Below are 72,089 nucleotides of genomic sequence, written 5' to 3'. Positions count from 1 at the left end.
CTCAAATGCTGCCCATTTGTGTAGTGGGAAACCTTACATATGGGGGCAGAACTCTCTTGGGCTGTACATACATATAAAGCACGTCTCTTCCTCCAAAGAATCCTGGGAACCGTAGCTTGTTAAGGGTGCAGGGAACTGTAGCTCTGTGAAGGAAAAACTACAAATACTAGGCTTCTTTAAGGGAAAGCTGTGAATGGTGTTCAGTCCCATGGGTTCCTTTGGAAAGGTGCTGAGAGAGAACTTCTGTATGCGTTTCCAGTATGACTGAGGATGGAATCTCATGTTCATGTGCCATGTTTCTGCTGCAGTTTATATATGTATGTGTTAGGGCAATTACTGGCCCTGCCATAGGTTTAGGCACCTATCTGTGCTCTTAATAGCGAGCAACTTCGAGAAGCTCGCCATTACAATGCTAATGGATGATTCAGATAGATCTGCACTTCTGTGCATGGTAGAACTAAGTGTAGCCCTCAGCTGGAGGTGTGGCATGAACATATGAGCCCCAACATTGGAACATGTCATAAATCAAATATCTAATGTTAACTAGGCCACACCTGAGCACTGAGTATCAGTGCAAATGATATCTGGGGAAACCAAAACCTCACTCCCCTATTTTGCCTTGTATTGTTGTAGCTGTATTGCTGGATAGCTCAGTCGGTTAGTTCATGACGCTGATAATGCCAAGGTTTGATCCCCCATAAGGGGCAGCTGTATATTCCTACATTGCAGCGGGTTGGACTAGATCAGGGGTTTCCCAAACTTGGGTCTTTGGCTGCTTTTGGACTACAACTCCCATCATCCCTAGTCAGTGGGACCAGTGGTCAGGGATGATGGGAAGTGTAGTCCGAAAACAGCTGCAGACCCAGGTTTGGGAAACCCTGGACTTGATGATCATTATGGTCCCTTCCAACTCTCTTGATTCTGAATTGGCCACTTGGTCATTCATTTAGCAGTGTTTACACTGACTGGCTCAGGCTCTCCAGGGTTTTGGGCAGGTATTGTCCTAGCTGGGACCATCTGCATGAAAAAGATGGGCTCTGCACTGAGTTTTGGAGCATGTTCACTTTGTTCCTACATGATGAAAGTCCTTGGTTTCAAGTTTCCTGTATTTTGGAATGGGCCTGGGCCTTGGGAAACCTGAGGGCAGCTATATGGGAGTGCATTCCCGGCATGCATAACCTGTGCCTCATGGAGGCTGGAAGAGATCCCAGAGACCCAGAGTAGAAACTCATCTCAGCTCTACATTTGCTTCCGTGCGGGAGGTTTTCTCAAGGGGCCATCTTTCAGATATCGGAGCTCCTTTGAAGGGTCTGGCTGGCATTAAAGGAGCATGGAGTAGTGGAAAATCTATTCCTTATTGGTGACTAAGCCAACAAGCACGTTCGTTTGTCTTGTTTATTAAGTAAGCAGTAAGCAGGTTGTGGAGATTTTAACCAAATCTAATGGAGTTTCCTTGTTGAGTTCGAAAGCACGTCAAAGTGCAAGTAGATAAATAGGTACCGCTCCGGCGGGAAGGTAAACAGCGTTTCCGTGCACTGCTCTGGTTCGCCAGAAGCGGCTTAGTCATGCTGGCCACATGACCCGGAAGCTGTACCCCGGCTCCCTCGGCCAATAAAGCGAGATGAGCGCCGCAACCCCAGAGTCGGTCATGACTGGACCTACTGGTCGGGGTCCCTTTACCCCTTTACTTCTGTGCGGGAGGTTTTCTCAAGGGGCCATCTTTCAGATATCGGAGCTCCTTTGAAGGGTCTGGCTGGCATTAAAGGAGCATGGAGTAGTGGAAAATCTATTCCTTATTGGTGACTAAGCCAACAAGCACGTTCGTTTGTCTTGTTTATTAAGTAAGCAGTAAGCAGGTTGTGGAGATTTTAACCAAATCTAATGGAGTTTCCCTGTTGAGTTCGGTAGAAGTTCAGCAAAATCACCACGTATGGGTCCTTATGAGAACATCATCCCTGTAGAGAAGAAGCTTGGGGGAAGCCTGAGGTTTACAGAAGTACTAAAATCTTTATGGAAAAAACCGACAGTGGGAGGGGAAACACAGACCACTGACAACTGAGCATCCTCTGTGAGCATAAAATGCTGACCAATAGTTGGTTTTTAAAACAAAAACAAAAAGTGTGGGATGAAGCAGAACGGAATGGAATAGATCATATCATAGAAGAGGACCTGGCTGGCTGGTGCCCTGACCTGGAGCAATCCACAGTGGAACATATTTTGTTGCAGGTTTCACCAGTACACCCCAAGTATGCAAAAAATATAACAAGATGTCCATATGGTATTGTGATTGCAAAAGGTTTTCTGCTTTAAGTGTTGGCTGCTGGGTATTTTTAAAAGCACGATTGCCTATCCAAGCTCTTGAAAGAGGGTTGTCACGTTAGCAGGGAAGTTGTACTGTTGTAAGATCCAGACACACCTGCACACTGTGCTGTGACTGTTGGCTGGATGATTGCTTGCTGTGGGTCTGCATGACCACAACACCAATCCTTGTACCATTCCGTGCAACACTATGCTGTGTTTGGGGAAGTTCGGTGTCCTTGCAGCCTTTTTTTGTTTTACTCCGCTTGTTATCAGAGCCTCAGAACATAGAAGGGCTGTCCAGAACCAAAGGAGTAAACCAGGGCTGGTGCAGTAAATAAGAACATGTGGGTTACATTCCTGTATCATGTAGTCCAGAGTTTTGTTCCCTTCAGCCTAATGCCTCTGGAAGCTAAAACTCATAAGCATGGCATGAAGGTCATAGTTATCATCCCTTGTTGTTGTCTCCAGCACTTCGTACTCAAAAAGGAGTATATTGCTTCTGGGTGCAGTCCTTTCAATTAATAGCTCTCAACAAAATTGCACTTCTGTACTTTAAAAATAAAGATTGGTGCCATGACAGAGACCCTGGGGAAAATTAAGAAGCCAGGGGACCACAGTTTGGTTTCCCATGCCAACTAAGCTCACATGGTCTTGTAGACCTTTACAAAGATGTCTTTGGAAACTCCTAAATGCCAGGGTTCATCGCGAAATGGTGTGTTTGCATGCCATGCAAAAGGGAGGAAAAGTCACCTCAGGGTGATTTTTAGTATGCAAAATATAAATTTATTTATAAATATATAAATTTATTTATAAATATATAAATTTTGCATAGTAAAATGTATATTTCTTAAGTAGGAGTCTCTAGAAGTTTGTGCATGATTTCTGTGTGGTTTCTTTCTTAGGGAATAATTTCTTCTACCTGGTTAGGAGGAAAGAGTTAACTGAGTAGCACAACTTCTAGGGCTTACAGAATATGGGGGAGGCATTGCATTCCCCCCCCCCCGTGATGTGTAAATGGGGAAAGCAAGAGCAAAATCTTTACTGAACTACTTGATTATAAAGTTGCAATCCTAGGCACACTTACCCGAGAGTAAGTCCCATTACTCAACGGGACATGCTTCTGAGTTGGCATGTATAGGACTGTGCTGTAAAAGGCTCAGAAATGTACTTGCATATGTTACATCAGTTGCAACCCAGTATCTATTGAACATTCTTCACGATTTATTTACACAAATTTAATAGGGAGGTTGTATAACATTGGCTGTTTCTGGAGCATTCTGTTTTGGGGTTTTTTTTGGGGGGGGGCGTTTATATGACATTTTGACAAGCAGTTGTTATCCCACACTTCTCAGGGCATTGCTTTCCTTACTGCAAAAGATCTGATTTGGGGGAGGTGATTGGGTTTGTTGTGCAAAAGTGCCAGATCACTTCTTATTGTGCCACCTGAATTTGCTAGTATACCACTGAATTGCACCAACAGCCTGGAAAGAAAAAGAACAAGGTGATTTGTGCAAATGTCTTCTGTTTGGGTGGCCACTGCTGTTTTTACAAATTAATTTTCCTGATACATGCTGAGCTGTATTTTATTTTATATAGGGCAGCAAAGGTGCATCAAGGAAAAGCACGGAAGACAAATATTCTCTGAGAAACAGGGATCTAAAGCAGTGCTAAAAAAATCCCATTGCAGTGTACGCGCTGCTAACTGCCTCTATTAGGGGCTGAACCTCTGCCAAATGGTGGCATATGTCACCCTAGTGTTAGTGGAGGCTTCGGACTGCATTAACACTGCCAGAATATGCTAAGCCAAGATTCTGTTTAAAGGTTAGGTCAGGTATTTTGCACTGGCTAAGGGGAGAGTGACACAAGAAATGTGGCTTAAGTCTGCAGGGAGAAGAATTTGCTCATGCAAAGTCCCATAATTAAGGCCTCTAATATGCAAGTCATACTATCAGTTCCTATACTGCCAGTGCCTCTGGAGAAGTACAAATCAGTAAATCGTTCTCATTAAGCCTTCCGTGTAACATTACAGACCATGTGGATAGGGATTGGCGAGTGATCATTTTCATTAGATGTGCAAAATAGCTTTTGTTGAAGTGTTACTGTGATATCCAAACATTAGTCACCGTTTCCATCTTTTGTGGGTGCCAGAGCATCACACTCCCCCTTTCCCTTCTGCTAAAATGCTTCTCCTCCCCAATTTCCAAATCAGCTGCATTCGTCCCATCTGAAAAGTTGAGACATCAAATCTGAATTCTGCATGAATTGGCCTTGCAGCTTTTACTTCCATCGTGCAAAGCAAAGGCAGTTTTGTCATCTTTTGCATACAGTTCTCAGGGCAGTCAATATATTGGACTTGCATTGTCTTCTCTACCCATGTTAAGATTCGTGTTTCATTGATGATTTGTCATGTTTAAAAGCACTTTAAAAAAAGATGCTGTATTTACAATATTTGTTCAGCAACTGAATGTCTTTTAGCACACAATATGTTTGAGATTCGGTTTTGGGAATGATATATACAGAAATTATTGTTGGATCGGATCCAGACTAGATCATACTTTAAATAGACCCTTTCAGTGGATCAACTCTAACTATGACTAAATCTGGATCCAAGTAACTTGAGAAGAAAGAATTGTTAATACCTATAATACTGTACAAGAATAAACTTAATTGCAGGTTTAAACTTAAATGCACTAAGTCAACTATCTTTTTAAAAGAAAATCTTTTTCTTTCATGGCTATTACATATCATGTGTTACGTTTGACCACTTTTGCAAAACATGCTTGTATTCGATTAAATGCATTTTTCAGAGTGGCATGTAATTCTTTGTGTTGCTTTCACTTAGCATACATGCTCATTATTGCTTTCATAGAGCGGAAATGCAGAATGCCTTAACGCAGGACAGTCGCGGGTGAATTTTGAGGTATAAAATTTGAAAATCTACAACTAGGGGCCGTTGCTGCTGCTGGCTTTGCGCGCCAGCCCTGCCAAACCCTGCCCCCCTCCCTTGACCCCTCACCAACCCCTGCTCTTCACCAGTCCCCACCCTTTCCCCTTGTCCCTTTCCTTTCAGGTCAACCAACTGCAACCCCGGCCCCACCTTAAAGCTCATTCAGTCGTTGCCCAGGTGAGCCACAGAGCAACAGGCAGCTCACCAGCAAACACCTGAGGTACCTGAGGGTACCTGGGGAGCTGCCTGTTCCTCTGTGCCTCACCTGGGTTGCTCATCTGCCTCGGCTGCCCACCCTCTGTTCTGTTGTCACCTTACAGCAGTGGTATCCAAACTTTTTTCAAAGAGGGCCAAATTTGATGAAGTGAGGGGTTGTGAGGGCCAACCAAAGTTGTTAACCTTTTTTTAGGATTTTACCCCAAAGTTGTTGAGCTTTCTTTAGGGTTGAAGTTGTTGAGCTTTCATCTTTTCAATCATGTTAATCCTAAACTGATACGAGGGGGGGTGGGGGGGTGTCCAAAATCTGCAAACGTTTTTGCACCCAATGAGAAAAGCTCTGGATTTCTAGCCATTTTTGGGCACACAAAAGTGTTTACAGGACGCTGTTGCTGAGGTAACCAGACCAATGCTAACCGTCTTCCTTTGTGGAACTGGCTAGCAGTGAAACCACCAGTGCAGCATGGGAAAAAGAAGAAGTGTTGCTGTGGCAATTCCTTCCCTTCCCCCACAAGGGAAATAGAATCTTTTTTTGTTTGCTTTGGGTGACATTACCATACTAGATAACTAGTCAGATTTGGCTAGCCACTGTGGGAACAAAATGCTGGGCTACATAGGCTTTTGGTCTGCTCCAGCAGAGCTCTTGTGTTTTTGGACTTAGAATCAGACAGTTGGAAGGGACTATTAAGGATCATCTAGTCCAACCCCCTGCAATGCAGGGATATGCAACCTCACAGGGGTGTTGTGCGAACAAAATGAGAGAACCATGTATGCCACCTTGAGGTGTGTTTTTTTAAAAAAAATTCTTGAATTAAAGCTTTTTAAATAGGCCTGGTAAACTGGGTGCACCATTTTAGTCAATTACAGGGGTCAGCAAACTTTTTCAGCAAGGGGCCGGTCCACTGTCCCTCAGACCTTGTGGGGGCCAGACTATATTTTGGAGAAAAAAATGAACGAATTCCTATGCCCCACAAATAACCCAGAGATGCATTTTAAATAAAAGGACACATTCTACTCATGTAAAAACACGCTGATTCCCGGACTGTCCGTGGGCCAGATTTAGAAGGCGATTGGGCCGGCCTGGGCCTTAGTTTGCCTACGCATGGTCAAGTAGATATTTAAATCAAGTTAACTGAAGGGCATAGCAAAAAACAAAACAAAATACCCTTACGCTGGGCTGAGGAGGTTTTGGGTTCAGTGGAAGCATCCCTCCGCTTGGCTCTCCCAGCTGAGCTGGCCTCCCACCAGCCTCTGCTGATGCCGTGACCTAAGTGCCACTACACTTACACTTAGTGCTCACCTGCCCCTTCCTCCTGCTGGACATGTGGCCAAGTAAAAGGCTCTCTGGTGCTTTTCTTGACAAGGGAAAGCCCCAAAGTAGTGGGGCCCAAAGTGGAGCCAGCTCGAGAGGTCCAGAGGGTGACAACATGAGAACAGGGTCTTCTCTGCAGTGGCTCCCCGTGTGTGGAATGCTCTCCCCAGGGAAGTTCGCCTGGCACCTTTAGGCGCCAGGCAAAAACGTTCCTTTTTAACCAGGCCTTTGGCTGATCTGTTTGACATCCTATACCCACCAGCAATGGGCACTGAGCTCAGTTCAGATCAGTCTGCCACCCTGGAGCTGATGCAGGGATGAGGCCTGATCATTGTGTCCCTTGTTTGTTTGTTTGTTTGTTTGTTTGTTTGTACATAACATACATACCCAGCCCTTTTCCCTGACAGGGCTCAAGTCAGCTTACAGCTTACAGAACAGCTAAAAACACATGCAGAGGGGAGAAAAAAACATTAAAAACAATTAAACATTGAGTGTCCAGGCTGCAGATGTGGCAATGGCTTGGCCACTCCACAAGGCTCCTTGTGTAAGGGGGAAGCTGGGGATGCGGGGTTAGAACTGCAGATTTAATTCATACAATGAATTTTCCTGAAAGCGTTTTGGCCCCTTGCATGTTCATGTCCTTGCACAGTCACCAATGCAAACTGCTTTTTTTCTTTTCCTACACAATCTGGCAAGGGACTCAACCTGCCTTTAAAGGTAAAGGTAAAGGTACCCTGACCGTTAGGTTCAGTCGCGGACGGCTCTGGGGTTGCGCGCTCATCTCGCTCTGTAGGCTGAGGGAGCCGGCGTTTGTCCGCAGACAGCTTCCGGGTCATGTGGCCAGCATGACTAAGCCGCTTCTGGCGAACCAGAGCAGCACATAGAAACACCGTTTACCTTCCTGCTGGAGCGGTACCTATTTATCTACTTGCACTTTGACTACTTGCAGTTTCGAACTGATAAGTTGGCAGGAGCAGGGACCGAGCAATGGGAGCTCACCCCGTCGCAGGGATTCGAACTGCCGACCTTCCGATTGGCAAGCCCAGGAGGCTCAGTGGTTTGGACCGCAGCACCACCCGCGTCCCTTAACCTGCCTTTAGAGTACACTATATCTTTAAAGTACATTTGAATCTCATTCTTTCCCTCAAAGAATTCTGGGCACTGTAGTTTACCCGTCACAGAGTTATCATTCCCAGCAACCCTTAACAAACTACAGCGCCCATGATTCTTTGAGGGGCAAAATGTTCTCTGAATATGCTTAAAAGCTGTGGTGTACTGTATAGGCAGCCTAAGTTTGTATAATTAGTTACCTTCCTTTTCTTATTATTTATTATTTATTCATTTTCTTATGTTACAGTGACATCTGGTGGTGCTTGTAAAATTTCCTCACAATCCCAATACTTCCTGTTCTTTTTTCAGAAGCATGTTAGTACAAGCGGAACAGTGCTTGAAATGGCATACAGTGGTACCTCGGGTTACATATGCTTCAGGTTACATACGCTTCAGGTTACAGACTCCGCTACCCCAGAAATATTGCTTCAGGTTAAGAACTTTGCTTCAGGATGAGAACAGAAATCGTGCTCCGGCGGCGCGGTGGCAGCTGGAGGCCCCCATTAGCTAAAGTGGTGCTTCAGGTTAAGAACAGTTTCAGGTTAAGTACGGACCTCCGGAACGAATTAAGTACTTAACCCAAGGTACCACTGTACTTAGAAAATCATCATACTGATTTGAATAAAATGACACCAGGGTTCTCACTACTGGTGATTTTCCTTTTTTCTTTTTCAGTCTGTAGGGACAATTTTTACCTCAACACTTTAACTTCTACATCCCTTTATATGTGCAAGCTGTATCTCAGTAAACCACACATGCTTACCCCCTAATGAGTTCCTGTTTCTCACCTGCACTCGTATTTTTAAAAATAATGTTATAATTTGGGAAGCATTTCATAAAACTGTAGTCTTGGAGGGAGCCATGGGGCCATATATTCCAACCCCCTACAATGCAAGAAACTCCACTAGATCATCCATGACAAATGGCCATCCAACCTCTGCTTAAAAACATCTGAGGAAGGAGAATTCACCACCTCTCACACCCCCCTGTTGAACAGCTCTTACTGTCAGAAAGGTCTTCTTGAGTTTTAGTCTGAATCTCCTTTCTTGGAACTTGAAGCCATTAGTTTGAGTCCTACTCTCTGGAGCAGGGGAAAACAAGCGTACTCCATCCTCCGTGTGACAGCCCTTGAGATATTTGACGATGGCTTTGATGAAGCCTGCAAAAATTAGTCGGTCAAGATATCAGCTTCCGAAGTAACGAAGACCAGTTACAAAGGCGTTCACTGGGCAGAACGGCTAAAAAAAGGAAAGGGGTTTTTATGGAGGAGACTGTTGGTCTATCCTGTTAAGAACTTGAAGGCAGTTTTGGGGTTGGTGACTGCTGGGGATCCAGGAAATTCCCGATAAGCGATTATATGCTATCCAATGGTGGGAACTAAGTGGGAAGAATATTCTGAGGCCCAGCATGCAACAAAGTATGCTGCCATCACTAATTTAGATGCTGAGAAATGTAGCTTGGTGAGTGACAGACAGCTGTTAATTCCACCGCTTGCTGGATTAAGGGCTGGCTCTACTCTTAGGCAAATGAGCCAACTGGGTCAAGAAACAGATGCCTCCTCATTGGCACTGAAGGACAGAGCTATGTTTGCCATGGGGCGTGCCCTGCACCATCTAAAGTGTATTAAAGTGGAACAGAGTATGCCGTCCCATCACCAATGTTCTACTCAAACCGTGTCCATACCTTACATTTAAAGTGTTGGAATATCACTTTAAACAATCAGGACTCCCCCCGCAAAGAATCTTGGGAGATGTAGTTTTTTTTAAGGATGCTGTGAGTTGTTAGGAGGCCCCTGTTCCCATCATAGAGCTACCACTGCCAGAGTTCTCTGTGAAGAAATCTTTTTTTAAAATATATATATTTTCCTCAGGTTTTCAACATTATTTCCATCCATTTCACATATTTCCATTTATACAATACTGAGTCATTCCCACCCCACAGACTTCCCCCTGCCCCATCCTGGCTTCCAAATTAATTTTAATTCCATTCACCTAATTATATTTTCCTAACTCTTTACTTCCTCAGTTATTATATCTCAATATTTTCTCTGCATCACAAATGTTATAATAGTCCTGCTAATGTTTCTATATAATTACAATGGGTTTTAAGGTATTCTATAAATTTTATCCAGTCTTTATTTAAAAAAATTATCATCTTGATTTTGGCATAGTCCATCATTTTAAAAACCCAATCTTCCTTTGTTGGTGTTTTCTGCTCTTTCCACAGTTGGGCCAGTAGCATTCTTGCAGCTGTTGTCGCATACATAAAAAGTATTTTGATGTCTCTTGGTATTTCACCTCCTGTTGCACCTACTAAGAAAGCTTATTTTTTTTTTGATAAAAGTTATCCTAAACATTTTTTTCAATTCATTACATATCATTTCCCAGAAGCCATTTACCACTTTGCATGACCACCACATATGTAAAAATATTCCCTCTTTTTCCTTGCATTTCCAACATACATTCGATACACTTTTATACATTTTTCCCAACTTCAGAGGGGTCAACTACCATCGATACATCATTTTCATATGATTTTCCTTTAGCGTGCAACATGCCCCCTGTGAAGAAATCGTGATGGTTAAACTACTCTGGGAATTGACCTCACCCCTCCATCCCTATGCTGTTGTTTGCAAAGGTCACTATCCCCACTTTTAGCTAGGAGAGTGTTTAGCTGTTGCAGAGCTTGAACAAAACCTTTCTCCTGACGTCTGCCACACATGAACATGCACCCTATGCTACCACCTGCTATGTACATGCAAATAAATGTATGGGTGGTGCTGTGGTCTAAACCATTGAGCCTCTTGGGCTTGCCGACTGGAAGGTCAATGGTTCGAATCCCTGTGACGGGGTGAGCTCTCATTGTTCTGTCCCAGCTCCTGCCAACCTAGCAGTTCGAAAGCATGCCAGTGCAAGTAGATAAATAGGTACCGCTGCGACGGAAAGGTAAATGACATTTCCATGTGCTCTGGTTAGGGTCACGGTGTCCCATTGCACCAGAAGCAGTTTAGTCATGCTGGCCACATGACCCAGAAAGCTGTCTGTGGACAAGCGCCGGCTCCCTTGTCCTGAAAATGAGATGAGCAACACAACCCCATAGTCTCCTTTGACTGGACTTAACAGTCTGAAGCTCAACATCAAAGAAACTAAGATCACAGCCACTGGTCCCATCACCTCCTGGCAAATAGAAGGGGAAGAAATGGAGGCAGTGAGAGATTTTACTTTCTTGGGTTCCATGATCACTGCAGATGGTGACAGCAGTCATGAAATTAAAAGACACCTGCTTCTTGGGAGAAAAGCAGTGACAAACCTAGACAGCATCTTAAAAAGCAGCGACATCACCTTGCCAACAAAGGTCCGTATAGTTAAAGCTATGGTTTTCCCAGTAGTGATGTATGGAAGTGAGAGCTGGACCATAAAGAAGGCTGATCGCCGAAGAATTGATGCTTTTGAATTATGGTGCTGGAGGAGACTCTTGAGAGTCCCATGGACTGCAAGAAGATCAAACCTATCCATTCTTAAGGAAATCAGCCCTGAGTGCTCACTGGAAGGACAGATCCTGAAGCTGAGGCTCCAATACTTTGGCCACCTCATGAGAAGAGAAGACTCCCTGGAAAAGACCCTGATGTTGGGAAAGATGGAGGGCACAAGGAGAAGGGGACGACAGAGGACGAGATGGTTGGACAGTGTTCTCGAAGCTACCAGCATGAGTTTGACTAAACTGCGGGAGGCAGTGGAAGACAGGAGTGCCTGGTGTGCTCTGGTCCATGGGGTCACGAAGAATTGGACACAACTAAATGACTAAACAACAACCATCCAGGGGTCCTTTACCTTTTTTTACACACAAATGATGATGCATTGGGAAAGAAAGATCACTTTTAGCACGAACAAAGGTACTGGGAAAAGAAATGCTCTGATGATGCAGCAGCGGCCCCCCCCCCCCAATTAATGGAAGTACAAATTCAGAACAACAGGTAACATCACCCAAATGTATTTGGTTTTTCCAGGGAACTTGTGGAGTATGTAATCAGAAGGTGTGGGGATCAGATTCTCGGATGTGAGAACACAGAACGCCTCTGTCTTTAGTTCTCAAGAAGCAAATGCATGCAGTCTCAACGCTGAACTATGTATGATGTTTGAATAACCTATAGTTTGTTTTACATTTAGTGTACATAATGTTCAAGCCTTCCCATAAGACAGCTTGTATGCGGCAGAAGCTGAACCAGTTAAACAAGACACACAAGACAAAGGATTTGCTTACTGCACACAACAAACAATAACACCCCTTAAATAATTATGTGATTTCACCTTGCAAAGGCACAACATTTAGCCCTTCTTGGAAGCGGTTATACATGGTTGGGGAATGTGCGGCCCTTCAGATATTGTTAGACTACAACACCCATCATCAGTGTCCAACAACATCTGGGTTTGGGCTGTTACACAAGTAACACAAGTAAGGTAAAGGTAAAGGGACCCCTGACCATTAGGTCCAGTCGTGGCTGACTCTGGGGTTGCGGCGCTCATCTCGCTTTATTGGCCGAGGGAGCCGGCGTACAGCTCATGTGGCCAGCATGACTAAGCCGCTTCTGGTGAACCAGAGCAGCGCACGGAAACGCCGTTTACCTTTCTGCTGGAGCGGTACCTATTTATCTACTTGCATTTTGATGTGCTTTCGAACTGCTAGGTGGGCAGGAGCAGGGACCGAGCAACGGGAGCTCACCCTGTCGCGGGGATTCGAACTGCCGACCTTCTGATCGGCAAGTCTTAGGCTCTGTGGTTTAACCCACAGCGCCACCCATGTCCCAATGACACAAGTACCTTGCCCCATATTTAATCTAGTGATCTAAAAGACATATTTGGATACAGTTTCAGTGAAAGAGTTGCATCTCTCAGCAGGAATTATACACTGATGTTCCTTAGTGCACTGAAAATCTAGAGGTCTGTTTCAAGGCACGTTTTCCTACTCTCTTGATAAGGAATTTGTTTGAGGCACACACAGCATTCTGATCTTGGGTAATCTACGGGTCACTGTGTTTCTCCCAGTCTGTGGACTCTACCTGCCAGATGACCATTTATAACAGGATGGCAGATTAGGGAGTCAAGAGAGCCCTTGGGCTTTTAAGTGGGTCATCATCCAGCCCCCTCCAACCTCTGATTAACATCTTGAACACGTGAACAAATCAAAGGTTAAAGTTAATTCAGGGACTGTTTTCATTCCTGAAGCAGTTGACAGTCTATATAAACAGAAACAAATCCCACAATCCAAGCAATTGTAACTATGGGATAGAAGCATCTGAAATGGCAAACTTTGATATAGTGGAGGTGCTTTCCCCCTTTCCTGACACAGGTCAAGGAAATTTTTTAAACAAAAACAAAACAAAAACACCTCACAGTTCTCCATTCAACACAACACTTCCAACAGCCTGTTAATCGTCAGCTGCAAAAAGAAATTGGCTCGCTGGAGAAAGCTGTGACTGGCTAGCCCACACACTGAACAGTAATTGTTCTATTAAGTAGCAAGGATACATGGCAAAATTTTGCTGCATGTTCCACTTGCCCCCCCCTTTTTTTACTGTAAGTTTAGCACATCCCGTCTTCTATCTTTCACTTTTTGCTACGTTGCACAAGTTCATCTCCTGGCTTCTTTGTTCCTTGAGCTGCGTTATGTCTGTAACATTATGTTCCAGTACAACTGAGGAGCAGCAAAACACTGGGCACTGGGCAGTTAAAGCAATTCTCAATCAAAACAGGGTCAATCAGGGTCAATCAATTCTCAATCAAAACAGCTGTGGTTTAACCCACAGCGCCACCCGCGTCCCACACACTTCCAGAGGTAACACTAAATAAGTTACTTCTGGTAAATGAGCCACCATAGCCATTTAGAGGGCCGTAAAAAATGGTGTCCCAGGCTTTTTAGACTCATCTACCCATCTGAAACCAAAGGGGCACATTGGTGGCCAGATGTGAAATATACTGGCATTGTTTTCAACTCTCCTTCTCCACTAAATAGTAGAGTCGACCTTGTTCTTGGTTCACAATTCCAGTTTGCACATGTGAGGGCTCACAATCCACTCCATAAAGAAAACTCAGGGCCTAAAACCATTCTCCCTGGTATTACGCCAAATGTCTGTGAAATAGCTGCCCTATCTCTTCTCAAAGACAGATGCATTGCTCATGTTTGCACATTATCTCACTAATGCCAGGGCAGCAGTTTACTGAATCTGGCAGCAACATGCTGTACCGTCCTGCCAGGGTGTCCTTAAGACTCCGTCTCAAGCTCATTGCTCACCTTCCCATAAGACAACCACAGCTGTACAAGCACAACTTACCAGGCGGTTGATTTTGAAAAGGAACGAAGGAGGAAACATTAGCTAACTCCAATTTCTAGATAGTTTGCTGTTGCAAGTTAGGACAAGCACTTGAAGTTTCTTTGGGGGAAAAAACGCTAGGGGGTGAAAGGCATATTTGGAGAGAGGCTAAACAAATGTGGTTTGCTGCCAGAAAGCCCTTCCCTGAAGCCTGGGGCACAACTTGAGGTGTTTTGGCTCACTAGCAATACACGCGAGTAAAAAGGTCTTGACTTTCAGGGTGTGTGTCACTGCTCTGTCCAGCTGCTGAGTAGATTGTTCCTCAGGCACCGGGAGCAGATCCTGCAAGAGATTTATCTCAGGGTTCTTCCTAAAGAGATATAATGTCCAAATAAAACTTCCAGCCTGAGCCCTTCTAGGAAATCTGCACATGCCCAGGTACATCAATCCCTGGTATTTGTCAAAGCAACTGCAGAACAACTTTGAACAGTTCTGCTCACAGACTTGTCATCATGACGGCAAAAGACTTCGAGAATTCCGCTCTTCCTAGGCACAGACAGCCTCCACTACATGCTGATTTTTTATGTTTTCCTCACCAACTTGAATCTCCTAAGGATTTCTACAGGACATCATGAAATCGTTGATAATGTCAACAGCAATTTACGAAACCACCTTTTCCTCAGATGTGTGGCAATGCAGGAGCAAAATGGAAAAGTTTGCCACAGGAGTGGATGATAGTGTAGCTATTATTAAAAAAATTAATTAATTAATTAGGTTTACCATAGGTCTTTATTAAGGGCCTCTGAAGGGACTTATAGCGAAGGACTTCTATATAGGTAAAAGAACATACAACTGTCAAACTTCAAACATAAATCAGGATGGAAGATAAGAGATATAATTTACACTAAGCGCTATAAAACTACTAAAACAAAGCGCCAGCCTCTCAAAGTTATTCCTTTCAGATTAAGAGAAATGCAAATTTAGGAGGACAGCCATGCTGCAGTTATTTTACATTGTTTCAGAAAGTGTGCATTGGGTAGATTTGCCTTTAAATGGAAACTGAATCAAATTTCACCCTAATCGCGATGCACATGATGAGTACAGTTCAAGACAATAATAAACAAATCCACATGGTCACCTAAAGGCGTTTCTTCTCAGTGTCTGCCTACAACCCAGATGAGCAGCATGTTTCCTATTTGTAGCTTGGATCCTCCCTGTCCACTTTCATTCAAGGTCAAATCTTCTGTCGGGACCGCAATTAATGCTTCTTCCAACCAGAAACATGTGTCTTTCTAATCCTGATAGAGCCAAAGTCGCAACCAAGCAATTTTGAGTGGTTTGACAGTACCATAAAGATTAGGGAACATAAGTATTAATAGCGGTGATTCCCGAGAACCAGGATTGTTCCAAAACAGTCCCTTCTTTCCAAATTATGTTTGATCTTTTCAATTGCTCTGCTCCAGCTTAAGTTAAACAATGCTGATAGGTCTCGTTTCTCCTTCATGCCTCTGCATCTAATGGAGTTGTCTGAGCAGTCAAAGCCCAGTTTGCTACAGACTCCAGAAGGAGCTTCAGCTGAAAGATTTATTACTGACCATGCTGACTTTTCCTGACCCAGCTATTGGGCTGTAGCAATCCATTACATGGTAAAGATTAAGTTAAGGAGAGTAAGGGCTGCTCTAATGACAGCCTTGCACCATCTGCAAACAAAGATAGGCTTTGACCTACCCTAATTCCCCTAAAGTTTATTGTTTCTGAAAGAAATGGTTAAGGCAAAAGAATGAATTAGGCCTGTGAGGTGTAGGACTTTGTGCGGTGGTCTTGCACCTGCGAGACAAAGGTTCAAATCCCCACTTGGCCACACAGCTTGAACCACTCACTGTCTCTCGACCTAACCTACCTCACAGGGTTGTTAGGAGGGAAAGGGGGATATATAAAAGTAATAGTAAATAAATTAAAAGAACAGAGACGACAGTGGACAATCACGTCTTGCCCACCTGGTCAGTGAAATTGTTCAGCTTACTTATGAGCTGAACAATGCCTTTTCTGTAGGAGTTCAATGTCCTTAAATTAGTCCGGTTTCTAAACTGTGTGCCGGTACTGAATGCTTCTGAACCAGACAGCACACAGGAGATTGTGATTGTCTTAGCCCCCTCCTCTGTTTATAAAGTAGCTGGACTGGAGAGGGGGTCCAGCTTTGGGGGAAAGCTCCCCCTTCTGCCTGCGTCATTTCCTCAATAAAGATACCTGTCTGTTTTCCATCACGGGACAGATACCAGCTTGGGAGGGCGACTTGGATCTGAGAAACAGAGTTGTGCTGGAGGGGAAAGGGTTAAACCTTCTCCCTGTGCCATGGCCCCAAGCTGACTCAGCCTCCTTTTAAACTCCACCTGCTTTTAACTTGGAGAGGGGGAAACATACAGGAAAATAGGAGCAAAGTGTGATTTGAAACACTGTGTATGTTGGGGAGCTGCGCTGGCTGCATTTTAAGCCTCTAATGTGTACCCCAAGTTCTCTTCCTCTAAATGTCAAAGAGGAAGAGCTCAGAGAAACCACTGTGAAGGTAGGCAATCTTTGCCTACTCTTTGATTACTTCCTCTAAAAATAATTCACCTTCCTTAGGTACTATAAGATTTAGTAAGTGGTGTTTAGAACGGGCATTGAAGCATCATGAAACCTTCCCTGCTTCTCTTGCTTGGAAGATGGATGAGCCAGTCTCTTCCTCTCTCTTAAGCTTCTAATTTTGTACTGCAAAGGAACAGTTGGATCTTGAAATGCAGGTGGCCAGTGGAGCTCATTTTTGGTACGCACATGGCTGGCGATGAGAACTGGGTGCAGTCCCAGGAGAAGTACAACGCGCATAGTTCAGGCTTAAAAGCTATGGTTTTCCCAGTAGTGATGTATGGAAGTGAGAGCTGGACCATAAAGAAGGCTGATCGCAGAAGAATTGATGCTTTTGAATTATAGTGCTGGAGGAGACTCTTGAGAGTCCCATGGACTGCAAGAAAATCAAACCTATCCATTCTTAAGGAAATCAGCCCTGAGTGCTCACTGGAAGGACAGATCCTGAAGCTGAGACTCCAATACTTTGGCCACCTGATGAGAAGAGAAGACTCCCTGGAAAAGACCCTGATGTTGGGAAAGATGGAGGGCACAAGGAGAAGGGGACGACAGAGGACGAGATGGTTGCACAGTGTTCTCGAAGCTACCAGCATGAGTTTGACCAAACTGCGAGAGGCAGTAGAAGACAGGAGTGCTTGGCGTGCTCTGGTCCATGGGGTCACGAAGAGTCGAACACGACTAAACGACTAAACAACAACAACAAGTGTGAGAGTGGCTCAGTGGTGAAGGAAAAAAAGGCAATCTGAGCGTCCTCAGAGATTCTCTGGCTTGGTAAAGATTCCCCTCGCAGCCCTTTTGTTTACTAGATTTTAATCTCCTCGGGGTTTATCAAGTTACTGTGATAGTTAAGTATTGATAATTAGTTGACTATTGGTTATTAGCTGATAATTTGAGGAAGATGGCATTTTTATTACTGTCCTAGTCGTTTCTTGCTGTTTGTTTGTGTCAGTGAATTGAAAAAAGTGCCCGGAAGATAAATATTCAAGTGTCTCTCTCTCTCTCTCTCTCCCCCCTTTAAGTGGGTGTAGCTGGTGTTCAAATGAGCCTGGAGGAGGTGGGGCCAGCCAAGATCAACAATACCTGTGAAAGGCATATATTCTCTCCCTCCGCCGCTTTGTGGAATTGCTGGTCGAAGACCTTGAGAGTCCTTTGTCCACACACTTCTCGCCATAGGAAGTTCTCTCGGGCTGCTGCTGCAGGACTTCGGGGCTCGGGAGGCGCATCTTCCTGCAGCCACGAGCGCCGCGACGATGCCGCTGAGATGCGCCTTTTTCTCCGGCGCTGCGCTTTTCCTCCTGACGGTAGGGCTGGAGAGGGGTCATGGGTGGTGGGGGTTTGTCTGGCGAAGGGGAGATCGGAGTAGGGGCCTCCGGAGGCTCCACGCTTTGCCTTGTCCAGCCCAAGGAGGAGATCATGCAGCAGCGTCCTGGGATTCAAACATCCCCGTCTCCTTGGAAACCGCCAGGTAGCATCACCTGCTTCTTAAAAATAGTCCCTAGTGCGTCGGGGCACGCACGGTACTGAACTCCAGGACGCGCTCTGCCCCTGTGCCTTTTTCTCCTCCGGGTCAAGTGAAAGCCACATGCATACAAACGTATATACAATTTTATTTCCCCAGGTTTTTTCGGGTGCTTTTAAGCTCTTTTGGACTGCTGTAGGTCCCCATGGCATATTCAAATTAACTTAATTTGCTCATTTATTCGTCTGTTTTAAAAATATACCCATAAGGTTATTACAATAATCCTGCCAATGTCAATGTTCTTCTCTGTTTAGTTTGTAAATATTCAACAAACCATTTCCATTCTTTTATAATAAGTTTCTTATCTTGATTTCTTATTTTTCCGGTAAGTTTCGCCATTTCTGCATATTCCATAAGTTTTTGTATCCATTCTTCTTCTTTCCATTTAACCTTCTTGCCACTGTAGTTGCATACATGAATACATTTCTATACAGTTTGGGTAGTCCCATCCCTATAATTCCCAAAAGGAAAGTTTTTGGGTTTGTTTGTTTTTTACAAACATTATTTTAAAATTCTTTTTCAATTCATTATATATCAATTCCCAGTAAGCTTTTTTTAACCTTACTACTGGTTAATATCATCAGTTGTTTTTCCTTTGGATAAGTGCAATTCAAGTTCTCTCCAGGTCTGATAGTTTCCTAAACAGTCAGTATTCCTCTCATGTAAAGACAAAATTGTTCCAATATCCTTCTAGTGTTTTGAACCTGTTCTACCCTCTTGTTAAATGAATGGGGAGGGGAATAGATCCCTTTTTAAAAGACATCTAATTTTTTCCAAAATACGAGTTGAATTGGAAAGATACCAAATGAGTCTAGAACATAGCAGCTGCTTCCTAAAGCTACAAATCTAGATGTCAAATCTTTTTGCCTTGTGCACATTCTACCATCCCACTGCCCCATGTACTAAAGTTTAGCACATTGTCTCAGTGTTACAAGAAGAATAATGCTAATGGGGGGGGGGGGCTATTGTTTTTATTTTTATTATGTATTTTGTGGTTTTATATCTTGATCTTATTCTGCGACCCGCCCTGAGACTCCCGGATATAGAGCAGTATATAAGTTCAATAAATCAATCAATCTAGGCACACATGCTGGGGAATGCGTCCTCCTGAACTCAATGAGACTAGCTACTGTCAACAGGATTGCACAGTAACAGACCCTTCTTTGGGACCAAGAACTTTTAAGCTATTCGAAAGCGAAGTAGCCAGCAAGCTAAAAGCGATTCTGCATTCTTTTGTGGGGTAGGACAGATCCTCGCAGGACTCTGGTGTTCCGTCATGTTGTTGTTTGCTCTGCTTCTAGCTTGGCACCAGGCATTATGAAAACTTAAATTCCTGAGGTTTCAGTGACGTAACAGCATCAACATTCTGTAAAACAAACTATTCCTTTAAAAATGTCTTGAGAGAAGGAGATTGTACAACTTTGCAGTGCAACATGTTCTACGGTCTTATCAGAATGGATTTCCCCCCACTGTGGTACAGTTCAGTCATAAGCTGCTAGAACCTAATGAATTGCCTTTATTTTTATGCAGCTGGCTGCCCATTCTTCTTCTTCCTGGAAACGATGCCTTATGAGGAACGGCTAAGGGAGCTGGGCATGTTTAGCCTGGAGAAGAGGAGGTTAAGGGGTGATATGATAGCCATGTTCAAATATATAAAAGGATGTCACATAGAGGAGGGAGAAAGGTTGTTTTCTGCTGCTCCAGAGAAGCGGACACGGAGCAATGGATCCAAACTACAAGAAAGAAGATTCCACCTAAACATTAGGAAGAACTTCCTGACAGTAAGAGCTGTTCGACAGTGGAATTTGCTGCCAAGGAGTGTGGTGGAGTCTCCTTCTTTGGAGGTCTTTAAGCAGAGGCTTGACAACCATATGTCAGGAGTGCTCTGATGGTGTTTCCTGCTTGGCAGGGGGTTGGACTCGATGGCCCTTGTGGTCTCTTCCAGCTCTATGATTCTATGATTCTATGATTCTTGATATTAGTTTATCCCACACTCCCTCCAGAGAGATCAGGACTGCATGCATAGTTCCCCTCAAATTTACAACAAGATAGGTTGGGCTAAGTTGGAGATAGCAAGCATTTCAAGGAGAAATCAACCAGTTTGTTTCATAGCTGAGCAGAAATACGAATATAGGACTTCCTGATCCAAGTCTGACATTTTGTCTACAGTTATTCGCAGCCTAAAGGGAACTGGCTAGAATAGAGTCAACCAGGTGGATTTCAATCTCTCTTCCAACCTTTTATGTTTTATTTACAAATAATTCTACCTGAAGGAAACATCATTTTGTCCCAAATCCTGCTTTAAGAAGAATTCTCCAACACCCCGCCTCAGAACACATGTAAAGCTCTCATTAACTTCTAGAGCCACTTTCTTAAGTATTAGTAGTTTTGGTTTCTTTTGAAACCCTGCTGATAATTTATTGATGCAATCTCATGTTTCCAGCACTGAGAAGCCCCTCCAAGCTTTTGTGGCGAAAGGATTGCTATTGAGCAGAGGGCTTTGTTTTTGTTACAAGAGATTAAGTGCATGCCTGCTGCAAAAAGGAAAACTGAAGAACTGTTCCAGAACATGCCCCAATAGTCAACAGAAAGTTATTACAACTGAAGTGTGATATGCCCCAGTTAATGTGAATAGCACATGTCTTATTTCACAATTCCTAGGCTGATCTTCTTTCTTGGTTGAGGGAAGAAAAGGATACAGGCATCAGTGAGAATAGAACTTGGTTTAAACACTTCTTATCCTTGCATACAAATTCTTCCCCCCGTTGTTCTTTCATGTTTACTCTTTCTTCGTTTTCATCATTTTGACATTATTTCAGTTTGAATGAACTCTGTATTCTAGCTGCTATGTAGGTATGTGAAGGCAGATGACTTCAAGGATTTGTTTTTTCATAAATGTTTGGATTGATAAATTGAAAATATCCTTTGGCTACAGTTCCCAAAGATGGTTGGGTTTATATTTCTCCTTAGCCACAAACTTGGTAGCTGACCTTAAGCAAGTCACTGAGTGCATTCAGACATTGTGCTAAACGATGGCTTGGTATGTCCTGTGTGGAACATTAGGTGAAAGAAGCATGCGTATATTTACCATGCTAGGCATTACTTTTCATTTCTGAAGTCTAATCACTGAAAACATTAAGGAGTTTTTGCATATTTCAGTCAATTCCAGGAACACCTGTATCAAAACCTCCCTGGCTACCTTTTCTCTAAGCTGAAAATATCCTGTGTTTTGCTTATCTTATCAGTTTGTTTGGGAAGTGATCAGCTCAGTCGTCCAAGAACTGCTGCACCAGTATATCATAATATTTGCATATGTTTGTTCAAGTATTGTCTCATCTGCCTTGAGTTAGCATTGCCTTCTCCAAGGACTACAACTTGCAGCATAAGTAACCAGCACAAACATCTGGGAGGGTTACCGGGTTGGGCAAGGCTGGGTTGGAACATCCTTGAATTGTAGAATCTGAACAAGAGAAATGTTGGGGGTGGGGTTAGCCTGAAGGTACATTGTGTTTGGAACTGCTACATTTGCTGGTACATTGGGATAAAATTGCAGATGTTGGTTAATGAAACCAAAATTTGATTGAGTCTAGACTTCAGGAGTCAGTTGAGTATTTCCATTACTTATAAGTGCTGGTTGTGATCCAGCCAAAGTTGAGCACTTTACGTTCCTGCTGAAATCATAGGCGTACTTACCATAGTCTGATTTGTACCCATTCTTACAGATGGTGGAAAAACCTTGTTGATACTGAATTTTCTTATGCATCAATATCTAGGAATAATACTTTTTATATTGCTGTTCAATATAGAGTTATCAGGGTAGTTTACGGCTGTTAAAAATAAAATAAGAATGCACCAGAACACTAGCAAAATTGTAAAGGTGCAGGGTAAAAGCAGTAGTAAACAATCATGATTCAAATTCCTGCACGTGGCAAAAGTCTGGGGAAATAAAAAGGTTTTCATATGGCGCTGAAAAGTGATTGTCAGGGAACTGACATCGGAGCGAGAGGCGAAGGGGAGGCTCCTAGATGATACTGGAGAAGGACCCAGCAGCAGGGGGAGAAACAGCTCAGTGGAGGGGGAAGCATTTAAGCGCAACACCAGGGATAAAGGGGGGCAGATGGCGGAATCGGAGAGAGGGCTCCAGGACTCTTCACTGGAACTCAGTGAGGAGGGGACAGGTCCTCCGCTACCCACGCCTTCCCTGCGCAGAAGACTCCCGCGCAGTGAGAGGAGGAGGAGACTGGGTGTCAAACAACTTTTATGTTGGAAGAGGTTCAAGAAACGCCCACTGACGGATTCTGCCAGCGACTGAGGCAGTCACAATTAGAAAGGGCTGTGCAGTCAGAAAGGTTTAACAAGGCAAATTAGCCTAGAGAGGCACCAGTTTACGCACGAGTAACTCATACTCATCACAGTGATTAAGGGTGGCAATCCTATACCCACTTACATGGAAGTAAGTCCCATCAAATTCAGTAGGGTTTACTTCTGGATACCATGTATAGGATTATTCTGTGACGTAGGGTGCAGGTGAGCCTATCTGGGGTGAGACTTCTGTAAGTGGGGTTTCACAAAAGAGCAGGTCTTCTCCCTGTTGTCCACTTGACTCATCTCAAATAGCAGGGAAAGACAAGCAGCTGCAGCTCTGAATACTGCCTCAGTGCCCAGGAAAGTTGGTGTGGAATTAGACATTTCTTCAGGTCCCAAGCTGTGTAGGGCTTTAAAAGTAAATCCTGGCACTCAGAAGCATTCCAGCTCCTTAAGCACAGGTAAGATATAATCCGATGCGCGGTCCCAGTTAGTTGCTTTGTGCTTGCTTTCCTTACTAACCTTTTGCAATCTGGTGCCCTTCAGATGTTCTTGGACTACAATTCCCATCAGCCACAGCCAACATGGCCTTGCTGGCTGGGGATGATGGGAGTTGTAGTCCAAAACATCTGGAGGGCACCAGCTCAGGGAAGGCTGTTCTATATTAAATGCATTTTCTGCACAGTCCTTAAACAGGGAAGTCATAGAGGAAGCCTTATTGAGTAATTAACTGTTGAGTAGAGCAGCCCAGAGAAATTTGACGCAGACACCTTGGAGATCAACCATGATATAACAGGTTCAGCAACGTTTCTGTGCTTGGCCAGATACAGTTGATTGCAAATGACAGTTACGTTATAGTTGGGTATAATCCTTAGGAAAACAGCTACAGTTCTGAGTAAGTTTGTTGCATCAAGGCAGATGACACAGAACAGGGAAAGCTGGTGACCTCTACAGAGTTGACTCATTTTTTGTTCAGTTTTTCAGGTGAATGGAAGGGCAACATTTTGCATAAATGTTCAGGGCTGGGGTGAATAAAATAGGTTGGTGCTTGTTGGCATTTATTGCCTGGTTGAGGAACATGGGAAGTCACTGCCAGGGTGTGGAAAGAGATTATGGGACATTATAGCATTATAAGCACCCTTGAATTTTGAAGACTCTGTGGCCACAACAGCCTCAATCACCCAGTGAAAACATCACGTTCCTAACAAAGCCAGATCTTTAATTGAAGAATGCATTCATTACAGATGTCAAAGTTGCCTGGCTTTTCAGGGTGTGATACTGCGGGTAGCATGACTTTGCCAGTGCAACATCCTTCTTACTCTTGCCCTTTTCTCCATCTGTTAAGGTTCTTGCCATCAACAGCTTCTACCATGCCCTGGGAGATGACTGCAGTCTAAGGAAGACCATCTACAAGAGAAGCAGCCAGGTGGGGACTCGGTTAAGTTCTCCAGTAGATAACATTAAAAACCAGATAGATATTATCTGCAAATCTCTCTCTCTCTCTCTCTCTCTCTCTTGTTTTACAATGGCTTGTGCGTCTGTTGATGGGGGAGGATAATTGAATCTGGATCTATATTTTGATGAGGCTGGACAGATTTTAGATTCTGAGTCCTTAAGAAGTTATGTACATACATATCCATCTACTTATGGCATGTGTGAGGGACGCGGGTAGCGCTGTGGGTTAAACCACAAAGCCTAGGACTTGCTGATCAGAAGGTCGGCGGTTCGAATCCCCGCGACGGGGTGAGCTCCCGTTCCTCGGTCCCTGCTCCTGCCAACCTAGCAATTTAAAAGCATGTCAAAGTGCAAGTAGATAAATAGGAACCACTTCGGCGGGAAGGTAAACGGTGTTTCCGTGCACTGCTCTGGTTCTCCAGAAGTGGCTTAGTCATGCTGGCCACATGACCCGGAAGCTATACGCCGGCTTCCTCGGCCAATAAAGCGAGATGAGCACCGCAACCCCAGAGTCAGCCACGACTGGACCTAATGGTCAGGGGCCCTTTACCTTTACCTATGGCATGTGTATGAAAGTCCCACTACAGGTCAATGAACAAAGGAGGAAGCTTATCTTCTGTTACTGAACTTACCACTGTGGGGCCGAAGGATATATTTGGAACATTATTTTAAACTCCCTATATTTTAATGTTTGTTTTGAAAAAGAGGCACCTGCTACAGTGATACACATAGGTGGTTGTAACATAAGTGCGCTCTTTTCACTCCCAGGATCTGAAGCTGCTCGACAGTCTTCGTCCTTTGCGTCGCACCAAAAGGAGATGGGTTATTACCACCCTAGAACTTGAGGAGGAAGACAAAGGGCCATTCCCAAAACGTGTTGGAGAGGTAAAAGCCAATGTGTAACGTGTTGGAAAGCCTTGCATATTTATTTATTTATTTTTTTAAATAATATTTATTGCTTTTATACCTTACAAAAAGAAAAAAGAGAAAAGAAAAAAGAAAAGAAGAGGGGAAAAAAACAAAAGAGAAAACAATACAATACAATATATAAACAATACAGAACGCAACATTAACATTAACACATTAAACAAAACAAAAGCGAAAACAATTCAAAAAAACACACATCGTACCATCTCAATATCCTCTCTTTCATTCCCTTGTTTCATCGACCTCCTCTCACCTCCCTTTTTGTATTCCATTTCTATTAACTGTTTCAGCAAATCCTTTCCATCTTTCTCTATTTTCTGTCATGTAATTATCTTAACATATTTTAACCTTATTTTCCATTAATACTATAATACTTATTTATACTTAATTCCTTAAAATATTTCTACTAAAGCCGTATAATTCCCTTCCAACATTTTCCTAACACTCATTAATTTTACATTATTTCCATATATAGGTTTTAAACTTTTTCCAATATTCTTTCACCATCTCTTCTCCCTGGTCTCGGGTTCTGCCAGTCATTTCCGTCAATTCCAAATAGCCCATCAACCTGGTGATCTTCTGTCCGAGGCTCAACACTTTTCCAGGTCCCTTCTGCAAGTCTTCTTCACTTTGCCTTCTCCTGATCTTTTTATAGTCTTCACATCCGTCTTCTTATAAAGCTGTTCCAATGAATGCATTGTTCCAAAATGCAACCACTAAGGCTTCTTCTGTCAACATTCTTAACGAATCAAGGTCAATCCCAGATTCTCACAGTTTTATCTTGCAGGTGGAAAATTCCCCCAGCTCAGCTCTTGTAACAATTTCAAAGGCTTCCTCTAGGGGGAAACAATTTCTATTTGTATCAATCATTTTAAGCACAGTTCAAACAATGAAGTTAGTTTCAATTTTCAGTTACTTTTACTCCTTTTTAAACGCAGAAGGAGACAATGGAAACAATGTATTTCTCTTCTTTAACTTACTGTCAGCAGACAATCTATTCACAGTCAATGAGCATATCCTAAACTTCAATGCTTACTAGCAGCCCGTTTCCAGGTTCAGAGCGGTGGTAATTTGACTTTCTTCACTTTCTCCTGCAGGCTTACACGATCTTAAATCTCCCCCCTCTTCTCCTGCTTCCAAGGGGGGTTTGATGATTTAACCGATGGAAGTTTAATCCTTTATGAGAGACTTTCCAAGGCTTTAGCTTGCAGCCTCTTTGCTTCAATCTATTTACAAAAGGGGGAGGCGGACTTCCTGTTTGAAACCTCCCCGTTTCAGTGCCAAATTAAGACGTTTAAAAATCCAATTTTCCGTTCTACTCACAGGTAGTTGTTTTAAGATCAAATTGTCCACAGGAAAAAGTCAGTGCTCTCCTGCAACAGCAATGCGGCTTCACTCCGTGAAAGAAGCAGTCAATTCAAAGCACCGTGCCACTCACCCCACGTCGCTCCGGATCCCCGAAACCGGGTTTCCCCATGAGTAGGGGAGGCGCAAAAGGTGCCAGCTGAATCCCACGTCCACAAGCTTCTCCCGCCTGTGGTTTTTAGTGGGTCTCCGCCTTCGCCGTGGCGGCCAGACCCTGATTTCCACAGAGCGGATTCCTCCCGATCAGAGGAATTCCACCATTGCCGGAGGCGCTAACCCGGAAGTCTCAAGCCTTGCATATTTATAGTCTAGTTTTTTGTGTTTCTGGCTGTGTTCCCCAAGGGCAATTTGCATCTGAGTCAAGCCTTCAGCAGCTTGTGCCGTGATACGTTTGCTCATGTGTTGCAGGAAGAACAGCCAAGAACATTGTGTGTGCACCTTAAAGTGTGTGCATGTTGGGAGTTTCTTCTGCCTGAGGGCCATATTTGCCCTTTGTCAACCCTTCAGGGGCCACATGCAGGTGGGGATATGGTCTAAAGTGGACATAGACACCTTCTTGAGAGTCAGTGTGGTGTAGGGGTTAAGAGCGATAGACTTGTAATCTGGGGAACCGGGTTCGCGTCTCCGCTCCTCCACATGCAGCTGCTGGGTGACCTTGGGCCAGTCACACTTCTTTGAAGTCTCTCAGCCCCACTCACCTCACAGAGTGTTTGTTGTGGGGGAGGAAGGGAAAGGAGAATGTTAGCCGCTTGAAGACTCCTTTGGGTAGTGATAAAGTGGGATATCAAATCCAAACTCTTCTTCTTCTAATTCTCTGGCCACATCTGCACCCTACATTCGAAGCATTCTGATCACATAGGATCACAGGAACTGTAGTTTAAGGGTGCTGAAAGCTGTTAGGAGACTCCTGTGCTCTGAGTTACAGTTTCCAGAGTACCCTGGGAAGAGGAATTGACTGTTAAACCACTCAGGAAATTGTAGCCCAGTGAGGGGGAAGCCATGACTGCTACATGCAAGGTGCAGATGTGGCCATTCTCAGATGCACACCACATGCCCACAGGTTCACAGCTTCCCCACATCTGATCCTTGTAGATAAGCTGAGAAGACGGCTAGTACCCCATCCCAAATCATTAGATCAATCATCTGAAGTGTGGGGAGGGAGTGGCCCTCATCTCCTAGGCCGGGCAGAGAAGTTTAAGTTTTCCTGCCAAGATCACAGTGTGGAAAAAAAGCATAATGGCTCTCCTGGACTCTTCATGTCCCCCCCACAATGCCTCTTTCCCCTGCCAGCCCCCAGGCAGTGCTGCAAGAGCTGTAATTTTTAAAATGTTGAGTGCCTTAGAACTGCTTTTAAATAAATGGATATTGGGTATGGGGCTGGTGAATCACCACCTTAAAGATGACCAAGAGTATCTGCACCCCACCCCCTGGAAGAATGTCAGTTGGAGTTACTAGGAAGTCTCCAAACCAAGGAAGACTTGGTTTGGCAAGTCTCTAAGTCCTCACTTTCATGCTTGTCACATGGATGACAGGCCCCATTGACGCCTAATGCAGGAGGAAGCTACAATTGGAAATTTCAAGCTCGTGCATGTTTATAATCTTCATCTTTAAATAAAAGCGTCACTGGCAATGTTTACTTATCTTCTGGGACAATTTTTTTGTCTCCTCCCCACAAAACACACACACACCGTCTCTGGCACTTTCTTTAAAATATATTTTAGGAGGCAATTTTTAAAAGCACTTTAGAAAATTCAGTTGTAACGGAGCAATGAAGTAGCATATATAATTGCATCTCTTAGTCTGTGCCACTTAATTTAAAAAAAAAAGTTTCTATTAAGTTTTCAAGTTATACATCTCAAAATATGCATTTTACACAATGCTATATATCCATCGACTGCCCTCCTTCTCCTTCCCATGGTTCATTTCACTTGTCTATCATTCCTGCATATTTTACTGTAACCATTTTACTCAGCTCCCCAATTTAAATCATTCAAATATTAATCACACTGTTGAATTTATCTTAATGCTGCCAGCGTCTTCAGCTGTGCACAGTTGTTTTACAAATACTCAGCAAATATTTTCCACTCCTCTTTAAATAGATACTCTTTTTGCTCTATTTTTCATGTGTTAAACCTGCTGGTTCTGCAAATTCTATCATGTGTTAAACCTGCTGGTTCTGCCAGTGCTCCTTACTTGGGACCTCCCTTGCTTTCCATCTTTGGGCTAACAAAACTCTAGCTGTCGTTGTTGCAAATATAAATAATTTTTTAAATTTGTAAGTTCTATGCCTGACTTCTATACTTTTGATTTCCCTGTTTCCCCTTATATTCTGAAGTAATATTTCCAACGGCAAAATAAACAACAGTGGAGATAAAGGGCAGCCTTGTCTATTCCCTTTTTTTATTTGGCATTTGTCTGAGAGATTATTATTTACTAATATACTTGCAGATTGGTCATTATAATTGCATGTACTCTCTTACAATAAAAGGACTGACTGTTGTGTGTCACCAAACTGTAACTCTTGGGATTTTGTGTGTGTTAAATATGCGCCTTGAGGATTTCATTGCAATGGCATTGGCATCACTAAAACATCTGTGAGATGGCACAAGAATTAAGGGTGGGAAACTTTTCCTTAAGAATCATGCTGCTGATGGTGATAAATACTATTATTATTATTATTATTATTATTATTATTTTAAAAAAAAACACAAAAAATCTACATTAGGGGTGGATCTACACACAGGACCCCCCCCCCCGCTATAAATAAGTCAGAAATTAAATTGTTATAACAAAAGAAGAAGAAAAATGCTCTGGAAAATCGCTTAGAATTTTTTTCTTGCTCTCTGGGGCCATCTGGTGTTGCATGTTTATAATACATTCAAAAAGGTGGTTTTTTGACTAATGTAGCTGAATCCCTAGGATTATCAGAATAGTAAAATGTAGAAGAATCTTGCCATTAAAATATTACTCTGCTGATAAGATTAACCTTTGATTGACAGCCTGTTTTGCTTTGTAGCTCTTTAATGATGTATCACGCAAGCGTGATATAAATGTGAAATATTTAATCAGTGGACCTGGTGTGGATGAATATCCAGAGCCTGGACTGTTTTCTATCGAGGATGATGTGAATGGACATGTATCTGTGCACCGTTCCATTGATCGAGAGAGAAACCCTTCTTTCACGGTATTTACTTTACTTTAAACCTTTTTTCTTTTTAGAAGTCCATAGAACACATGAGCCAGTCGCTAATTTAATTTTCTTGCTGATTATCCATCGTTCAGATACGTTTTGATGTTGTCGATAGGACGACGAATGAAATAGTGGATAGATCTTTACTCTTCAATGTTAAAATCAAGGATATAAATGATAATGCGCCTGAGTTTTCTAAAAAGGAATTTAACATCACAATGAAAGAAAACCACGACAGAAGTGAGTATCCTGGATACTGTTGATAGCTTCGCTGCATATGGTCCTTGTCAAGGACAGGGTTGCTCAAACTTTCTACTCTCAGGACCCACCTGAGATAGCTGCAGAATACTGAAGCCAACCCGTCACAAAATGACAGAGCAGTGGCAGAGCCAGTCACAAAATGGTAGCCAGTGCAGACAGACTTTGGCATAATCGGCTGGCAATTACTGAGATCATTTCTATTGCTATTTAATCCATCTTTGGAAACTGCCAACTTCTTTGGCACAGACAGCATTTTCTTTATGGCTCAGCTTTCCTTAAGCTTAAGGAAATTTCCTTAAGTACAGAATTTCCTTAAGTACAGAAATTTGATCTGGAGTTATTTTGACTCAGTTTTCCCATTTTAGGAAGAATTTGCTGACCCAGAGGATCTAAGTAAAGAAGGCTTTTTATTTTATATTGTTCCTTTTCCCACCCCATATTCCTAAAGCATTTTTACTCATCTCCTGTAATTTCTTCTCCCATTTGCCTTTCATCCCTTCTCTGGTCCTTTTACATTCAATTCCTCCTCCTATAGCAGCTTTCATCTTTCTTATCCTCTATCTATCCATCTCATTTACCACCGTCATCACACCCTTTGTCCTACCATCTAATTTTGTTCAAGACCTCCTCTTCCTCTTTTTTCTCAGAAGTGAAAGACTTTCCTTTCTTCTCCACTCCACTTTTGCACCTCTCTGCTTCTCAGCCACTTTTACTCAGGATGGAGTTGCTGGCATTGGTGGAGCCTAAAGTCTATGGCATGGCTAGGGGTTGCAGCAGGTAAACAAGAAGGCACTGAGCAGGCAGTGGCAAAAGCTGTTGGCTTTGCTCTGAATCTGGTAACAAATTTGCCCACATGGGGAGATTGCCAAGAGGTGGGCTCTTCTGGTCAACTATACAAGGGCCAAGAATGGAAGTACAGTCGTACCTTGGAAGTTGAACAAAATCCGTTCCTGAAGTCTGTTCGACTTCCAAAACATTCACAATTCAAGACGCGGCTTCTGATTGGCTGCAGGAAGCTCCTACAGCCAATCGGAACCCGTGTCGGATGTTTGGATTCCAAGGAACGTTCACAAACTGGAACACTCACTTCTGGGTTTGTGGCTTTTGGGAGCCAAAACATTCGAGTCGCAAAGCGTTCGACTTTCAAGGTACGACTGTATAGTAAAGACACACTATAAAGGTAAAGGGACCCCTGACCATTAGGTCCAGTCATGGCCGATTCTGGGGTTGCGATGCTCATCTCGCTTTACTGGCCGAGGGAGCCAGCGTACAGCTTCCGGGTCATGTGGCCAGCATGACTAAGCCGCTTCTGGCTAACCAGAGCAGCGCATGGAAACATCGTTTACCTTCCCGCCCGAGCGGTACCTATTTATCTAATCGCATTTTGATGTGCTTCCAAACTGCTAGGTTGGCAGGAGCAGGGACCGAGCAACGGGAGCTCACCCCGTCGTGAGGATTTGAACCGCCAGCCTTCTGATTGGCAAGTCCTAGGCTCTGTATTATTCCCTTGCTATAAACACTGTACCTTCCCCAATCATAGATGAACCAGTGTTCAATGCCACGGCCTATGACAAGGATGAAGAAGGCACTCCTAATTCTCTAGTGGAGCATTCTTTGGTTTTGCAGACACCTCGTACAAAAGAACCTATCTTCACCATTGATCCTTCAAGTGGCCTGATTCGTGTCATGGGATGCTCAGATTATCCGGTATAGAACTTGTAAATAAATCTTGTCTTCTTAAGCTCTGCCCCCCCCCCTTTTCGGCATGTATACACTTGTGAAAATAATTTTGCCTTCAGTATGTCACTCTTTAAATCCACTGCCCTAGTATTTCCTCTACAAATTGCCTTTCAGCAGCCTAATCTTTGTAAAACAATATCCCATGCAAGGCAAACAAATGCAGTGTAAACAAATGGGCCATCATTGTTGGTGTTGGGTCAGGGAGAACTGGCTCAGCCTGATCCACTTAGCAATGAGTCACTGAGTGACCTTTTGCCTTCACTTTGCTCCAGTAGCAGATGGGTGGTGGTGGTGCAGTGGAGCTTACCTGACCACCTGATACTGAGCTGCTGCTTATTGGGAGGAAAAATGGAGGTGCTGGGGAGGTCAACATGGTGCAATTGCATCAGCATGCTCCTATTGCTGCATTTGCAGTGTGGGGGCTTCCCCAGAGCTCTGCCCTTCCCAGTAAGCAGCAGTGACTCAACAGTTGGGAGGTCAGGTACGTGCCACCTCCTCAACATACCATCCGTTACTGCTGTGTCCTACATCACTGGTGCTGAGAGAATGAGATGAGGGATGGGGTCTAAATGCCATATTTATACAGAATTACGGTCCTGTGCAAATTACACCATGGAGCAAAACATTTGAATTTACCCAAGGCCATGGACCTCAAAACTCATCTTTAAAGGCAGTCTCAGTTGTGGCCACACAACATGCATGGGGAAAAAAAATTGAATAAAGCTAATAGGTATCTTCGCAGCAGAATCAATCCAAAGTTTCTGGTGGTTAATTGTGGCCATTTCAGGAAAGCTGGATTCTAACTTGCTCAGTCAGACCACGGGCCTTACGTTTTGCAAATGCATCTTTCCTCTTTGGAAAGTTTGCATGGCTTTGGAGTTAATGAATTCACACCAATATCATCTCGGACATATGGAGAGTGATGATGTTTTCATATTTTAACGTTTTCAAGGAGACCTCGGCTTTCAGACTTCTGGTCAAAGCTACAGACCATGGGAATCCACGGCTGTCATCAACAGCAACCATTAATATTGCTGTGGAAGATTCAAACAACAACGCACCACTGCTTGCTAAAGGAACTGTAAGGACATATTGCTTGAGGGCTATTGTCAGGGTGGGAGAGAGTTTTCCAGGTCCCAGTTATGAAGTCAAAAGATTTGCCTTTTTCAGGGCCCACTTTAAGGCATTGTTTTCCGTCAGTGCTGACAGCTCTGCAGGTATACAGCCTAATCAGAATGCTACTGCAAATTCTACAAAAATGTAATTATTTGGAATCTCTTTTATTGTTTGAATCAGATTCACCCTGGTTCTTGGATATGCTTAAGTCATGCCCAGCTTTCCCCTGACCTCTAAGATGGGGCTCTGTCATTACTGAGTCTATTTTTGTATGCCGCTTGGAGAATCTAAAATATGAAGATTAGAAATGCTTCAAAATAAGTAATAAACATGCAAATGCCAAGTTGTGTACAGGGGTCAGCAGCATGTATACAAGCCCTGCTTCTGAAGTCATTCTGCATGTCATTGCCCGTGCGCTGACTTTCCCTAGTGTTGTGCCAGGAATTCAAGAATAGAACTCTCTGCATAACTGAAGACCACACTTTATCAATGCAACTTCTGCCTGCATAGTCCAATCCTGGGGGCAGATTTAATTAAATAGTTGCACAAGCAGGAACAACAACAACAACAACAACAACAACAACAACAACAACAACAACTTTATTTATACCCCGCCCTTCTGGCTAGGTTTCACCAGCCACTCTGGGCAGCTCCCCCAAAAATATTACAACCACGATAAAACATCAAACATTAAAAACTTCCCTAAACAGGGCTGCCTTCAGATGTCTTCTAAAAGTCAGTTAGTTATTTCCTTGACATCTGATGGGAAGGCGCCACTGCCAAGAAGGCCCTATGTCTGGTTCCCTGTAACCTCACTTCTCACAGTGAGGGAACCACCAGAAGGCCCTCAGAGCTGGACCTCAGTGTCCGGGCTGAATGATGGGGGTGGAGACGCATTATAACATGTCCCACTTCTACAGTGGGTTTTTCCCCCTGTCTCCACTTCCTATGCCTCAAAACAGCACACAGTGGGAAGATAGGGGAAATCATTTTACCAGGCAAGCAGGATTTCCTTGTGCATACAGAGGAACCTCCTTAGCAGTCCACTCCACCCTGGGTTATGTATCTTGGTCACATTGCAGTGTGACAGAAAATGGGAGGAAATGCTTGGAGCTGTCTTTTGTTCACTGAGATGCCCTATCTGTGTCTTCCAAGCATTATCTGAACATCCCAGAAGGCAAAACAGAACATGGCATCCTTCACCTCCAGGTGGAAGATAAAGATTCACCCAACACACCTGCTTGGAGAGCCAAGTATAAGATACTGGGAGGAGATGATACAGAGAATTTCAGCATTGAGACGGATCCTGATACCAATGAAGGGGTTTTAAGCATCACAAAGGTAATGTAGATGGACGAAGCTATTGATAGGATTTGAAGAATTGTTCCAAGCATAGAACTTTTATCAAGATTTGGCTAGCAGCACGTCATCATTTACAGCCCCCCACCCCACCCTACTGGTTCTTGTGTATAGTTAGTCAGAATTTACTAATGGGAGATTGTGATTTTGTGGTTGCTCTGCATCTTTTATTTTCAGCCTTTGGTTTACGACAAACATAACAAGAGGAGACTCGTGATTTCTGTGGAAAACGAAGAGCCCTTCTTTATCTGTGAAGGCGGTCAGGTGCGGAGTTCTCCAGGCAACCAAGAAGCATATGTGAACATAAACATCGTTGATGAGAACGACGCTCCTCAGTTCCATCCTCCTGCTCTTGTTCTTTGGAAAGAGGAAGGGATGATCCCTGGGAACACGATTGCACATTACACAGCCAAGGATCCAGACACAACACCACACATCATAAGGTGTGGAAGATCTGCTGGTCATTCTTGTACGCATGTCCCATATGAATGGGTCTTCCAAAGGAGCTTGCTTAGGGGTCCACTTCAGAGAGAGTGAGGAGGAATAGATTCAAGAACCCAAGAGCATAGGGAGTCATTGAACATTACACTTTGCCCAATCAAGTGTCCCATGACCGCCATTTTGCCAAGTGTGGTGTAGTGGTTAAGAGCAGTAGACTCGTAATCTGGTGAACCGGGTTCAATTCCCCGCTCCTCCACATGCAGCTGCTGGGTGACCTTGGGCTAGTCACACTTCTCTGAAGTCTTTCAGCCTCACTAACCTCACAAAGTGTTTGTTGTGGGGGAGGAAGGGAAAGGAGATTGTTAGCTGCTTTGAGACTCCCTAGGTTAGTGATAAAGTGGGGTATCAAATCCAAACTCTTCTTCTTCTTCCTTTAAGCATGAGTAGTCTACCTGTTTGAGTGCTGTGTCAAAACGTTTCTTCCGATTTTTCACATGTTTCATTCCCCTGTGAAATTCGCTTCTGTTTTCCTGCTTCATTCATGGAGCACTTTAAAAATGTCCTTAACATTAAAAATAAATAAATTTGGACCTTACGTTATTGTTGCGAGGTGACCATGGGTAGTGTGTATGTGGTCACCATGCTCCCAAATTAAAAATATATTTGCAGAACAGTATACTTACCTGGCTGCCTATGCTTCCTGATCTGAAAAGAAGTCTCATGGGTGGAGTTACAACATGGGAGCATCAGCATCAGGATGTCTTCCCCTAGGGCAGGCATAGGCAAACTCCGGCCCTCCAGATGTTTGGGACTGCAATTCCTATCATCCCTGACCTCTGGTCCTGTTAGCTAGGGATGATGGGAATTTTAGTCCCCAAACATCTGGAGAGCCAGAGTTTGCCTATGCCTGCCCTAGGGTATCATAGAAGTGGGAGAAACTGTGGGAGAATGGTTGCCACATGGCTGAGATTGTTGCACACCCTGATTTTTGTTTCTGTAGCAATTGCAGTGTTTTTACTTTCAAAGAAGTTTTCTTTTCAAGAAAATGATAAACTGCTGTCTGGTGCATGGCAAACAGCCTCCCTGCCTTCCATCTCTTATAGGAAAGCCTAGCTGTGGAAACCATGGGGATTTTAGGAGGCATAGCACCCAGGAAGGCTGCAGTATGCAGACTACTGGAGAATGGATACATTTTCTCTCCACGGCTGTTTGTTTTTCACCTAATACTATGCTATTCATCTTGCTGTCTGCTATTTAACATAGTTTACACAATTATTCCTGCCCTTTTATTTATTTATTTATTAAATTTGTATACCGCCAGTCACCCAAAGATCATAGGGCAGTTCACAGCATAGAAATACAAAATGGGGACTTGCGTACTTCACAAATTTAACATAATTAGTAACATTTTCACGCCATGCATTTCAATGTAAAGGAAATGTCAAAACCATGCAAATAAACCCCACCAAAAATTATGTATTGGTTGTAAGATTAAATAAAGACCCCCAAGAATTATGTGAGCGAATAGGCACTGTATTTGCCAGATCGAGTTCTGCGCTGGACCTGGGACAAAAACGCGAGCGGCAACAGTTTTTGCTACTGCTTCAGGCCGAATTCCCTGACACCCCTATTTGCAAAACCCTGGAGCCATTTTGGAAGTAATGTCAATGCAACCAAAGCCTTCCACTCCCCCATGAGAATTTTACAGAAACTCTTCTTTCCACCTGACTTTTTTTTATATGAGTGCAGTTTCTTTTTCTTTTCACTGTTGGAGAATGGTTGGAAAAGGAAGTGGAAGGAAATGTTCAGCACAGCACTAAGTAAACCCTTGATTTCCAGTCCTTTGGAGGGTTGGAAAGCAAACCCTGCCTGATAGCTACTCTGGAGCCTTCATCGCTTATTTAAAAATAAAACCTTTGATCTCCTCTTTAAGGTACAAAGTAGTTTCTGACCCGGCTGGCTGGGTGACTGTTGACGAACACTCGGGGACCGTGACAAATGTGAAAACACTAGATAGAGAATCTCCCCACGTGAACAACAGTGTATACACCATTGTGATTCACGCCATTGACGACGGTAAGTAGCTTCTCAGACAATAACGGTGCAAGATGCAAAGTGTCCCAAGGCAGCTCTGGTTTAGCACCTAACACTCAGCTTTGAATATTTCCGGGCAGAAAATGAAAGCAACAGAATTATCCTGTGATGTCTAAAAATCATAGCTGTCAACTTACAGATTTGAAAATAAGGGATCAGCAGCCAAAATAAGGGATCAACAATTACTTTGATAAAATACATATTTTGTTGCATGCAAATGGCTTTAGATACCTATTAGGTCCATAAATTACCATATAGCATATATTCAACACAAAAAAACAGCAACAATTTGTTGTTGACAAAGGACAGCTGGACATGGAAAGGGCCCCATTATCTTCAGTAGCTTATTTAAGGGACATCATCAATAAGGGACAGCAGCGGGACATGGCACTGGGAAAAGGGACTGTCCCGCCAAATAAGGGACTCTTGACAGCTATGCCAAAAATGTTGAGAAGCTGTCTTAAAAATGCTTCCCAGTCATAGAGCCGTTTCTTGGGCCCCTGTGTGAACTCTGACCTAGATGATCCTTTCTTGCCTTGAGAGTTTGCAAAACAGATCCAGCTTGAATGATGTGGATGACCTGACATTTGCAACAGAGAAATACAGTGTGGGAAGCGTTTGCTGAGGAGGTCAGATGCCAAAAGCCAGTGGGTGAAATCCATTTCTCATTCTGTGCGTTCCTTCCTGCTTTGTAATATTTGCCCTCTCTCTCCTTTTTAGCATTGTGCTCATTTGTTCCCCCTATTAGGTGTTCCACCACAAACTGGCACAGGCACTATCCAACTTCACCTCTCTGACCTCAATGACAACGCTCCCATGTTAGTTACATCTTTGCTGGTGGTCTGCAGTGGAAAAGAAAAAGGCCCATTCCTTGTAAAAGCAGAAGACAAAGACTCTGATCTCTATGCAGAGCCCTTTACATTCCAGCTAGTAGAGACCAATGGGGATGTGCAAGACTCTTGGAAACTGGGACAGAACTTTGGTAAGCTACCCTCCTACTGTGATGTAGGGATTTTCCATGTTCTGCCCTGTACAGTGGTACCTTGATTCTCGAACGGCTTAGTTGTCGAACAAATCGGCTCTCGAACGCCACAAACCCGGAAGTAAGTGTTTCGGTTTGTGAATGTTTTCCGGAAGCCGAACATCCGACACGGCTTCCACTTGAGTGCAAGAAGCTCCTGCAGCCAATCAGAATCCGTGCCTTGGTTTTCGAATGGTTTAGGGAGTCAAATGGACTCCCGGAACGAATTAAGTTCGAGAACCAAGGTACCACTGTACTCTTCGTACGCAGAACTCTATAGTATCTCATATGCTAAATTATGCAAATTGCATTGTCATTACATTATTCCACCCCATTCATTTCAGTGCAAGGAAAACTCAGTGCAAATGGGGTTTTGTCTTGTCTTGTATATGATTTTGATATTCTGTACATCGCTTTGACAGTCTTCAGACTAATAAAGCTATAGGAGACATTTCTTAAACAAACAGGGTTCAAGTAGGGGAGGAGACAAAAGTTTCTGGCCTTTCAGCAGAGCTAATGGGGCTGCAAGATATCTCCATCTCCTCTTCGACTATAAGCCTGATAGAATGGCAGGTGCTGTTAGATGTGGATTTCCACCTCCATGCTCTGGCCTGTTGTCTGCAGCTTTTCCTGACACCACAGGTTAATAAACTACCTATAAATGATAAGAGAAAGCATTTCTTCTGAAGTTTTCAAAGAAGGCTGGACAGCTAACCAAAGAATTGCCTAGAGGATTTGCAAGCAACCATTCAATTCTTAAAAATCTAAAAATGATTTAAATCTGGTTAATAATATTTGGAAGGGTTCAGCCTGCATCATCACTATTGTCTCATTACCAGCATGGTATTATTATAATTAGCAAAAAGAAATAATGTAAGCATTCTCCCTCTCTCCCTCTTCCCCCACTTTAGATGACTCAGTCGAGCTGTTTATGTTGAAAAGCCTCCCTTCTGGAATTTACGAAGTGCCGCTCCACATTTTCGACAGGCAGGGGTTTTCTGTGGAACAGACCCTCCATGTCGGTGTGTGTTCCTGCCGGGATGGGATCACATGTGAGCAGGAGCTGAAACTGGCTTCCATGTCGGTGGGTCTTGGAGCAGGAGCAGTCGCTGCAATCGTGGCTGGGTTCCTGTTACTGATTTGTGAGTGATGTCGTAAAATTTGCCTTTTGCTTACTGGCAGAAATAACGTACTCAGATCTTGTGCAGAGAGAATGTAAACATGTTATCCTTGTTCGTCAGTGACTGATTTTTTTAGTGGGTGCTCAATTTCAATTCAAAGTGCATGCACACGTAGATTAGTAGGGTGAGCTGCTTCTTCATGGGATTAAACCACTGAGCCTCTTGGGATTGCTGATCGGAAGGTTGGCACTTTGAATCCACCTGACGGGGTGTGCTCCCGTTGCTCCATCCCAACTTCTGCCAACCTAGCAGTCCAAGAGCACACCAGTGCAAGTAGATAAATAGGTACCGCTGCGGCAGGAAGGTAAACAGTGTTTCTGTGTGCTCTGGTTTCTGTCACGGTGTCCTGTTGCACCAGAAGCGGTTTAGTCATGCTGGCCACATGACCCAGAAAATTGACTGTGCACAAATGCCGGCTCCCTCGGCCTGAAAAGTGAGATGAGTGCCACACCCCATAGTTGCCTTTGACTGAACTTAACCATCCATGGGTCCTTTTACCTTTTACCTTGACCTATTGAATTAATTAATTCAGGCAATTTCTATACGCTTAAGATATAAATATATCTTTAAATGGTGTACAACAAACTAACCGGGAGATGGAGGGGATCCTAGGAGGGATTTTCCCTCCCACTTATCCAAAAAAGTGTTAAAGCTCATCCTTTGTTTTTCTTTTCCTTGTTACGCAGTGGGCTTAGCTCTCCTACTTTGGTGTTCCTCAGCACCAGAATCGAAGAAAGGGCCTCCCTTCATTCCGTACGAAGAAGGCAACCAGACTCTGATCCACTACAATGAGGAGAGCCAACAAGCTTTGTCTCAGGTGGTAAATAATACCGCTATCCATTGTGTAGATGGAAAACAGCACAGGGCTCTTGCAGTTGTATAGAAGAGGGAGCTTCTGCAACAGTAGCTTTCAATTCAGATATTAAAGATGTAGGGGTTCTGCTGTCTTTTGCACCTGCCCATCTTGTATTCTCTCCCTATGACGTTCCAGGGGCAATGTTATTGGGATTACTGTACAATCATCATGTGAGATTCATTAAGCCGAATGGAATTTATTCCCTTTTTTTTAAAAAAAAAAAATTATTATAAAATACACACACATTGTGAATATACAAGCATACAAACATACATTCCGTACAATCCTTAAATATATACAAACATACCTACATTCAGTCCCACAGATAATTCCTTTTCCCATCACCATCCAACACCCCTCCCCGACCTTTGTGTTAGACTTCCAATCTACTCAATTGCAATTTCTTTCCACTTCTATTACTTTCTTTCACACACATTTAACCTAATTTCATGCTTCTTTTTCTATTACACATTGTTATCCATCTTATTTAGTATTTCAGTATTTAAAACGGAAATTGTTTATTCTAATAGGAGATCTGATTTTTCAATATGGTTTTGTAAGTATCCTTTAAACACCTTCCAATCCCTGTCTATCTTCTCTTTTGAGATCCTTCCAATTTCTCCCATTGTTTTGGATATTGTAGTACTCCAGTAATTTGGCAAGCCACTCTATTTTTGTCCGTATAATACCACTTTTCCAATTTTTCGCAATCAATAGCCTTGCGGCTACTGTTGCGCACAAATATATTGTCTTGTCTTCTTCCTTTAGACTTCCTGGTACTATTCCCAATAGAAAACCTTCTGGTGTTTTCCTAAATGAATATCTAAACTTTTTTTTCATTTCGTTATATATTGTTTCCCAAAATTGTTTGATGTTTAAACAGTTCCACCATATATGTACCATAGTACCTTTTCCAGTGTTGCAAGAATGGAATTTATTCCTATTGAGTTGTATAAGATGGTAGTCTTTGATTCTTTGGGACCAGAGAGCAGTGGAGACTTGGAGTGCCTTTGTAACATCTGCTTTCTTTGCATATGTACTAGCAGGACATATAGGCAAGCAGACACTCCTTCAACAGGCAGCAGATCCCCAGAGAATATTTGTGTCGACCTTTTCCAGGCAGGCACCCACAATTTTAGTAGTTCCAGCTAGATTCTTGTATTGCTCTCTGTCCATTCAGAACAGCTGCTTCACACCCAACCAACATGTAATAATGCATTTGATTTTGACTTAATGTCCCATTTAGGATACACCCGATATGGGAGATCCTGCTACATCATCTGCAGTCTATGCACAAATTTCCAAAGAGAAAGCACAAACAATTAAGGTAACCACAGAACTCCTTGAGCTTTATTGAATGTATATTTAAAGGGCCTGTAATGGAACAGTACAGTTTCCTTGCCTGGTGTTGCTCTTGTTTGTCCTCCCCCCTCCCTTTCTGTTGGGTATTAGGGGAGAAATATATTTCAGTTTGCTTTTAAAGGTGAACTTGCCTAATTCACACTTTCCCCAACAATATATGAACTGTAAGGAAGCCATCCTTCAAAATTCACAGTTCTCTGAATTTTGCAATGCAGTTCTTAGGCCAAGTAATGTGTACAAAAATGCATATACTAGGGCACAATTTTGCTTAAAAATGCATACCTTGCTGAAAATGACATACCAAAATGTTTGCTATGGGGAAATTGCATACATAAGTGTGTATACTATATTAGGATACATTTTCACTCAAATGCTCAAATGTACACGAGGGCTTTTACAAAAAAGTTCGCAGACTGATGTGGTCATGCGGAGAACTGAATTTAAGATTGGAAAAATGAGAAACTAACTGCAAATCCACCCATCTCTAGCAATAGTGTGCATATTGGAGTAACTGAAAAGCTATACGGGGGTCTCTGCCTTGCTGAAAGATAACTGCTCTGACCCTCAAACTCTGCTTATTCAGCAAAGGTCTCTACGCTTGTAGGCTATTCTTGGAGGCACTTGTGTAGGTGAGTGGGAGTCTGCATCATGAAGGGCCCCCTGATCATGTGGAAGATCCTATACAAAAGCTATTGGTTCCCCTTTCAGACCAGCTCACAGAGGTTGGGGTGGTTCTCAGCAGGCCATTAATGCCAGAGGCATGGATTGACCTGGAGGTCAAAGGCCTGTAGGTATCTCATAGCCTAGGATGTTGTCCAAGGCAATCACTCAGGGCTGAAATCTGCCTTGTATGTAGGGATTGAGCTCCTTCAAATTGTCCTTTTACAGTGGTACCTTGGGTTAAGAACTTAATTAGTTCCGGAGGTCCGTTCTTAACCCGAAACTGTTCTTAACCTGAAGCACCACTTTAGCTAATGGGGCCTCCTGCTGCTGCTGCACCACCGCTGTGCGATTTCTGTTCTCATCCTGAAGCAACGTTCTTAACCCGAGGTACTAGTTCTGGGTTAGTGGAGTCTGTAACCCGAAGCGTCTGTAACCCGAGGTACCACTGTATATGCTTGTTTAATTATTGTCCAATGCTTTTAATGCCTTGATATTGGCTTGCATCCCATTGGCTGCACCAGCAGGGCTTTGCTGACACCCAGGGCCGTCTTAAGCTTATCCGGCGCCGTGGTGCAAAGATCCCTCCAATGCACCCCCCCCATTTCCCATAGTTGCTGACCTTTTTTAGGGAGGACGGCACTGCCAGCCCCCAGCTTTGCTGGAGGGCAGCTCCTCTGGCGGGGAAGAGGTGGAGGCTAGATGCAGCGGCTCCTGGCTCAGCTGGTCGCTTTGTGCCATTGTGGCCATGGCAGGCAGAGGCTCCAGGCGCGGTGTTGCTTTGGCATGGCGAGGGTGGCGAGCTGATGCGGCCAGCGAGAGCCTCTTGACTGGCACCCTCCAGAACATGGCTCCCTGCACCACTAGCCTCTATGGGTAAGACGTCCCTGCTGGCACAAATGGAGTTTTCTTTCCTTTCTTTCCCCCATGTGCCTCAAAAATCTACTCTAGAAGGTCTCCAACCACCTGGAGCTGATTTTGAGGGTGGAGTGGAGGAGACAGGAGAAGGAGGGAAATTGAGTCCATTGCACATGTGGAAGTCTTGTTATGTCAGCAGAGCTAGAGCACTGGATAGGGGCCAGTCATTTGTTTCGGCATTTTATTTCTTAGAGGCCAACTGGAGCGAGCACCTCACATTCACGGACATCCAGTCAAGTACACTATGAACAAAACCTACTTGTGAGTAAAATGTGTACGAAACCACCGTTGCTTCAGGTATAGAAAAATGTATGATGGTATGCAGTAGTTCACGGGTGCTAGATTTTGTTGTTGCTTTCAGTTTGCAATCATTTATCATCATCATCATCATTTTAGTTGTATGCTGCCTTTCCATAGTTAAAACCATGGGTAGGCAAACGAAGGCCTGGGGGCCGGATCCGGCCCAATCGCCTTCTAAATCTGGCCCGCGGACAGTCCGGGAATCAGTGTGTTTTTACATGAGTAGAATGTGCCCTTTTATTTAAAATGCCTCTCTGGGTTATTTGTGGGGCATAGGAATTTGTTCAATTTCCCCCCCAAAATATAGTCCGGCCCCCCACCAGGTCTGAGGGACAGTGGACCGGCCCCCTGATGAAAAAGTTTGCTGACCCCTGGTTAAAACAATTCTCAAGGCGACTTACAGAATGACAAGATTTACATAATTACCTTTACCTTTAACAAAAGTCACCAATGATAAATAAAACACATCAGAAAGTACACAACCAAATGGAAAACAATTTCCACATAATTCATAAAATCTAAAATTAAGAATACAGCATTAATATCAGTCACAATTCAAAATGACATAGATAAAAAATAAAAGCAATTTAAAAAACAAAAACAGAGACCTCTCTGAGCAGCAGCAGCAGCAGCAGCAGCAGCAGCAGCAGCAGCAGTACTCCTTTGTGGAGCCTGTCAGGCCCTGCCCCAAGCCAGGTGGAGAGAACCAGGACAGGGCCATGTTAAGTTGTGGGTGAACATATCAGACGACACAGCGATTCTTCAAACAGCTCTTGTTTATTCACAGGCCAGAACAGAACTGAACTGAAGGGTTGAGCCAGCCTGCTTATATAGAGCTCCAGTAGAATGCACCAGTAACAATTTTCTGTAACTATCCAATCACTTAGCGTCACTTTCAATTCCTTATTTGCATATGTGGACCTGAGTGAAAACTATCTACAGTATCCCCCTGCTGGCCCAGGGTGAGAACTTCAGTACATAACAGCCCTTCAGGCTCCCAGCAGGTCAGTCCTGGGCAGCAGCAACAGCGGCAGCAGTTCTTTATTATGCCCCCAACTTTACATTGCATTTCCTTTGCATTAAAATGAATGGGGTGGAATAATTAATGACAATGTAATTTAGGGTTTTAATGTATTTAATTATGTAAATTACATAAGTTACATAATTTCACCATATTTTTGCAGAAAATAGTTATTCATTTTATCCTTATACTGCTTTATATTTTTTATGAAGGAACCTACATTAAAACATCAAAGCATTCCAAAACAAAACATTACAGGAGATCAGATTTAAAATATGAATCTAAATATAGTTAACAGGAAACAAAAATATTGCCTTAAATGTTTCACATTAAGACATTACAAAGGAAGGCCAATTATACAACACCTTAGAAAATGAATTGCAGAAGGACATACGCAGCACTGCATGCAATGAATATAAAAGAATATGTTGTTTGTTAATTTATCGTTCAGAATATTGCTCAAGGTGGCTGACAATAAAATGGAAATTTATCAAACTAGAGTAAAACACATTAAGCATATTAAAATACATGATAAAAATCACGCAGCACAGAGATGAACAGCCCTTACAGCAAAGAGGAGCACTTGTCATAGCTACAAGCAGCAGAAAGGTTTGTAGCAGTTGTGACTTTCGTCTGCTCCCAGAAAATTACCAATATTCTATGACCACCACTGCAAAGTTGGGGGCAGGGATTTTGAATTGAAATGGGCTTCTGAAAGTCCCTTGCAGGCAAGGTCACCTTGACAACATTGTGGCATTGGGTAATTGACAGCTCCACACACTTGCCATACTTGGCTCACAAGGGTTGGAGGAGATGATGATGATTATGATAATGATAATTTATTATTATTTATAGCCTACCCTCTGGCTGCGTTTCTTTAGCCACTCTGGGAGGCTTCCAACAAAATACTAAAATACAATAGTCTGTTAAACATTAAAAGCTTCCCTAAACAGGACTGCCTTCAGATGTCTTCTGAAAGTCTGGTAGTTGTTTTTCTCTTTGACATCTGGTGGGAGGGCATTCCACAGGGTGGGTGCCACTACCGAGAAGGCCCTCTGCCTGGTTCCCTGTAACTTGGCTTCTCGCAGTGAGGGAACCGCCAGAAGGCCCTCGGCGCTGGACCTCAGTGTCCGGACAGAACGATGGGAGTGGAGACGCTCCTTCAGGTATACTGAACCAAGGCCGTTTAGGGCTTTAAAGGTCAGCACCAACACTTTGAATTGTGCTCGGAAATGGAGAATCTGACCCAGTGGGCAGAAAAGGTTCTTCACTCCTGTTCTGTTCCATCTGTCCACACACCAGAGGACAATGTGTTTTATGTGGCAGTCATGTTTGCATGCTAGTGTTCTGCAGGACTTCAGAGAGTGAGAGCGAGAGTGGTTTTATAGTGAACTGTCCTGAGGCTTTCTGCAGTTTGATGTCCTAATGTGTTTCAAATATTCTAATTTTAAGGAGAGTGGTTTTAGCAAGATGCATGGAAATACACGGACTGCAATTGTATTTTTATAAGCTAAGCTTCATTTTCTTTTAAAGGATGACCATAGAATGACCCAAGCAAAGCTGACAGCGCCTGGTGGAAGTATAGCTTCACCCATAACCATCCCAGAATATTTCCAAATGATCCCTGGCTGGCATCAGGTTAGATAAATCACAACAGGATCCCGCCCCACCCTCTGTGCTTTTTATCTCTAATAACTCAAGATGTGTCACGTTACAAAAAATTGCTATCTCTAGATTTCATAGTTTCCCCTTATATTTGAAGAAATTCTGGATGGAATGTAAGCAAGTGGTGGCTCTAAAATTCATTTTCTCTGCTTCAGCAGACAACCTTGCTCCCCCAAAACAGTAAGAAGCGCTGGAAGAACCCACATGACCGGATGCTGGAAACATTGGATGAAATCTTAAATCAGGTGAGAAACAGGAAGAGGTTGATTACTTCCCCTTCTCCAAGAACTATGAAATGCGGAATGAGTGGAATGAGTTTCGATAATGGCTCAAATTTGCTTTTGTTAATGCAGAAGCCCAAAGATCTCCTCCTGCCACCAAATTATTTTAAATTGGGGAGGGTAGAAAATCAGTCTAGGGAGCTCCTGAATGCACAAAAGATGCTCTACTAGTGAGCTGTTGTCCTTCTTCCCGAATGTGCTGCAGATAACAAAGATTTATTTCATTAAGCAGGGATGGGGAACCTTTGGCTCTCCAGGCCTGTTCTGAACTCCAGTTCCCATCAGCCCAGCTATAGCATGGCCAATGGTCAGGAATGATGGGAGTTGTAATTCAACAATGTCTGGAAGGCCACAAATTTCTCATCCATGTAGCAGAGGCAGGAAGGTGCTCTTGTTTAGCTATCTAAACGCTCTTTTGCTCACGTTCTCTCCTCAGAAACTTAACCACATCGCCGATCTAGAGGATAACGGGGTCTCTTACGCTCCTCATGTTTATGCAGAAGAAGGAATTTTGGAGAAAAGTGAATCCGTTCTCTCCCTACCAGTTGTGGATGATGACAGCCTACCTCCTGATTTCTTGGCTACTTTGGGGCCCAAGTTCACCACTCTTGACAAAATCTGCAGCAAGTGATTCCTTTAAAGCTGCCCTATGAGCAGCTGGGAATCCTCCCAGTTTAATTTGAAATTGAACTATAGCTATGCCGTTCATAAAGGGATTTTTGCCAGCATTCATTCTGCTGAATTTTTATACTTGAATAAATGGATTATTTTATTTTGCAATAAATACACTGTTTTTAAAATGTTGATGTTGCATTGTGGGAAATGTTATGTTTCCCATTGTCTTATCCAGAAAAATTACACGAAAGCTTAAGCTACCCTAAGCCAATTGTCCTCATCTTGGTGCTCTCCTGATGTTTTGGACTACAATTTCCACCATGTCTGTTGGCTGGGACTGTTGGCTGATGGAAGCTGTAGTCTAAAATGTCTGGAGGGCACCATGTTGGGAGGAAGGCTGCCTTTGGCTCTAAGCATGTGTAGTAGACAGTGGAAGTGGGTCCATTAGAGAGAATGGGATGCTGCTCCACCAACTTGTCTGCTCTCTGCCAGCCCTGCCTGTCACTGAAGGTCCATGTTTATGCGATGTTGCTGAAGCCAGCAGTGGTTATTGGGTTGCACTGGGCAGCCATCAGGTCTCTGAGCATTGCAAAATTCATTAGAAAGAAGGCTTTAAGAAAGAATAGGAAGGCACACTGATGCAAAGTCTACAAAGTGCAGAAAAAGGGGTGTTGGACATTCCTCTCTTGAAAATGACTCATGCCCTTGATCCTTTTCTCTAGACCAGGGATGGGGAGCCTGTGACCTTCCACATGATGCCAGACTACAAATCCCATCAGCTGCAACCAACCTGGCCAATGGTTGGGGATAATCGGAGCTGTAGTTCAACGTGTGGAAGGCCACAGGTTCCCCATCACTGATGTAAGCAATATATAACTGTAGTGAGGTTGACTCCATGTTCACAACAAGCCTACAATGGAGACAGAAGAACGACGACAATGGGGTTGGATTACATGACCTATGGCACCCCTTCAAACTCTACAATTCTATGATTCTGAAATCTTCAATGGGTTACAGCAACAAAAAGGATTTTTTTGTTGTTGCTAAAGGCTAGCACCCAAAGCTATGGTTAAAGCTATGTTTTTTCCAGTAGTGATGTATGGAAGTGAGAGCTGGACCATAAAGAAGGCTGATCGCCGAAGATTTGATACTTTTGAATTATGGTGCTGGAGGAAACTCTTGAGAGTCCCATGGACTGCAAGAAGATCAGACCTATCCATTCTGAAGGAAATCAGCCCTGAGTGCTCACTGGAAGGACAGATCCTGAAGCTGAGGCTCCAATACTTTGGCCACCTCATGAGAAGAGAAGACACCCTTGAAAAGACCCTGATGTTGGGAAAGATTGAGGGCACAAGGAGAAGGGGATGACAGAGGATGAGTTGGTTGGACAGTGTTCTCGAAGCTACCAGCATGAGTTTGACCAAACTACGGGAGGCAGTGGAAGACAGGAGTGTCTGGCGTGCTCTGGTCCATGGGGTCACGAAGAGTCGGACATGACTAAACGACTAAACAACAACAAAGCACCCAAAGGCTTGGCTGTTAAGTGTATGGAAAGACTGAGCAGAGAATATCTGTCTATGGTCAGTAGCTGCAGAGGTGTGGAAGGCTGAGGTCCTTTGCTAGTAGGGTTGCCAGACCCCCAGGGCTGACCTGAAGTCTCCAGATTTGCTTGGCTGCCCCAAGGTGGTTGGGAGAGGGCTTGAATCTTCAAGTTGACAGGTCTGCCTTTATTTATTTATTTATTTTAAATTAAAGACTGTGTGCAGCTTGCAAGCTTCAGCCCAGCAGATTGTTGCATAGACTCTCTGGGGACCCTTAAATATCTGTGGCCTTGAATGGGTGGAATGTTTTGATCCTGTCTTTTATTAGCGTTTTGTATTTTTCTGTTTTGCCTGCCTCAACGAATGCACTCGTTTATATTTGGCAAGTTGCTCTGTGTTACCGTGGTAAAAAAGGCAACCAATAAGTTTAAATAATAAAAACAATTAATATTCCATGACCTCGTGGATCCCTTCGGATATTCCAAGCACTGTTAAGCTCCCATCTCTCACAACAACCTACAAACTCTCAAAGACAGGGAATGAATGAATGAATTCAAAGGCAGTTGAATTAATGAGACACTTTAAAAGAATGTTACATACTTCAGTCTTGCCTGAGTTCATTTTTTTGTCAAAAACTATCCCTCGGCTATCTTTCCTTCACTTCCTGTGTTTTGCTTATCTTGACAACTTGTGTGGTGAGGTTTCTGGATCACCTCATCCCAAACATCTAAAAACAGCTGTGCTAAGGCGACATGGGATGGGATTTGTGTGCATGTAATACGTAGTCTTGTCAGCTTTTTGTTGGTACATCCCCAGAGTACAGAATGTGCTTGCAAGATACTTTGGCTCTCAATGGAGTCAAGCACATTGTGTACACAGTCATTTCCTTCCACAAAATAAATTGCAATAAAATATTTAAATAAAGGTGATTTCCTCCCAGTTAAAGGATCCATGGATTTGCCTTGGGTTCAGTTTATTTTTTATTTTTATTTTTATTTTTTGGGTTCAAGTTTAGAAGGGTTGGAAGAACCAAGGATCAGAAACAATTATTTATGTATGCAACGACAGCAGTGTGGATACTACTGGCCCAGAGATGGAAAGAAGATAAAGTCCTGACCAGAGACGAATGGTTGATGAAGATGATGAACTATGCCAAAATGGCAAAATTGACCGGGAAAATCAGAAACCAGGAAGGGAAGAACTTTAAGAAGGAATGGGGAAAATTTACAATGTATTTAAGAGAACACTGTAAACAACTAAAAACTTTGGCAGGATTTGAGTAATGCTTGTAATGTACAAAAAACTATGGTAAAAATGGATTATTTTTTAAATAGAGAAAATAAGAAGCAGCTGAAAAAAGATTGATAATGGTTACCATGGAAATGCAGAGGGGTCGAGACCAACTGGCAGGAATCTTTACGAAGATTTTTAACCAGTCTCTGGCCCAAGCCACCATTCCACCCTGTCTGAAATCCGCTACCATTATACCCCTGCCAAAAAAATCAAAGATAGACAGTCTGAATGATTTTTGCCCTGTGGCGTTGACACCCATTATAATGAAATGTTTTGAAAAACTGGTGAGGAAACGCATCTTATCTTGTCTGCCAGTGGGACTTGACCCTTACCAGTTTTCGCACAAGGCAAAGAGATCCACAGAGGATGCTGTGGCAATGGCTTTACATGCTGTCCTGACTCATTTGGAGAAGCAAGGGAACTACGCGAGACTGTTATTTGTAGACTTTAGTTCTGCATTTAATACTATTCTTCTGCATAGATTGGTGCTCAAATTATTAGACCTGGGACTTCCACCATGTTTGTGCAGGTGGATATTAGATTTTCTATCAAACCGTTCCCAAAGGATCAGGTTGGGTTCCCACGTCTCTGCCGATTTCATCACGAATATGGGGACGCTGCAGGGGTGCGTGTTGAGCCCGCTTTTATACACGCTCTATACAGCTGACTGTGCCCCCAAATACCCCAGTAAGAAGATCATTAAGTTCGCAGATGATACAACGGTGGTTGGTTTAATCACGGCTGGAGAGGGGGAGGTGGCCTATAGGAAGGAAGTTGAGCAGTTGGGGGAGTGGTGCAGGAAAAACAACTTACTCCTTAACTTAAAGAAAACAAAAAAGATCATTGTGGACTTTAGGAAATGTAAATTGAATATTCAGCCACTTATTATTGAGGGGAAGTGCGTGGAACAGGTCTCGGTGTTTCGATTTCTGGGAAGTGAGTTGAGAGACGACCTAACCTGGGGAGAAAACAGCAAAGACCTGATGAAGAGAGCACAGCAGAGGTTATATTTTCTGAGAATCCTCCGGAAAAACAATCTCTCAAAGGACCTGTTGACGGCATTTTACCATTGCACTGTAGAGAGTGTATTAACTTATGGTCTGTGTGTTTGGTTTGGGAGCTGCACGGCCAGGGAAAAAACAATGCTGTCCAGGGTTGTAAAGACTGCAGAGAGAATAAATGGGTGCACTCTTCCCACCTTAGATCAAATCTATGCTGCCAGGTGCCATAAGAAAGCGGCAGAGATAGCGCAGGATAGTACACACCCTGGAAATTATCTCTTTCAGCTTCTGCCTTCTGGAAGAAGGTATAGGCTTATAAAGGCCAGGACTAACCGCCTGAGAAACAGTTTCTATGCAAATGCAATTCTGGTTCTAAACACAGCATAAGGGGTCTCTACAGTATAGTGTATTTTAAAATGGGGTTTCAGAGTTTTTAGGGGTTTCTGAATGTTTTATGTAGTTTTTCAATTTCATTGTTCTGCATGGGACAATGACAATAAAGATATCGTATATCGAATCAGGGAATCCCAAATGTTGATGTTTAAAGTTTGAATTTAAATTTGCAATGTAAAACTTAATAAAAAATATTTGACAAAAAATAGAAGGGTTGGGAGAACATAAGAACAGTCTTAGCACCCTCTTCTTTTTCTGAGTTAAATTTTTAGTTTTTTTCATGATACGATAAGAAATAGTACATTCTTTTCTCACAGTAGCCAACCATATGCCTGTGGGAAGCCTTGGTACTGAGAAATGATTTTCTTCTGTCATTAGGGTTTGCACTTAGATTTTATACATGCTTGAACAGAACTTTCTAAACAAAAATAAACATTACCTTAACAATGCTTTTGCTACACTATGGAAGAGGCAGGACTCCTTTGACTTTCTTTCAGGACACTGGAAAAGCGCTGCTGTAATTTTTAGTAGCAGCTGAAAACGCAACAGTTGTGACCTAGCAGTGTGTTCTGCTGTCTCCTGGTGTCTGTTTCAGGTAGTACAATTTTGCAAATGGATGACGTGCCTTGCATTAGAGAGGAATTATTTTCAAAGTCCTCCTCTTTCTCCACACCATTCATAAGCTCATAAATATTGTCTGCCACTCATTTAGGGGGAAAACAACAACCCCTGACTCCTAAACTATTAAAATCTTGAATATGTGAAAAAAAAGAAACCATTGAATGCCTTCCTCCCAAAGGAGGAAGGATGGGAGATAAAAATATAGCAAGCAAACCAGCAAAATAAATAACTAAACAACAACAAATTCTCTCTAAAAGAGACTTTGGGTGGTTGCATGATGACAAGAGGGAAATATCAGCATGTATCCCAAGCTATGCATGCAAAAGTACAGTGGTACCTCAGGTTAAGTACTTAATTCGTTCTGGAGGTCCGTTCTTAACCTGAAACTGTTCTTAGCCTGAGGTACCACTTTAGCTAATGGGGCCTCCCGCTGCCCCTGTGCGATTTCTGTTCTCATCCTTAAGCAAAGTTCTTAACCCGAGGTACTATTTCTGGGTTAGTGGAGTCTGTAACCTGAAGCGTCTGTAACCCGAAGGGTCTGTAACCCGAGGTACCACTGTACTATGCATCACCAGAAATGGTCCACCTCCAAAGTCCTACAAAGACGCAATATGCTTAGCAGCCTCCAGGAGTCACTGAATGTTAGCAACATATGCAGCTGCCTTATACTGAGACTGATTGGGAACATGGCGCCCAGTGGTTCTTGCTTAGGCTTGTCCTTTAAGTAGGTTTTAATCTACACCAACAAGCAGGCAATGACATACCCTCCAACATTCCTCAGATGAAAATAGGGACATTTCTTTTTTTAAAAGTATTTGGTTTTTCAACTTTAAATTTTACAGAAATATATCAAAGATAAATCATAAAAACAAGATTCCAAGGAATCTCCGGGACTTCCATCCTCCCTTATGTGGGTCCTATTATTAATCATTTCCTCCTGCATCTTTTATGATAATCCAAACCCTTCACCTCTCCATTGTGTCCAAAATTCACCATTAAACTGCAAGTGATATTCCTACTAACGATTTTAACTGTTTACAATGGTCTTTAAGTTATAACTCTTTCCCATTCCTTATTACAATTTTGGTCTTCCTGATTTCTAACTCTTCCAGCCATTTTAGCCATTTTAGCGTAGTCCATTAACTTCATCTGCCATTCTTCTCTGGTAGGGACTTGATCTTCTTTCCATCTCTGGGCCAGTAACATCCGTGTAGCTGTGCTCACATACATAGTCTTTTCGGCACCTAGAATTCCTAAAAGGAAGGCTTCAGGTTTTTTTTAACAAAGGTTATTTTAAACATTTTTTTTCAACTCTGGAGCATCTAAAAAGGTTCAGGGGATATGCGAGGAACAAGCTGGAATAGGCTTCGAAGAGAAGTGGCTCTACACATCCTTGCATCCTAGGTTTTACACCAGATACCTTCCTCGACAAGGAAGCATAGAAGTCCTAAGTTTAAGCCTGCCAAGGCCAGCAGCATGGAAGCCAAGCACCCAGGAAGAGAAGGGCTACCAAAGGACACATTGGTGAGAGCAACCTGGGATACAGGTGGAAGCAGGGAGATTATGATACTGGGCTTGATTAAGGATCCCCTTACACAGGCAGGAGGTCTGATGTGTCTTTGAAGTGCTTCCAACTGTAGAAAGCTACAGTAGGGAGTCGGGATCCATTCCAAAGTTTAATGTGTGCTTCAGTTCCATGATAGCTTGAAGCGACACATTTAGGCTCATGCGGCGAATATTATTATTCCTGGGCTATGGCTGTCAGTCTTTTGTGCTGGTGCAATCCAGCTGTGCTTCTCCCATCCATTGCCAATCAGTATGTGCATCTTGACTAACTTGCTATCTGCCCTCAAGAGGGACCGAAAAACAGAGTCCATTAATCTCAAGTGGGCTGAGAAACAAGGAACATCTGTTCCTACTTTTCCAGTGGCGCCTGCCTCCAGGGAGCTAGGAGTGATGAGTTTAGTGCTCACTGCTAGATACCCACTCGGAAAACAAGCTATTTTAGAGGTTTTCGAGAGACACGGTAATAAATAATTGGAATATCAGAAGGCAGAATGAAGGCTATGACTACCTGAACATGCACATTCCTGGAGCTAACCTAGGCGTGGGTTTCGTGAAGTGTGGGAGTCATAAAGCCACGGTAAAGGCTTGTAATATTGCAGGGTGCCCCCTGACCTCGGCTGACCAGCACTCTGAGCTTTACAATGTATTGGAATGTATTGACTTAAATGCAGTTGTGTTTCCTCTGGGCAGTGATTGACCCTATATGGTGAAGGGGGCAATAAAAGCCTTGACCGGATGAGGTAACGTGAGACATTGACAAACAGCCATGCGGCTGGTGAGAGACAAAGGATAATAAAGAAGTTTGCAGGAGGAGAGGGAAGTTCGAAAGGAGCTGCTCCTACCATCATGAAAATATTGCTGGCTCTCTGTGTCTTTATTTTATGCTAAACTTCGCCATTTGTAACGGCTGGCTCCGACAGTGAAGAGCCATAGTTCTGTGGTGGAAGATCTGCTTTGCATTCAGGAAGACAGAATATGCTGGTCAGGTTGACAATACTGAGGTAGACGGAACTGCAGCCTGTCTCCAGAAAACAAACTCAGTCAGGTAGGGCATGAGACTCTTAATCTCAACGTCATGGGTTTGATCCCCACGTTGGGCAAAAGATTCCTGCATTCTACAGGGTTTTGTTAATGATAATAAAATGACATTACCACACACCTCTTCAGATTTTCAGTAGAACATACCTAGATGCTTCTGGTGTTGTGCACTATTGACAATGTGCTTTGTTTTCACGATTCTCCTCACTGGGGCTGACAATGGAATCTTCTTAGATGCATTTGACAATGGCATTTATTTGAATACTGCATGTGAGGGTGGGAAGAGATAGCAAGAGGGGTGCTAGCTTATAGCTCCATCCCATTAATTAAAAATAAATGCCCTGGAGTAGGACTTACTGTTCCATCCCAAAATATGTAAAAGCTTTTTTTTTTTTTACCAAGACTGTCGCTACATTCTTTCGATTAATGTCCAGATATAATGGAGGTTGTGGGTACATCTGTGGGGAGAATAACACAGACATGTTCAGACATGCCCCAACACTCAAATATTATGTGGGCGGGGTTTATAGTTCTACCCCCAAAATATTAAAAGCATGCTTTACCAAGACTGCCACTAGGGTCTTCCGACTGATGAAGAAGGGGCTTTTTTACCAGAGCTTTTATGGACTCTTGTGAAGTTGTGGCTCGAAATCCTACATCTGTGGGGAGAATAACACGAGCATGTTCAGACATGCCCCAACACTCAAATATTAATACAAAATATCAAAGCCTATTATTGGTTCAAAACATGACTAAAATCTTCAAAGAGAGGCATCATCTGCAAAGACTTATATCATTGCCTAACACAGGCATAGGCAAACTCGGCCCTTCAGATGTTTTGGGACTACAATTCCCACCATCCCTGACCAACTGGTCCTGTTAGCTAGGGATCATGGGAGTTGTAGTCCCAAAACATCTGGAGGGCCGAGTTTGCCTATGCCTGGCCTAACAGGTCAGAAGTGATCCTGTTTAGGGTTCCAGCAGCAACCTGGTAGGGCCACGACACTCACCTGGTTAATAATAATAATAATAATATATTATTTATACCCCACCCATCTGGCTGGGCTTCCCCAGCCACTCTGGGCGGCTTCCAACATAAAAAAATACAGTGGTACCTCGGGTTAAGTACTTAATTTGTTCCAGAGGTCTGTTCTTAACCTGAAACTGTTCTTAACCTGAAGCACCACTTTAGCTAATGGGGCCTCCTGCTGTTGCCATGCCACTGGAGCACGATTTCTGTTCTCATCCTGAAGCAAAGTTCTTAACCCGAGGTACTATTTCTGGGTTAGCGGAGTCTGTAACCTGAAGTGTATGTAAACTGAAGCGTATGTAACCCAAGGTACCACTGTATTAAAATACAGTAATGAATCAAACATTAAAAGCTTCCCTAAACAGGGCTGCCTTCAGATGTCTTCTAAAAGTCTGGTAGTTGTTTTTCTCTTTGACATCTGGTGGGAGGGCGTTCCACAGGGAGGACGCCACTACCAAGAAGGCCCTCTGCCTGGTTCTCTGTAACTTGGCTTCTCGCAGTGAGGGAACCGTCAGAAGGCCCTCTGCGCTGTCCGGGTAGAACAATGGGGGTGGAGATGCTCCTTCAGGTATACTGGACCGAGGCCGTTTAGGGCTTTAAACATCAGCACCAATCCCATCTCTGTTGCTTATCAGGAGGTGAGGCAGCAGTGAGCTTCCTGCAGGGCCAACATGGTGCACCTGACAGTACATTTGCCCTGAGCCAGCCCCCCCCCCCACCTCTGCCCCTCTCCTTCCCCGTAAGCAGCAGCAATGTGACCAACAGGATGTCAGCTGAGCAGAGCCTGTTGGGGCATGTGCAGAGTGCCCATTTAGCACGCCAGCAGACTGTGCAAATGGAAAATCCAGAATGGGAGTGTCAAATAAAGATGCCAGACTGTTTGGGTAAGGTCAGTTCCTTTACGGACAGGTAATCTGAAGGATCATGCAGTTCCTCAGCTTAGCACTCACATACGTACATAAAGTAATCCTACCTCAGTCTGTCCCAAGAGACAGCTTGCAGCAACAGTCAGAAAAGGTCCTTCCAGCAACATACTGCCAACAAAGATTAGGTTCTAGCCAAGGGGCGGGACCCAAGGCAGACTTGTTCCAAACACAAGGGTATATTTCTATTTTAAATTGTGCTGACTCACTCTCACAAGTTTGCTGACTCACACTTAACCAGCCGCAGGTGCAGGTGCAAGGCAAACAGACCTGAATTAACCTTTCCTTGTCCTTTTTCTCTGCATGCATAAACCCACACTGTAACAGTGTTGTTCTAGCCAGTCATGATCACCTCTTTCGGAAGAAAGGGTCTGAAGGTGGGCATTTAGTTAGAAGGAAGATTTGCCCTGCCCTTCCTCTAGGGCAGGCTTCCTCAACCTCGGCCCTCCAGATGTTTTGGGACTACAACTCCCATCATCCCTAGCTAGCAGGACCAGTGGTCAGGGATGATGGGAATTGTAGTCTCAAAAAATCTGGAGGGCTAAGGTTGAGGAAACCTGCTCTAGGGAGTTCAGGGAAGCCCACCTTTATTTTAACCAATTAATGGCATGTATACTTAATCATGATCACTGCAGATGGTGACAGCAGTCACAAAATTAAAACATGCCTGCTTCTTGGCAGAAAAGCAATGACAAACCTAGACAGCATCTTAAAAAGCAGAGACATCACCTTGCTGACAAAGGTTCATATAGTTAAAGCTCTGATTTTCCCAGTAGTGATGTATGGAAGTGAGAACTGGACCATAGAGAAGGCTGATCGCCAAAGAATTGATGCTTTTGAATTATGGAGGAAACTCTTGAGAGTCCCATGGACTCCAAGAAGATCAAACCTCACCATTCTGAAGGAAATCAGCTCTGAGTGCTCACTGGAAGGACAGATCCTGAAGCTGAGGCTCCAATACTTTGGCTACCTCATGAGAAGAGAAGACTCCCTGGAAAAGACCCTGATGTTGGGAAAGATTGAGGGCACAAGGAGAAGGGGACGACAGAGGACGAGATGGTTGGACAGTGTTCTCAAAGCTACAAACATGAGTCTGACCAAACTGCGGGAGGCAGTGGAAGACAGAAGTGTCTGGTGTGCTTTAGTCCATGGGGTCACGAAGAGTCAGACACAACTAAACGACTAAACAACAACAAATACTTAATCTCAGATATATGTCACAGAGATTTGCAAGGTTAAAATGAAATTCGAAAACAAACGCTAACACAGCCCAACAAAACTGGAGCACAACCAGTAAGACAAACAGTGTAACAAAGCTATAGAAAAGGGAGGATTACAGCACCCCATTCCGTCTGACTTGGCAGAAGGGTATCTTCATGGATGGGGACCCAGACTTGAGTCCTTGGTGTTCTAAAATGCTGTCAGCAGCCATGTTAGCTTTCTCTCAATGGTCTGTTCTGAGGAGCATTTGGGGGAAAGATGGCAACTGTCACTCACACAGACAAGATGCTCAATATCAGGGGTCAGCAAACTTTTTCAGCAGGGGGCCAGTTCTCTGTCCCTCAGACCTTGTAGGGGGCTGGACTATATTTTTTTTTTGGGGGGGGGGAATTAACAAATTCCTATGCCCCACAAATAACCCAGAGATACATTTTAAATAAAAGGACACATTCTACTCATGTGAAAACACACTGATTCCCAGACCGTCTGTGGGCCAGATTTAGAAAGATCCGGCCCCTGGGCCTTAGTTTGCTTAACCATGCTCAGTATCTTTCTTAAGCTTCTTCTGCCCTCAAAAATGCAAAAAAATAAAATAAAAATAAAAATAAAAAAATTGAAAGGTGGTTTTGCCTCTTCTTCCCTCTCTCTTTCCCAACACCAGGGTCTTTTCCAGGGAGTCTTCTCTTCTCATGAGGTGGCCAAAGTATTGGAGCCTCAGCTTCACGATTTGTCCTTCCAGTGAGCACTCAGGATTGATTTCCTTCAGAATGGAGAGGTCTGATCTTCTTGCAGTCCACGGGACTCTCAAGAGTCTCCTCACAATTACCTTCTAGCTATGGCTGTGATCTCGGTGGGGTTGGGTGGGGAGGCACTGGCCTTTACATGCACCTAGGCATGGGGAATAAATTTTATTCAGTTTGCATTTAAATGCCAACCCAACTCATCCACACTTTCCAATACAATTTGCAAATGGAAAATACAGCCATGCTTTGAAATCTGCACTACTCCAAACTTTACTAGTCGGGCCTCCAGCCAAGCAAGATCTACAGAAATGCATATTTTAATATTTTTTAAGTTTATTAAGTTATTATTTTATTTTAATTAATTGCCAGTGCTGTCAGACCATTGGTCCACATCCAGCTCAGCATTATCAATGATGATTGGCACCGGCTGGCACCGACGTTCCAGAGTTTCAGGCAAGAGTGTTCCCTACCAGAAGCTGCCAGGGATGGAAACTGTGACCAACATGTATTCCAGGGGTCGGCAAAGTTTTTGTGCCTTGGGCCTGTTCACAGTCCCGCAGACGCCGCAGTGGCCGGAGTGTGTGCGTGCACATGCTCATGTGCAAACACTATTTCCGGCGCTCCTCCTGGCGCGGGGGGAGGAGCTTCCTGCAGCCAATGGGAAGCTGACCAACGTCGCTGAAGGCAGTCCCCGCTCTGCTCTGTGCTGGCATGGGAGCCGACCGAGCAGGCAGTGGGGGTCCCCAAGCCGGTGGTGGATGTCTCTGAGCCGATTAAATGACCCCCCCATGGGCCTCTTGGGGCCCATGGGCCTTAGGTTGCTGACCCCATATGTATTCTATTTGATAGAATATATGTGTTCCCTTCAGAAGTCCTTGCTTTGATTCCTGGCACCTGAAGTCTGGCCTTGAGCATTTCCCCATAGGACATAGTAACCAAGAGGCACTTCATAATGCTAGGCCGCATCCTGCCACTGGAATCTAAAGGACAGAACCCATTTGCTTGCCTTCTTATCTATCTAGACACATCTTTCTGGGGCAGCCTTAACCATTTTTGTGTGCGTTTTTGTGTGTGTTTTGCTGCCACCTCCTGGTGGGACTCAGAGCCGATCCAAGAAGCCCTTGGAGAATACACTCACCTATGCAAAGCCGTTTTTAAAGTAAATATCATGTTTCAGGTGTCTTGCAAAGGCTGCTCTGCTTAATGAGGTGCAGTACAGGCACCAATATGCCTCTCAATACCAGTTGCTGAGGTTCACAGATGGGCAGAGTGCTGCTGATCTCAGTTCCTGCTTGCAGGATTTTTATAAGTAATTGGCTTGCAGTTCTATAGGTAACTGTGCAAACAGGGTGCTTGACTAGATGGGCTTTTGCCCTGATCCAGCTGCTTGTTTCCTTATAAAATTATGGAACATCCCTACACTCTAACTGATTCAATGAATTCAAATGGTAAGAATTCCTTACCATAGTAATTCCTGGTAGCCTATACTGTTCAACAGTGGAACGGACTGCCTCAGGAGAGTTTTTCACGAGACATTTTGAAGCAAAGGTTGGATGGCCCCCTGTCAGGGATACGGCAGGGGCACATTTCCCTGCATCAGCAAAGTGCTTGAACTAGATGACCTTTGAGGTATCTCCCTAATCTATAATTCTACCATTCTGGCTGCCCTGGGGTTTGCAGAATTTGTTGCCTCCTTGGGCCTGGCGGAACTCCATTAACAAGCCTCCACAACCGCTTTGAAAAGCAATGGAGAGCCAACTGTGACTTTAAAGAAGAATGGGAACTTTTCACAAATTACTTAAAAAGACAACAAAATGAATTGAACTCCTTGGCAGGTTTTGAATAAACTTACACAAATTTATTGATTGATAACATGGTAGACAGATAATGTAAGGATTTGCATAATTTTATAACATGCAGAGAATAATACGTGTTGAGAAATCAGAGAGAGGAGCTGAGGGAAGTTGCTGGGGGAGAGGAGGGAGGGTTTAAGGGGTGGGGAAAAGGGGGAAAAATAATGAATATGATATGTTTTGATAAGCTGTTATGTTGAAATTGCTAATAAAAATCTTTTTTAAAAAAAAAACAATAGAGAGGCAACACAATAGGTCAGGATAAACATCTGTGAAGCTGATAGGAAGCTGCAGTTAGTAACTTCCAGATGATTTGCATGAAGCATATATAAGGAGCCCATCATCACGAACTTCTGCATAAACTGGGTCTGGGGCTCTGGTGCCAGGGCAACCATCCAACCAACCAACAGAAATGCAAGCGTCGCAACCAAGGATTTTCCTAGTGTTATCCATTGGAAAGGTCTGTCGCAATGCCGGTTTGTGACTGCCAGCCTGATCACGCTCAGTCCTATACTTTGGGCTTGGATTTAGAGTTGCATATCTAGCTCACAACACAGACCGCAATTGACTAGCTGTCCTAGGTGTGGGGCTGAACCACCCTGCCTGTCAGCTATCTGATCAGCTTGCAATTATTGGCCAAGATAGAAACCCGTGTTTGAAATAACTCTCTCATTAGTCTCAATTTTCAGCACCAGAACACATGCAAAACAAACAAATAAATAAATAAGAAATCACCCCCCCCTTCAGCTGTCATTAGTATTTGGACGCGCAACGGCTGAGGAATGAGAAGCCGCCTTGGAAGAGTAGCAAAAGTTTCTCGCCAGAGTGGAGCTGAAAATTGAACATTGATGCAGACGACCTATTAAAAGTCTTCCCTCTCCTGCAGGCTGTGAAATGGCCTGAGGAAGACTGAAAGTGGTGGAAACCCTGGAATTAATGGGTCCTAACTTAACCTTTAAATTCAATGGGTCTGCTGTGAGTAAAACTTAGCTGAATGCCACCCTGAGTGGGGCTGCTGTGGTGGTGGTCCTGAGGAATGACAAGACTCGAGTTACTGCCAGACACAGGAGCCAAGGCAGCAAACTCGAGTTGGGAAGTTGGCATGGAAAGCTCTTGTGCCCGACTTGATGGAAACAGAACATCTTGGCATCTTCTGTGGTGGGGTCATCACCAAGTGGTGCATGGTTTAAAATATTCACTCCTTGGCCCAGCTCAGAACAAACTAAGATCTTAAACTGGAGAAAAATGGTGCTTCCAGACTAGGGATGTTGGAGGAATCCATGGAAAATGGACTATCAAACAAATTTCATTCTGTCTGAAGCCTGCCATCACGCCAAGCCACTTTTTCACCTTTCAGTGTTCCTCCTTTCTTGCTGTACTCAAACTTCTCCCTCTTGCATTCCTCCAGTGTGGTGTAGTGGTTAAGAGCGGTAGTCTTGCAATCTGGGGAACCGGATGTTACCATAAAGCACCAATGCTGCAGCAAGCAAAGGCTCTAGCAGCTCAGCCAGCTGCTTGTGGCTGGAAAGCCAGACAGGATGTTTGTGACTGTTGCCATGGGAACAAAGGGGCAGTCCATTCTGTACTGAGCACCGGATGTTAGCTCAGTGTGTGTGTGTCATATGACCCGTACTGGATGTACTTGGGAGGAGTTTCTCCTTGCTGTTGTTGAGTGCAGACATGATTCTCTGTACTGATGTAAGAGGCAGAAATAAATGATGTAAATAGTTTTCTGTCTGCTTCTTTCCCCTCCCGGGGGACACCAAAGGGGAGAGAGGAAGAACGGTGTGTTCCTCTCATACATCTGAGAAGAATCGCCGGACCTCGCCTGCTTATCAGCAGAGGTTGGGAGACGCGGGGAGGTCGACAGGAATATCTGCCGGTGCCTGCTTGTGGCACATTCCTCTGACCCAGGCAGAATTCCAACACCGGGTTCGCATCTCCGCTCCTCCACATGCAGCTGCTGGGTGACCTTGGGCTAGTCACACTTCTCTGAAGTCTCTCAGCCCCACTCACCTCACAGAGTGTTTGTTGTGGGGGAGGAAGGGAAAGGAGAATGTTAGCCGCTTTGAGACTCCCTAGGGTAGTGATAAAGCGGGATATCAAATCCACACTCTTCTTCTTCTTTCACCACATCGTATGAGTAAGATGAAGTATGTAGAGTCCACAAACTTCTGCCATTGTTTCAAGCTGCCACTGTTCCTCTCTTAGTGCCCCTCTCTTCTCACTCCCAAGCCATGGCTGCTGCTCTTATGCAGCCTGCCTTCATTTCCCCCCATACCCCGCCCTGACTTCATGCAAATCCAGGATTGTGAATCAGCAGTAGAAATCCTCGGATGGGGGTTGCCCAATCACATTCTTGCCTTTCTTTTATATACGGAGAAATGAGGTGAGACAAAGACAGGGGACTCAACTGCCTGGTGATATACTAGCACTACTGGGACCCCCTCTGGCTTCTGCACAGCAGGAAAGGGTCAGGAGATTCACAGTCTTCTCTCTGGCTGGGAGCACTTAATTGAAATCCCGTAGCCCATCAAAGACACTTAGCAAACCTGCCAGCCAGGAAAGTGTTTCGTTAATGCAGAGTTTGAGCAAAACCATACTTTCTCCATCCGTCTGCCACACGCATGCCACTTATGCTGCCAACCTGCTATGCCTGTGCAAATGCACATAAATAGTGCTGCTGTATTGGTAAAGAAAGATCACACAAAGCTGCTAGGGAGAATTTTGTTTTGATGATGCATCAAAACCAGAGATGGACAACCTGTGTGCTATCTCACTGCAGTGGGGGCAGTGGGGAAAGACAGTGGTGCCAGTACTTGGCCTGGCATGAGTTTGCCTGGGCTCACCAGGGTGATATTGACTGCCACAACACCATTTCTTTCTTTCTTTTATTATTAGTTGTAGCCATGAGACATCCGGTCAGGCATATTAAATTGCTATTGATGCTCGTTTTATTATACATACAGGTCCCGCTTACCAAACACAATGCGTTCCCTGGAAATCATTCCTTAGGTGAGCAGTTGCATAACATGCCGACAGTTTCCATTGATTCCTGTGTGAAAATTTCGAATGCATTCCAGACCATGGATTGGATTAGGGAAAATTGCTTTGCAAAAATGTGTATGTGTGTGCATTAGGCAAAAGAACCTAAAATGTGTATATTTCATGAGGACTTACAAAAGAGCACAAACTGATGTGAAATGCTGAGAACTGAACTGAAGACTGGATATGGGTCTGTTATAAGTTTTTTTTTTGGTGGGGGGCGTCAATCTGGATCGTACCCTGGGTCCCTTTCAGTTCTTGGGATCCTATATCTGAGAAGGTAGGATGCAAATGGTGAAGAGTCAATGCTGCTGCAGGACTTTTGGTCATTTGCGTGGCAAATATTTATAGTTTGTGAATACGCTCCTGTATTAGTTATAAATGAAATATACACAACAGCAACTCGTGCATGTAATAAGAAAATAGATCCAGGACTTCTTCAATAGTTGCAGCCAAGTGTGCGAAAACATTAACAGCTGAATGCTATAAATTCAGACCATTCTACAAATGAGCCAGAAGATGGCAGACATTAGCTTGGAACAGAATAAATGCGGTGTTGGTAGTAGAAGAGTGATTATTTTGCTCAAGTTCAAGGTATCTCTGTTTGTATACTTCTAAACAATATTCATTTCCAAAGCACTTTACCTGTGTTGTTTTCATCCAGTGCCCATTGTGCTCCTGCCTCCAGACATAACTTTGCAGGGTGTGTGTGTGTGTGTGTGTGTGTGTGGTGGTCCTGAGATTGCTTACATGTTTGTACACCTTGCTGAGAAATGTGTTCCGGTGTTTGTATCAGAGATGTAGAACGAATGGATGATGGGTGGGTGGGTGGATGAATGAATGAATGAAAAAGAAAGAGAGAATGGATTCATGACCACTGCCAACATGATGTGACCCCAGCCACTTTCTCCCAGGGGAATGCTGGCCTCAGCCCCAAAATGGTTGCTCACAACTTCTGCAGCTAATAGTTGACTGGTCCACTGGAATTGTCCAGGAAAGGCTGGGAATACCCCTTGCCCCAAACCCCAGAGAGCCACTACTGGTTACTGTAGACAGTGCTGAACTATATGGACCAATGGTGTGACCCTGTATAAGGCAGCTTCCTATATTTCCCAGATGGAGAATAAATGATGGTCATTCTAGGATAATCTAGGAGTTGGTTCTGCAGCTCCACATTCCTGCCCTTCCAGTTGGGTGCAGGAATTGTCTTTCTAAACACCAGCAACTTCACTTTATGCACCCTACTTTCTGGAGCTGTAGGGCGAAAGAGAAAGGAGGAGAGGGATCATGTTATCTTCACAGCGTGGGATCTAAGCTAAGCTGGGCAGTCAGCTGTTTGCTTTAATATCCTCCCCTCTTGCCATCTAAACTTTTGCTATCCTTACAATCTCTTGTGTCTTATTTTGGCCTTCCTTTTTGGAATGAGATCAGTGCTTAGAAACACGACGGCTGCGGCTCAGACGGGCGGCAAACCTCTCCGCTCAGCTTTGCCGAGGCGACTCAATCCTGACTTGCAGCAAATGCGCTAATCCACTCCCGTAGTCCTCTGCTTAGGCACAGCCAGCCAGTGTTGATGAACCACAGCAAATTGCAAAAGAAGCTAGGAGAAGGCCCACTGAGCTCATTTTCACTGGTGGCTTAAACAGGATTGGAACCCTCATCCCTGAGGAGGTGTTTGTTTAATTGGCTCTCCCAGCTCCCGGCTTCTCATTTCCCGAGCAGCAAACACAGGCAGCTGAACTCTTGACTTGGCAGAGCTTAATCCAGGCCACATGCTGTAGACCACGCAAGTGGGTGGATTGCCACACTACTGTTACCTATGGCTTAGAAGCATACGGAATGCTGCAAACAGAAGGTTGTTATTCCAATGTTGCTTTTCCAGTAATATCCAAACAGCTAGACTGAATCAGAACTGGTGGGGGTGGGGGAAGAGAGATTTTAATATAAAGCAGAACACCACTGGGTTTGCTTATGGAGCCCATCTGTGGTTCTAGTAGGGCTCAGCCTCCTTGCACCATGTGAAATGAGATATTATGAATGCATTTGCACTGATGTCTTTTGCTGGAAAAGAGTCTCGCTGCTGCTTTTCTTTTTTCCATAACCAGGAAAGCCACAACTGTGTGATTTTCCATTCATGATGTGTGGCTCGAATATGGGTCGTTGCAGATAAGTGTCCTAAGCAGGCGTCAGGTTTGAGAATGTTGTCCTCGTTAGATCTACACAAAGAAAAACAAAGTGAAACAAATCTTCTTCCTGGCAATGAGATGTGTAAGCCGATATGTTTGTGAGCCATCTGTGGAGAATAGCATGCGTGGAATGCCAACAAATGGGAAGCTGGAAGTATCCATGGAAATAAAGGGTATCTCTATCACACACACCCTCGGTGCTAGCTGCTTTAAAAACCACGGCCACTTGCCTTTCCCACAAAGATGTTGTTGTTGTTTAGTCATTTAGCCGTGTCCGACTCTTCGTGACCCCCTGGACCAGAGCACGCCAGGCACTCCTGTCTTCCACTGCCTCCCACAGTTTGGTCCAACTCATGATGGTAGCTTCGAGAACACTGTCCAACCATCTCGTCCTCTGTCGTCCCCTTCTCCTTGTGCCCTCCATCTTTCCCAACATCAGGGTCTTTTCCAGGGAGTCTTCTCTTCTCATCAGGTGGCCAAAGTATAGGAGCCTCTCCCACAAAGATACAGAGGAGCAAAGGCCACGAGAAAGCCTGTATGGGCCTACTCCCAGGTAAGCCCCACTGAATTCAGTGGGGCTTACTTCCAAATAAGTGAGGACAAGATGGCGGACTTGGCAGGCCAGGCTACCAATCCATCTACCAAACAATGGAAAGGCCGTGATAAGACAGCAACAGGTAGGCTCATGGAGGAGAACTCTGTCAATGGCTGTCAGACCGTCTTGATGCATCAGTCCACCTCTGGATCAGGCCACTGACCTTATGATGTCCAGCAGTCTGTTCTAACAGTGGCCAAACAGATATGTATTGGAAGAAGAGGAGCACAAGAGTGCTCTCCCTTTCCAGGGTTCTCAGCAACTTGTATTCGGAATCAACTGCCTCCAACATCGGGTTAGTAGACACAGTCAGCTTTATCATCCATGGATTTGCCCAATCCTCTTTTAAAGCCATTCAAGCTAGTAACCACCAGTGCTTTTTTTCCCGGGGGGGGGGGGACGCAGGGGTATGCATACCCCTAAACATTTTGTGAATCTAACGCGAGAAGAAACTAAAAATCTTAATGTTTTTAGTTTCTTCCCTAGCACGGTGAGTCGTCAGTTCCATTGCTACCCCCGATGGTGGCCTCATTTCCTGTCACGGTGTTTCCTGAGTCTCAGATGGAAGCGAGCGTTTAATGTGTGAAGTAGGAGTTGGAATCTAGCATGGTGGTTGGTCAGCTTCGTTTTTACCACCTCCGATGGTGGCTTCATTTCCTTTCCTGGTGATTTTCTTGAGTCAAAACGAGAGTACCCCTAAACATTATTTTTTTTAGAAAAAAAGCACTGGTAGCCATCATGAGTAAACCCCATAGTTTCACCATGAGGTGTGTGGAATAGTGATGATGATGATATGAAGTAGTGCTTTCTTTTGTTTGTCTTGAGTCTTCCAACACTCACCCTCATTGGATGCCCACAAGTTCTAGTGGACAAATTTTATGATAGTTGGAATTTGTTTTCATAAATACCATATTAGATTAAGGTCTGGTTAACTACAATTGGGAAAGGAGTACGACAAGGCTGTATATTGTCTCCCTGCTTATTTAACTTATATGCAGAATTCATCATGCAAAAGGCTGGGCTGGATCAATCCCTAGCCAGAATTAAGATTGTCGGAAGAAATATCAACAACCTCAGATATGCAGATGACACAACCTTAATGGCAGAAAGTGAGGAGGAATCAAATAACCTTTTAATGAGGGTGAAAGAGGAGAGCCCAAAATATGATTTGAAGCTCAACATCAAAAAAAAATGAAGCTCATGGCTACTGGTCCCATCACCTCCTGGCCAATAGAAGGGGAAGAAATGGAGGCAGTGAGAGATTTTACTTTCTTGGGCTCCATGATCACTGCAGATGGTGACAGCAGCCACGAAATTAAAAGACTCCTGCTTTTTGGGAGAAAAGCAATGACAAACCTAGACAGCATCTTAAAAAGCAGAGACATCACCTTGCCAACAAAGGTCCGTATAGTTAAAGCTATGGTTTTCCCAGTAGTGATGTATGGAAGTGAAAGCTGGACCATAAAGAAGGCTGATCACCAAAGAATTGATGTTTTTGAATTATGGTGCTGGAGGAGACTCTTGAGAGTCCCATGGACTGCAAGAAGATCAAACCTCTCCATTCTTCAAGAAATCAGCCCTGAGTGCTCACTGGACAGATCCTGAAGCTGAGGCTCCACTACTTTGGCCACCTCATGAGAAGAGAAGACTCCCTGGAAAAGACCCTGATGCTGGGAAAGATGGAGGGCACAAGGAGAAGGGGACGAAAGAGGATGAGATGGTTGGAAAGTGTTCTCAAAGCTACCAGCATGAGTTTGACTAAACTGCGGGAGGCAGTGGAAGACAGAAGTTCCTGGCGTGCTCTGGTTCATGGGGTCATGAAGAGTCGGACACAACTAAACGACTAAACAACAACAACAACAAAACTACAATAACTAGCCCCCCCCCGCTCTTTTGAAATATACACAATATCTTTTGTTCTGTTTTGTTTTCTACATGGGTACTGTTTCTTGTTTCTTCTTTTGTGTGTGTCTTACTCTGTGCACCTGTGATTTTGTATTTTGTATTTTTCAATAAAGAATATAAAATAAAATAAAAAGTTACAGTGTTAACTCTATCCACTTTCTCCATGACATGTATACTTCCAGGCATTCCTATCATGTCACCTCTTAGTCACTTTTTCTCTAAACTAAAAAGTCCTAAACGCTGCAACTTTTCTCATTGGGGAGTTGCCACACCACTTAATTCATTTTGCTTGCCCTTTCCTGAACCAGTTCTAACTCTACAATAACCTTTTTGGGGCAAGGTGACCAGAACTTTACAGAGCATTCCACCACAGGTTTGTAGAATGGCATTAGGATATTGGCAGTATTATTTTCAGTTCGTTTCCTAAAGGTCCCTAGCATAGAATCTTGGAGTTGGAAGGGATCCCAAGAGTCATCTTCTCATAGTCCGAAAATGAATATAAACAGAACCCTTTCTAGCCCAGAATCCCGGCCAACCAGGCACCTCCAGGAAACTGCCCAGCGACTTTGTGGCCAGCATGAGGCTTCTTACCCACGATGCACTGCTCACTCTCTAGTCAAGGCAGGCAACCGATGCTGGGGTCAGAGAGAAGCCCGTCTGTCTCTTAGCAACCACACACCCCTCTTCTGGGAGGCCTCCTGACGAACGGATGTGCACTGTGCAAATGTGAGATGGAAGTATTGATTTTAGGTGTTCGTGGAATATTAATGTTTATGAATCAAATAAAACCAAGCACAGAGATTTCATTCCCGCCCCCCCTTTCCAAACGAGCTGAATAAATATTAAGAATGTGGGTTTTCTTTTAAAAAACACCTGATTTGATTTGCTTCCCTACAGAAGAGCAGCAGTTGCTGTGGGGAAGGGGTGAGCGACCTGTTTGTTACCACTGGGTGAGGTTTAGAAATATCTCTTAAAGATGAGATGCCTTCTAAGTGTCCGGTTTTCCATTTTCTTTTTTTTGAAGATAATCTTTATTGATTTTATGATTACATACTATACATATACACATTACTTTTCATTTACATTTACATTTACTCCTAAGAGTTGACTTCCCTCCTTCCTTCTTCTGGCTTTTTTATGTTGTCTCTAAGTTTTTTGCATTGTCTTTATCAATTTTGTATATTGTTGTTCTTCTTTCAACTTTATCCGTACCGTGTCTATATACAAATAAATCTTTCTGTATATACACGTCTTGTTGTTTGTCTATATACATTTACAGATACAATTAGTTACCTTGATTGTATTTTACATTTTAATTCATATTGTCATTTAACATCCAATAAAGTTTCTTTTAATTTCCCATTATGAGGTTTATTTCCATTCTACTGATTTCACTATTTCACCTTATCCTATGTATAACATAAATTCCCCCCATTCTTTTTGAAATGTTTCATCGCCCTGTTATCAAATTTTCCCCGTTAATTTGGCTATTTCCGCATATTCCATGACCTTGTACTGCCACTCTTCTACTGTTGGCAATTGTTGTTGTTTCCACACCTGAGCCAGCAGTAACCACACCGCTGTTGTTGTGTATAGGAACCAAGTGTCCCGATTTTCCAGTGTCAATCCCGGATTTATGAATGCCATCCTGGCTTCTGATTTGATTCCGGAATGCCACTGAGCCATGGGTAGAAGAATGAGCCGGTGCTTGTCCTGGTCGACTGTGGTTGTTAAGTTGTGGGTGAACATATGAGACGACACAGTGATTCTTCAAACAGCTCTTGTTTATTCACAGGCCAGGACAGAACTGAAGGGTTCAGTCAGCCTGCTTATATAGAGCTCCAGTACAATGTAACTGTAACAATTTTCTAAAACTATCCAATCACTGAATGTCACTTTCGATCCCTTATTTGCATAACTATCTACAGTATCCCCCTGCTGGCCCAGGCTAAGAACTTCAGTACATAACAGTGGTGGCAGTGGCGGCTCCAAGGGGGCACCCCACTGCCTCTCCATGACTTGTTGCTTCCGGTCTCCTCCCTTGGGCAGCTCATAGTGGTTGCTGGAAAACAGGAGAGGAGGAGAGGCTGAGGCCCAGCTCTGGTGATGTGCCAGCTCTGAGGAACAGTAATATCCAAGGCAACATGATGACCAAGTACAACAATGCGATATCAATGTGAACTCTTTATATAATCTATACGGAACATTGAACAATATGAACTATATGAAATATGCACTCTCTGCAAAACCAAATACAGTGGCACCTCAGGTTAAGTATTTAATTCGTTCCGGAGGTCCATACTTAACCTGAAACTGTTCTTAACCTGAAGCACCACTTTAGCTAATGGGGCCTCCTGCTGCCGCCGCGCCGCCGGAGCACAATTTCTGTTCTTATCCTGAAGTAAGTTCTTAACCTGAAGCACTATTTCTGGGTTAGCGGAGTCTGTAACCTGAAGCGTATGTAACCTGAAGCGTATGTAACCCGAGGTACCACTGTAAACAGAAATCTATAAATCTCTTAAAGCCACAAAATATGCACTCTTGATGGATTCTCTTGAAACCACAGAACCAAATAAACATAAGTCTTATAAGCCTCTGAAAGTCTTTGTAGACTATGCAAGTCTCTGAAAAAAGCAATGGGTCAGATTCTTATCTAGTGAAAACAAGCCATAAAGCTCTGAGGGTCTTGCAGAGGGAAGGGTCACCCTGGGCAGGAAGAAAGAGAGTGTGGAGCGCAAGGAGTTTTCCTATTTTTTATTGGGAAAAATACTTTGTGCTTCTGTGCCTAATCTTGCCCCTTTCTAAAATCTGTTTTTTGGTGTGTATTTTTCTTTTGGTAAATCTGCCAAAGAATAAGACAAAATAAAATCGGGATTAAGGGGTTTTCCTGGACAAGATAAACAAATTTAATAAACAACAACAATAATGAGGAGGCTGAAATCAGTGTTGTCCTATAGTTCTAGTGACTTCAGCGCCCTTTGGCTTCCCTATGGATGGAATTTAATCCTTTCTGAATAGCGTCCGAAGGCCCCTGCAGAGTTCAAGGGCAGTTCATCTGCCTCACATACTGAGAAAGAGTTGCAGTGCTATTAACAGCCCTTTAGCTTCAAGCAGACTATTTCTGTATCATCTGAGAACAAGATGACCTGAGGGAAAGGAAAAAAGTGTGTTGTCTGTTGCTACGGAGATACTCTATTTGAAAAGATGAGGACATGGAATCGTGCACAGAGCTGGAGAGTTAACACTGTTTTGACCCCAAATGATTTTTATTCTAATTGCCCAAGACCAAACATGCTAAGATTTGAGTCACACAGACTTTTGCTTTTAGTCATTAGGCACATCCCAGCACTAAAGTTATGGTCACACACACACACACACACACACCTGCCCATGGGATGTTCCCAAATTCTGCGATGCCATTCTCTGACCCAAAGTTGTGTCCAAAAATGTGTGCATTAGGGGAATTCATATTCAGTGGAATCTCACCCACTCCAGTGCATTATATTGCTTATGTATTATTATGTTTATATGCTGCCTTTCCTCAGATATGCAGATGTCACAACCTTGATGGCAGAAAGTGAGGAGGAATTAAAGAACCTTTTAATGAGGGTGGAAGAGGAGAGTGCAAAATATGGTCTGAAGCTCAACATCAAAAAAACGAAGATCATGGCCACTGGGCCCATCACCTCCTGGCAAATAGAAGGGGAAGAAATGGAGGCAGTGAGAGATTTTACTTCTTAGGCTCCATGATCACTGCAGATGGTGACAGCAGCCACGAAATTAAAAGATGCCTGCTTCTTGGGAGAAAAGCGATGATAAACCTAGACAGCATCTTAAAAAGTAGAGACATCACCTTGCCAACAAAGGTCCGTATAGTTAAAGCTATGGTTTTCCCAGTAGTGATGTATGGAAGTGAAAGCTGGACCATAAAGAAGGCTGATCGCCGAAGAATTGATGCTTTTGAATTATGGTGCTGGAGGAGACTCTTGAGAGTCCCATGGACTGCAAGAAGATCAAACCTCTCCATTCTTAAGGAAATCAGCCCTGAGTGCTCACTGGACAGATCGTGAAGCTGAGACTCCAATACTTTGGCCACCTCATGAGAAGAGAAGACTCCCTGAAAAAGACCCTGATGTTGGGAAAGATGGAGGGCACAAGGAGAAGGGGACGACAGAGGATGAGATGGATAGTGTTCTCGAAGTTACCGGCATGAGTTTGACCAAACTGCGGGAGGCAGTGGAAGACAGGAGTGCCTGGTGTGCTCTGGTCCATGGGGTCACGAAGAGTCAGACACGACTAAACAACAACAAATGCTGCCTTTTCTCTGAAGTGGCATTCCCGGTTCTCTTCTCATTTTATCCTCACAATAACCCTGTGAAATAGGTTAGGCTGAAAGACAGTGTCTGGCCCAAGGTCACCCAGTGAGTTTCATGGCTGAGTGGAGATTTCAACTCTGGTTTCCCAAGTCCTGTTCCAGCACTTTAACCATTACACCATATTTTCACAAAAACTGTTTGCTAAGAATTATATATTAGGCAAGACTGCATGCCCAAAACGTATTAGGAGATTAATTAGGAGATAAATCCTGATAGTATTTTTTTGGGTGAGGTCTTTTTAATAAAATAAAAAAAAATGCAAACAGATGCAGAAATGTCGAGAACAAAATTT

General features: G+C 43.6%; 1 protein-coding gene and 1 long non-coding RNA gene across 5 annotated transcripts; both read left to right on the top strand.

Moving 5' to 3' along the window:
* Nucleotides 1-17,914: 17,914 nt before the first annotated feature.
* On the top strand, nt 17,915-46,656 carry CDH26 (cadherin 26). 4 transcript variants are annotated; one of them, XM_081011119.1, is made up of 18 exons: nt 17,916-18,116; nt 23,985-24,065; nt 24,863-24,979; nt 29,403-29,570; nt 29,669-29,816; nt 31,378-31,544; nt 32,530-32,658; nt 33,849-34,034; nt 34,230-34,495; nt 36,427-36,569; nt 37,336-37,569; nt 38,520-38,750; nt 39,476-39,609; nt 40,892-40,972; nt 42,778-42,882; nt 45,440-45,544; nt 45,727-45,816; nt 46,289-46,656. In XM_081011119.1, the coding sequence occupies exons 1-18, from the start codon at nt 18,066-18,068 to the stop codon at nt 46,481-46,483; spliced, it is 2,631 nt and encodes an 876-aa protein (XP_080867245.1). In that variant the 5' UTR covers nt 17,916-18,065; the 3' UTR covers nt 46,484-46,656. The 4 variants fall into 4 exon arrangements, with proteins under 4 accessions (XP_080867248.1, XP_080867245.1, XP_080867246.1 ...); XM_081011120.1 differs by having other exon boundaries at nt 17,917-18,116; nt 39,476-39,606; XM_081011121.1 differs by having other exon boundaries at nt 17,917-18,116; nt 42,778-42,846.
* Nucleotides 46,657-48,997: 2,341 nt separating this feature from the next.
* On the top strand, nt 48,998-49,713 carry LOC308480700. Its single transcript, XR_013988243.1, has 2 exons — nt 48,998-49,571; nt 49,637-49,713. It is a non-coding gene; the product is annotated as an uncharacterized lncRNA (long non-coding RNA).
* Nucleotides 49,714-72,089: the final 22,376 nt, after the last annotated feature.

Source organism: Podarcis pityusensis, assembly GCF_964106645.2.
Source record: "Podarcis pityusensis genome assembly, chromosome: 6".
In the NCBI taxonomy this organism is placed as follows: Eukaryota; Metazoa; Chordata; class Lepidosauria; order Squamata; family Lacertidae; genus Podarcis; species Podarcis pityusensis.
This window is presented reverse-complemented; position numbering and strand designations above follow the sequence as displayed.

Coding starts and splice junctions, on each gene's coding strand:
- CDH26 (XM_081011119.1), top strand. CDS start 18,066: ATGCCGCTGAGATGCGCCTTTTTCTCCGGCGCTGCGCTTTTCCTCCTG. Junction 34,035..34,229: donor GGGTTTTAAGCATCACAAAG/GTAATGTAGATG, acceptor TTTTATTTTCAG/CCTTTGGTTTACGACAAACA. Junction 34,496..36,426: donor ACAACACCACACATCATAAG/GTGTGGAAGATC, acceptor CTCCTCTTTAAG/GTACAAAGTAGTTTCTGACC.